The following is a 72,089-nucleotide window of genomic DNA, read 5'->3' on the forward strand; positions in this document are numbered from 1 at the left end:
CCAGCTGGGGACCTAGCGAACTCTGCCCCTGGGGGATGCTGACATTACCATGCAGGTCATACTTATTAGTCCAATGCAGGAGGGACATCCAGTCATTCTCCTGAAGGGGGTGTGCTTTTCCTGTTTTTGTAAGTCCAAACCTCCCACGCCAAACCTGGTGAGTAAGGCCACATCAACGCTGGTATAGACCCGTGCAGTGTGCCCCTGTTCCTGAGCACGCCAGGAGCCTGAGGGTGGGCACCTCGATGGCAAAGACTTGTGTTCACGCCTGGAGGGACCTTGAGGTCCTGTCAGCAGAAACTGGGTCGCTGCCTCCGTGTGGTCTCCCCACTTAGCTTCAGTCAACTTGCCTGTAGGTGGCTCTGGGGTTTTCATCCTTTTCTCAGACTGGAAGAAATGGTAGTTGGTGGGATGCCTAGGAAAAAAAAACATTCTTGACCACGTGTAGACACAGTTAGGGTTCAGAAAGAAATTCCTCTCTTTTATGAAGTGGTGAATGGTCCAGTAGAACATGTGCATTTTTCTGAGTCTGTTCCACCAGTTTAATGAAGGTGCTCAGTAAGTCCACTATACTCCTATGCTTTATTGGAATTATATAAATACTTGCATTTTACCTTTAGTATTTAGATTTCTTTTAAATTCTTCCTTAAAAAAAGAGGATTGTTTGATGAACTATAGACCATACAATTTGTAATGTTGCTATATTAGCAACTAAGGACACAGGACACCTAGTTAAAATTGAATTTTCAGATAAAAAAGGAATACATTTTCAAAGGAGATTTGTTGCAAAAAGTATTGGGACATAGTTATAGTACTTGAAAGTATTTGTGTTTACCTGAAGTTCAGATTTCCCTTAGCGGTGTGTGGTACACTACATTTATACTTTTTGTACCTTTCTGTTCTGAACAGTACCTTTCCATTAGTACTCCTTACTAGGAGTTGATAACAGAAAATCTAAATTCCTCTCTTCTCTCCTATCTAGCTAAAAATTCATTGAAAGGTATTGTTTATGGAAGTGCATTCACTGTTCAGCCTGTGAGTATACAAACTAAAGAGAGACCTGGAAGTTAGTACCAGGAAGTTCACCTTGTTTTTCTTGCTATGGTTGCTTTTAAATGTCTGTCTGTTGGTCCGTTGATAAAAGGACAACTAGTCAGTATTTGTGAACCCTCTACCCATTCCCAGATATCACCACATGACTCACTATTTCTGTTACTTTGTGGTGGAGGGTTTTCTTGACCTCCCTAATTAAATGGATCCCAACAATCTGACCCACCCAGCCTACTATTTCTTACCCTTATAATTTCCCAAGCACCGATTGCTATCTGGAGGACAGTTTAACTTGATTATATTTGACTGTGTGCCTTTGTTGGAATTTTAAGTTTCATTTGGGTAGAAATGTTGACCTATCTTTTCACTGTTATCTCCTCAGCACAGAACAGGTTCCTGAGACATGATAGGTGCACAGTAAAGACTGTATTTATACAATGAATTGAAGAATATAAGTACTGTGGTATGGGGAAAAATGAGAATTATTAACATAGCTGCCAAGATAACAATAATACAAGAGATAGATACACAATGCAATTCTCCCACTTTATTTGTGAACCTTTCCTAAAACACCAACATACCGAAATAATTTCTGCTGCCTTCACAGGAGGTATGCACTCAAAATACACAAAACCAAACTGGAAAGTTTTGCAAGAATAAACTGAAGTGATATACTTTGTAAGCAGTAACTTCACCTTTGACAATTTTATTTTGAATTGCAAAGTAAAATGAACAGATAGTATATATTTTAAAATTGTGTTTCTCCTCAGAAACATTGATACGTAAAGACACATGTAGTCCCATGTTCATTGCAGCACTGTTCACAGTGGCCAAGACATGGAAACAACCAAAAAGCCCTTCAATAGAAGACTGGATAAAGAAGATGTGGCACATATACACTATGGAATACTACTCAGCCATAAGAAATGATGACATCAGATCATTTACAGCAAAATGGTGGGATCTTGATAACATTATACGGAGTGAAATAAGTAAATCAGAAAAAAACAAGAACTACATGATTCCATACATTGGTGGAACATAAAAACAAGACTAAGAGACATGGACAAGAGTGTGGTGGTTACCAGGGGTGGGGGGAGGGAGGACATGGGAGGGAGGGAGGGAGAGAGTTAGGGGGAGGGGGAGGGGCACAGAGAACTAGATAGAGGGAGGCGGAGGACAATCTGACTTTGGGCGAGGGGTATGCAACATAATTTAATGACAAAATAACCTAGACATGTTTTCTTTGAATATATGTACCCTGATTTATTAATGTCATCCCATTATCATTAATAAAAATTTATTAAAAAAATAAAATAAAATAAATAAATAAAATTGTGTTTCTATGTTTATTACTCATGCTTTATATTTTCAGATCCAGTGAAGATAAAAGGTAGCATTCACACGAAAGTTTTCACACTGTCCCTCTTCCTCATACAGTCAGTAAAATGGTAATACTTTGAGTCAGTCTGACTCTCCACATGATTTTTTATTTATTTATTTATTTATTTTGTATTTTTCTGAAGCTGGAAACGGGGAGAGATAGTCAGACACACTCCTGCATGCGCCCGACCAGGATCCACCCGGCACGCCCACCAGGGGCGACACTCTGCCCACCAGGGGGCGATGCTCTGCCCCTCCGGGGCGTCGCTCTGCTGCGACCAGAGCCACTCTAGCGCCTGGGGCAGAGGTCAATGAGCCATCCCCAGCGCCCGGGCCATCTCTGCTCCAATGGAGCCTCGGCTGCGGGAGGGGATGAGAGACAGAGAGGAAGGATGGTGGGGTGGAGAAGCAAATGGGCGCCTCTCCTATGTGCCCTGGCCGGGAATAGAACCCGGGTCCCCCGCACGCCAGGCCGACACTCTACCGCTGAGCGAACCGGCCAGGGCCTCTCCACATGATTTTAAATGAAAGTGTTGCTAATAAAATATCTTTCAAAGAGGATTTGGCCTAAGTTCTTTTTTAATTGAGAAGAGATGAGAGAGACAGATTCCCACATATGTCCCACTAGGATACACCCAGTAAGGACATCTGGAGCTCATGTTTGACTATAGAACCTGAGGCTGACTCACTTAGAACAATCAAGCCATCCTCAATATCCAAGGAAACTGTCACAGCAATCGAGCCACTGGCTGTGGGAGGGGAAGAGGAAAAAGAGTGAGACAGAGAGGAAAAGTAGCAGAAGGTCGCTCTTCCTGTATTTCCTTGATGCAATTGGTATTCAAAATCAAGTCACTTAGATGCTAAACTGACACTGTATCCACTGACATACCATCCAGGGTATACTGAACCTCAGTTTTTAAATTCAAACCAAATATGTGGTAAAACACGTTTCCTATCCCTACATCAACAATTTTAAAAACTCATATTCTAGATAATTAATGTGGTATTTTTATTAACTGATTTTTAGAGAAAGACTGGAGACAGAGAGAGACAGAGGAGAAATAGAGAAAGAGAGGGGCAGAGCAGGAAACATCAACTCATAGTAGATGCTTCCTGTACGTGCTTTGAACAGACAAGACCAGGATTTCGAATTGGCAAACTCAGTGTTCCACATCAATGCTTTATCCACTGCACCACCACAGGTCAGGATCTAGATAATTTATACATTCTATTTCTTTTCAGTCCTCATTCTAAACACAATCCCAAAGGTAGCTGTAACTAAATTTAGAAAAGCAGGGGTTCTATATAGAAACAGGTAAGTAATGCCTGACCAAGCAGAGAGGCACAGTGGATAGAGAGTCTGATTGTGACACTGAGCACCCAGGTTTGGAACCCAGAGTTTGCAAGCTCAGCTTGGGCTCATCATGCTTAAGCAGGGGCTCGTCACTTTCAGCACCGGGATGCTAGCTTGAGTGTGGGATCATAGACCTTAGACTAGCTTAAGCCCAAACTCATTAGCTTGAAGACCAAGGTCACTAGTGTGAGCAAGGGGTCGCTAGCTCTGCTATACTCTCCTTGTCAAGGTACATATGAGAAAGCAATCAGTGAACAACTAAGGTACAGCACAAAGGAATTGATGCGTCTCATTCCTCTCCCTTCAGATCTGTCCCTATCTAGCCCTCTCTCTGTCACTGTGTCTCTGTCACAGACACACACACATACACACAAACACATATACAAACACATACACAACAGTAGTTCATCTAACACTGCCTCCTTCCCATAATATTTCTTATTATTTATTATACACTCATTTTTTCAGAAATAAAGATTTTATAGGAATAGTTGGCTTCTGGTCCTGACTCATTAGCTCCCTTGGATAAAGTCTCATCTTGAAATGGTAGATGACAGTTTCTGTTCTGGTCAGGGCACATATTGGAAGCAAACATTGAGTGCACTGCTAAATGGAACAACAAATGAATGCTTGTCTCTGTCTCTCTCTCCCTTCCTCATGCTGTCTAGTGAAAATCAATCCATAACATTTTCTAAAAATTTAAAAAGTGTTTGTTTCCAAGAAAATAACCCTAACCACAATGTTATTTACACAGATCAGACATAGTTAAGTACTAATTCTGGACTGTAAGAAATCTAAACACCAATAAGAAAAATTTAGAAATAAAAGACTAGATGTGCTATGCTATATTCCAAATTTTAAGATCTTAATAAAGCACAGGCTCATCGTTAAAATACTCTGAGGTCAACAGGATTTTAAAAGGATCTCTAAGATCCACATTTGTCTTAGAGCGTCTCTCTACTTGAGTATAAAGCCCTTCTTCTTGTGAATATGCAAATATATCGCCTATGTGATTGTCACATTACATGGAAAAATTAAAAGACTTTTCAAATGTAATTAAGGACCCCAATCAGGGGAATTTAGTTAAGCACAAAGGAGACTATCTGTGGGGGCCAGACCTTTAGAGGGGACTTGGGACATACCTGAGCTCGGAGACTGGAACCTGAGCAGAACCTCTCCTTTTCCATTGCTGTTTTTGCAGAAGCAAACCCTCTGGAGTACAGAAGCTACAGGGAAAAGAACTCTCAACAACCACAGGTACTTGGAAGACGACCTCAAGCCTTAACTAGCACCACAGGCCTACACTGGCATCTTGTGGCAGCTCAGGAAACTCTGAGAGGAGACCGCCCAAAGCCATGCCCAGATTTCTAACTCATGGAAACTGCGAGGTAATAAATGTACTTTTCATTAAGTTCCTCTGTTTGTGCTCATTTCTTATGGAACCAATCATAAAAGAGAAGAGTATCAAAGCACTTTTTGTTCAAACTCGCCTAGGCCTGACCTGTGGTGTCGCAGTGGATGAAGCATGGACCCGGAATGCTGAGGATGCAGGTCGAAGCACTGTGCTTGCTGATCAAGGAACCTATGGGAGTTGATGGTTCCAGCTCCTTGCTCCCTTCTCTCTCCCTCTCTCTCTCTCTCGCTAGCTCTCTCTCTCTCTTTATTCTCTATAAAATAAATAACACCTTTAAAAAAATTTTAAAGAGGGAGTCTATAGTAGAAAATATTGAAACTTTTATTCAGAAAATATACAGAAACATATTAAGACCAATAAAAAATTTTCTCCCTAAAGGCAGAGATTATCAAGTTCTATTCTTTAAAATCAAAATCAACTATACTAAAGGTCTACCAAAAAAATGCTTATCCATACACATGGATAGGATTAAAGATAAAATGATGCAAATATATAGTCCATAAAAACATAAATCTTAAAGGTAAAATGGCTATTTTACTAACACAAATTAGTCTTCAGAATAAATCATATTATCGGGTATACTGATAAATAATTTCTAATAAAAGCTACAATTCATTACAAAGAAATAATCACTAATATATTACCCAATAACAAAACATCAAAGATATTACTGGAAAAACTAATGGAATTCAAAGAAACAGAAATCCACAATTAAAACTGAAACCTAGAACTCCTCTATTGAAATAAATCATATTTACTGATATTTAGAAACTATTACACCAACATCAACAGAACACCTAGCCTCGCAACTCTACACTGGAACATGAAAATAGACACTCTGCTAGACCTTACGGTAAATCTCAGTGAACTTCATAGAATTGAAGTAAAACAGATTATGTCCTTGACTAGAAAAAGAAGATTAGAACAATAACTATCTAATAAAATGAACAAAATATTTGAACCAACATTTCTAAATAAATATACAAATACCCAGATAGTTCATTAAAAGATGAGAAATACTAATAAACAGCACTATATGTCCACCTGAATTGGTAAAATTGAAATGACTGATCAGACTGTGGTAGGCAGTTAGACACGAGCTGAACAAGGACTATAGGCCAAGGCCCACAAGGTCACCTCCCAAATAACAGCAGCAGCATAGCAACAGTCATAACTGTGTAACAAAGTTCTTACCCCCAGGGGGACCTTTCCTTCACCAACACATCCCTGGTCAGGTGGTTCAAACCCTCCCCTGACCTTTCCTCCCCTGAAAGGTTGCTAGTCATAGAGGTTAGATACCTATGAAGGAGTAAGGAACAAGGGTGCCAAAGAATATTCCTTAAGCACTGAGCCCCAGACCAATGAGTTTCTGACCTACATCAACTACATCGAGAACTCAGTTGCCTTCAGCTTCAGGCTCAGAACAGCAGCTAAGCCAGACAAGTGATGCCAAGTGTCAGCATAGGACCAGCTGCACTGACTAATGACCCTGCCCTGACAGGACCTTAAAAGGACACCTGGAGAGCTCGTGAGTAGTCTATGGAGACCCTCCCCCTCCCCTGGGACCTCCCTGGTAATCTCCACCCCTAAAGGCCCTTAAGACAGAAAATCCCCCCAGCTCTCCCTTCTAGGAACATACTCCTGCCTTTCCCTCCTCCTCCTCCTCTTCCTCCTCTTCTCTCCATGTGCATTTTCCATGCCTTGCTCTTTCTCTCAAGTCCTAAGGTACCTGAAGACACTTGTAACAGGAGAGCAATGGGCAGCAGCAGCTCATCCCAGGCTAACCCCCTGAACCTGTCTCCAAGGCCCTTCTTTCTTTTCCCTCTCAGCCCCTTCTGTGCGTATTCCTGTGAGCTTAATAAAATCCTGCTGTACTTGCTGCACTTTTGTCTCCTCACTGAAGTCTCTCCTCAGGAACAACAACTGAGGGCTGGTCTCTGCGCCAGCAACCACACCAACTGTTGGCTGGGAAGAAATATAACTGGTACTTTCTTACTGCTGATATAAATAGAACGATGCAAATAATTTACCTTTAAAAAATTCCAAACACTTTTTCATACATGTGAAATATCACCTCGTTATTCTAATCTTAGGTGTCACTAAAGAGAAACATACATGTTCACACAAAGAATTACACACAAATATTATGAATCTTTGATCTTCATAGCCTCAACATGTAAACAGATTGTATGTTAATAAAGAGGTAAACTCACTTTAAAAATGTGATCCATTCATAAAAAGAGTATTACTGAAGACACACAAAATAACATTAAAAGATTATTAAACTTTACCTTGAAAAAATCCACATGATCATACTAACCAGTCCATACCCACAAAAAACAAATCAGTGTTTTCTTTGGGCACTAATACATGGAAAGATATCTGATGTGCATGGATCAGAAAAATGTATTTAACAACAAAACAATCTTAAAATGGCCCTTCTGTCCAAAGCAATCTGCAGATTCAAAGTAATTTCAATCAAAATTCCAATGGAAGTTTTCACAGAAATAGAACTAACAATCCTATAATCTGTATGAAAACAAAAAGGTCCCCTAATAGCCAAAACAATCTGAAGAAAGAACAACAAAGCTGGAGGTATCACACTGATTTCAAACTGTACTATAAAGTTGTAGCAATCAAAAGATCTAGTCGTGGCATAAAAATAAACAAAAAGAACAGCGGAACAGAATCAAGATCCCAGAAATAAACCCTTGCATATGGAACCCACTACTGTTCCACAAGGGAGCTAAGAATAGGAAAATGTAATGGGAGAGGACAGTCTCTTCAATACCTGTCGTTGTGAAAACTGGGTAACAGCATGTAGAAGAATGAAATTAGATTCCAACTCCCACATATCACAAAAATTAACTTAAAATGTATTGAAAACTTAAACCTAAGACCTGAAACCATATAACTGTGGTATCTGAGGAGATAATTGGCACTTGACATCCAACTCTTTGTAATATTTGAAGATACTCCAACATGCAAATAACAAAACGAAACAAAAGCTCGTATAATGCAAGAGGGGAAATAAAAAGCAGTTGTGTGAAGAGATACCAGTAACTTCAGCATTACCCAGTAATTAATATTAAGTCTCACCCTAAACTTATTAAATTATAAACTACATTTAACTAGATTCCCAGATGACTTTTCTGAGTGTTAAAATCTTAGAAACACTTAAGGTATCTCTGAATAGATCAACCTGCATCATTACCCCTGCAGGAATAGGTGAATTCAAAACACCTGAAACCAGCTGGGCAACACAGCTAATGCCACATTCATGAGGATGGCTTCTAACACACAGCAAAAGACTTCATATTCTGCTCTCTCAACTGGAGCAATACCAAGTCATTTAGATGGCAAAAAATGGTGTTGATGTCAATTTGCAATTGCAGCCAGTTTAATTCAATTTCACATTAATTTCTTGGAGGTCAGTGCCCTATATCCCGACAGAAATAGCATAAGTATCCACTGTCCTTTCATTCAGTATAAATAACCAGGCAAAGGGAGCCCCAAATCCAATTTCTACATCCCAGCCCTCCAGGGTGCAGGCAGCAGGCTTTTCCAGGCACTCAGGCAGGTCCGCGGCCTGGCACTGGCAGGAGGGTTGGGGGGGAGCCAGGAGGAAGGGGTGACCAGGACTGAGGCACGGAGTGGGGGTCTGGGGCGCAGATGGTGTGCGTACCACAGCTCTGGGATGGGGGGAGAACTGGAAACCGGGAACGTAAACCCTGAGCAGGGGGTGGGCGTGCAGGAGCTCAGGGCGGGGACAGAACCCCCAGCACAGGCAGCAGAGCAGCACAGGGCGGAGTCTATCCCTGCAGCCACTGGCCCAGCCATGGACAAGGCGAACTCTGCCCCTCTGCGGTGCCCGCATTACCACGCCTGTCACACTTACCAGTCTGGTGTAGGAGGGACCTCTAGTCGCTCTCTGGATGGGGCTCTGCTTTTCCTGTCCTGCGAGTCCAAACGTCCCACTCTGAACCGTTGAGTAAGAGCGAGACCTCCCCGTTACCGGTAGCGCCGCGTGCACATGTTCCAGGAACAGCGCGCGGGACGCCCCTGCACTGCTGGTACGTTTCCAGGAGGTGGGTCGCTCTGAAGCGCGGGGAGCCCGTGGGAGGCACCCTGGTGGCTAAGACCCCTGGTGGCATCCTGAGGGCACTTAGGGTCCTGCCTGCTGGGACTGGGCTGCAGCCTCCCTGTGGTCTCACCACTTTCATTACCGCAACTTGCCTGTAGGTGGCTCCGGGGTCTCATTGCTTTCCCTGACTAGGGGATTTGGCAGTTGGTGGGATTCTGGGGGACTTGATGCAGACAGGGCGGTGTAGGGGCCATTCTTGGCCACACAGAGACGTAGTGAGGGTTCAGAAAGAAATCCTTGTTTGTCTAAAGTGGTGAATGGTCCAGTAGGACATGTGCATTTTTCTGTGTCTGTATCAGCTGCTTAAAGAAGGTGCTCAGTAAGTCCCTTATACTCCTAAGCTTTGGAATTACACATGTAATTTACCTTTACTATATAGCTTTCTTTTAAATTCTTCCTATAAAAAAAGGATGATTTGATGAAATACAGACCATACAATTTGTAACGTTCTTACCTTAAGCAACTAAGAACACAGGTCGCCTAGGTAAAACTAACTTTTCAAATAAATAAAAAATACATTTTCAAAGGAGATTTGTTACAGAAAATATCGGGATATATTTATACCAAAAAGTATTCATTGTTTTTATGAAGTTCAGTTTTACCTTAGCCGTGTGTGGTACACTGCATTTATTCTTTTTGTACCTTTCTGTTCTGAACAGTACCTTTACATTAGGACTCCTTACTGGGAGTTTATAACAAAAAAATCTAAATTCCTCTCTTCTCTCCTATCTAGAAAAAATTTCGTTGAAAGATATTAATATTTTCTAAGGAACTGCATTCACTCTTCAGCCTGTGATTATACAGACTAAAGAGAGACCTGGAAGTTAGTACCAGGAAGTTCACCTTGTCTTTCTTGCTACTGTTGCTTCTAAATGTTGTCTCTCTATCGGTCTGTGGATAAAAGCACAACTAGTCAGCATTTGTTGAACCCTCTACCCAACCCAGAGATCACCACATGGCTCACTATTTGAGTTACTTAGTGGTGGAGGTTTCTCCTGACCTCACTAAATAATAGAGATCCCAACTATCCAAATGACCTATCCTTATACTTCTTACTCTTCTGATTCCAAAGCACCCATTACTATCTGGCTGACAATTTAACTTAATTATATTTGACTGTGTGCCTTTGTGGCAATTTTAAGTTTCATTCGGGTCGAAATTCTGACTTGTCCTTTCACTGTTACCTCTTCAACACCAGAACAGGTTCCGAGGCATTATAGGTGCACAGTAAATACTATGTTTATATAATAAATGGAAGAATATATGTATTGTGGTATGGAATAAAAAGGGCAATTATTAACATAGCTGCCAAGATAATAATAATAATAATACATAATATAGGAAATTATTCAGTTTCCCAATATGGAACAGTACCTTTCATAAATTTCCTACAGTTTTTCTTATACACAATGAGAAATGCCCCCTTCATTCGTGAACCTTTCCTATAAACACCAACTGACAAAAATATTAGTTGCCAATAAAATATCTTTTAAGGAAGAATAGACCTCAGTTTTGTTTTTTTTATCAGTGGAATAAGATAGAGAGATTCTCGTATATGTCCTGATCGGGATTCACCAAACATGGCCATCTGGAGCTGATTTTTGAGTATGAAACTATATTTAGCGCCTGAGACTGGTCGTGGGAGGGGAAAAGAAAAAGGAGGGGGAGAGAGAGGATAGAAGCAAATGGTCGCTTCTATTGTATTTCCTTGATTCACCTTGGGAATCAAACTCAAGTCACTCATACTCTGGGCTGACACTGTATCCACTGAGACACCTGCCAGGGTTGACTGAAACTCATTCTTAAAATTCAAACCAAATATGTGGTAAAAACACATTTCCTATTTCTACATGGACAGTTTTCAAAACTCATTTTCTAAATTATTAGAGGGGTGTTGTAATTACTGACTTTTAGAGAGAGGAGGGGGAAGAAAGAGACAGAGAGAGAGGAGAAATAGACAAAGAGGGGGGCAGAAGTGGGAAGCATCAACTCACAGTAGGTACTTCCTGTATGTGCCTTAACTAGACAAGGCCAGGGTTTCAAACTGGCAACCTCAACATTTCAGATCAATGCTTTATCCACTGTGGCACCACACAACAGGCTCTAGATAATTGGTACATTCTGTTTGTCCTCTGTCATGCTTCAAAATACAACATTAAGGACAGCTGGAACTAAATTTAGAGCAATAGGAGTTCTATAGAGAAACTGGTAAGTAATGCCTGACCAAGGGCAGTGCAGTGGATACAGCATTGGTCTGGGACACTGAGGACCCAGGGTTGAAAACCCAGGTCATCAGCTTGAGCATGGACTCACAGGCTTAAGTACGAGCTTGTCACCTTCAGCGCCAGGTCACCAGCTTGAGCATGGGGATCGTAGACCTGAACCTATGGTCACTAGCTTGAGCCCAAACTCACTGACTTGAAACTCAAGGTTGCTGGTGTGAGCAAGGGGTCACTAGCTCTGCTATACATCCCTTGTCAAGGAACATATTAAAGAAGCAATCAGTGAACAACTAAGGTGTAGTTAAAAGGAATTGATCCTATTCATCTATCTCCCATCCTGGCCCTCTCTCTGTCTCTCTGTCTTTCACACACAAAACAACAACAGTAGTTCATCAAACACTAACTCTTTCCCATAATATTCCTTATTATATATTATAAAGTCATTTTACCAGAAATAAAGATTTTATAAAATATTTGGCTTCTGGTCCTGACTCATTAGCTCCCTTGGTTAGAGTGTCATCCTGAAATGGCAAAATTGCAGGTTCTGTTCCCGGTCAGGGCACATATGGGACGCAAACATTGAGTGCACTGCTAAGTAGAACAACAAATGAATGCTTCTCTCTGTCTCTCTCTCCCTTCATCTTGCTTTCTCATCTTGCTTTCTAGCTAAAATCAATCCATAAAATTTTCTAAAAATTTAAAAAGACTTTGCTTCCAAGAAAATAACACTAACCACAATGTTATAGACATAGGTTATACTTAGTTAAGTACTGATTCCAAACTGTATAAAGTCTAAATACCAGTCAAAAGAATTCAGAAATAAAAGATCTAGATGTGCTATTCTAATCCCAACTTTTAAGATCTTAATAAAACAATGACTGATATACAGGATTTTAAAAGTATCTCTGAGATTCAATTCGTGTCACAGAATTTCTCTCCTTGACTATGAAGTTCTTTTTCTTGTGAATATGCAAATATATCGCCTATGAGATTATGTCACATTACATTGAAAAATTAAAAGATTTTTCAAATGTAATTAAAATCCTCAGTCAGGTAAATTTAGTTAAGCAAAAAGGAGACTATCTGTGGGGGCCAAACCTTTAGAGGGGGCTTGGGACTTACCTGAGCTTGAGACTGTAACTTAAACTGACCCTCTTGTTTTCCATTGCTGGCTCTGAAGAACAAACCCTCTGGAGTACAGAAGCTGCAGGGAAAGGAACTCTCAATAACCACGGGAACTTGGAAGAGGACCTCAATTCTTAACTAGCACCACAGGCCTAAACTCTCACCTTGCGGCAGCCCATGTTACTCTGAGTGGAGACCCCCTAAAGCCATGCCCAGACTTCTAACACACTGAGACCATAAGGTAATAAATGCACTTTTCATGAAGTCCCTGTGTTTGTGCTGATTTGTTATGTAAGAATATTTATGGAACAATGCCGTAAGCCTGACCTGTGGCAGCGCCATTGATAGAGCATCAACCTGGAACACTGAGTCTGCCGGTTTGACCCCTGGGCTTGCCTGAACAGGTCACATAATGAGACAATGGTTCCTTCTCCTCCTCCTTCCTCTCTCTCTCACTCGTTCTCTCTCTCATCTTCTCTTTAAAATGAATAAATAAAATATTAAAAATAAATTTATAAATTTGGTTTTTAAAAATATCAAAAAAGCTGCAAAGTCAAGTCAGATTACCTACCTTATTTTTTCCTTCTGATAATCCTTTTTCCAAACCTATGTAAGTGTTCAAAGTTTCTATTTTCTGAAGCCTGAAGATGCAAATGTGAGAAGTACAGTAGTTTTTCCCTTAGAGTCTCCACAAAAAGATTATTAAAGGTAAGGCCCAATAATCCATAGGAATAGGTGAGGTTGCCTGGCAACCATTTTCCTCCACCACCCTGGAGTAGTTGAGTAGATCAGTTCCCGGTGCAGCAGCATCACAGTTCAATAATTAAGAGAAAATAAAGACAAAAAGAGAACATCTTAGTGCAGTGCTCCATGAGGCAAAGTAGGATCTAATTACCGAAAAGGAAAAATTGTTACAAATGGCCTGTCCATATTTTCTTTCCTTTGCTGAAACACATGAATACGAAGCTCATGTAAGAGAAAACTTCAACACAAACCAGCCTCCCGAATATTTTTGGTTAACAGGGAAAATCCGACCCAGAAGTTGTGTGATATAGACCCGAAGAGAACAGAAAAATCATCTACATGATGCCATTCCTGTTTCACATGCATAAAATTAAGAGTAAATAATAAAGCAAGAGCAGGAAACAATACATTTTAGAAAAGAAGTAATCAGCTCTAGGAAGTGACTTTTCCAATATGTGACTGTTAGGAACACAGATATAACTAGAATCTTCACCTACAGATGAGAGCCTTGCATGTAGCATGGTTGGGCCTTGAACAACTGGGGTAATTAGGGGCTCCCAGCAGTTCTCAGTTGAAAATCTGCATCTCACGTTTGACCTCGCAAATACTCAACTACAGTTGACTCTTGCAATCTGCAGATTCAACCAACTGTGGACTATAAATAATATTTCAACTCCCTTTCAGGACTTTGCAGTTGGGAATGTGAAAATACTGTTTTAGATCGACTGAGGCTGAACCCAATATGTAAATTCCAAGAAAGCAAAGTGGTGACTTCATATATTTATTTATTTGTTTGTTTACTTATTTATTATTTTTCTTTTTCTAAAGTGAGAATCAGAGAGGCAGAGCCCAATCGGGATCCACATAGCATGCCCACCAGGTGGCGATGCTCTTCCCATCGGGGACTTTGCTCCGTTGCATCCAAGCCATTCTAGCACCTGAGGTGGAGGCCATGGAGCCATCCTCAGCACCCAAGCTATCCTTGCTCTAGTGGAGCCTTGGCTTTGGGAGGGGAAGACAGAGATAGAGAGGAAGGAGAGGGGAAAGGGTGGAGAAGCACATAGGTGTTTCTCCTGTGAGTACCTGGTCGGGAATTGAACCGGGGACATCCATACACCAGTCCAATGATCTACCGCTGAGCCAACTGGCCAGAGCAAGTGGAGACTTTACTTCTTGAAAAATTTGTGCTTATAAGTAAACGAACACACTTCCGGCTCGCTATTCAAGGGTCAAATATGGCTCAAATATATGCTACAGTACAAAGAACATAGCATTTGGAGGGAAGTAAACCAACTGAGTTTTCCAGTCCTGCCATGTCTTGATTATGTGACCTTGGAAGAGTGACTTACTGATTTTGTGATTTAATTTACTCATCAATATGTTGTAGATAATCCCTTAGGCAGTTGTATTAATCATGAACAAAAACAACATGTTCAGTCAGTGAAACAATGACCATCTATTAGGCACTTATTTTGGGAATTCTAGATAAATCTATAAAAAAATTTGAGCATGGTGCATGAGAATTCATAATAAAAAGTCAAATTCAATGAACATGAATATATTTCTCTTGGAAATTAATAAATAAAAGTATGTGGAAAATAATATTAAAGCTTCTATTTACTGCTTCATTAAAGAGCACATCAAATATAATGAAAGAATATATTTGACCTGTTATAACATATTAGAAACGAAGCTATAGTGATATAATCAGTAGTACGATTTGATAAGACACTACATATAGCCTGACTTGTGGTGGCGCAGTGGATAAAGCATCGACCTGGAAATGCTGAGGTCACCGGGTCGAAACCCTGGGCTTGCCTGGTCAAGGCACATATGGGAGTTGATGCTTCCAGCTCTTCCCCCTTCTATCTCTCTGTCTCTCTCTCCTCTCTCTCCCTCTCTGTCTCTCTCTCTCCCTCCCTCTCTGTCTCTCTCTCTCTCTCTCCCTCTCTCCTCTCTAAAAATGAATAAATAAAAGAAAAAAAAGAAACTACATATAACAATTTAAAAATACACATTAACCAATAAACCAAAGATTTCATTGCATAAGTTATATAGAATATTATAACTCAGCACGTATTTGCAAAAGAAACAAACTGAAGAGTGAAATATAAAATTTATTTAAATACAAACATTCACAGTTATTGCTTTTTATGACTTGCAAACTCTTCCATAAGTAAACAGAGTCCTGAGGTTTCTACACATTTGTAATAGCTAAATATAACTTTAGTTATGAAATTTCCTTATGTTACAAAACAAAAATTGGAGAAATCATATAGTGTCTTCATAAAAGCAAGCAAAGATACTATTCAGCACTTAGATTTAAAAGAAATACTTAATCTTGAGCTTCTCTCAAAGTGAAGATTTTCTAGCATCTTTCTTCCTGCCAGCATTTCTGGGCTTTGCTTAAGTATCATTATTGCACACACTTAATAGGGCCTGACTTCAATTAGGCACTGTATTAAGAATGTCACTATTAACTTATTTAATCCTTACAATAGATGAACAAGGTAGACAATATTATTTCTATTTTAATGAAATGAGGAACAGAGGTAAACTGATAAATCATTTAGCTTAATGAGTAGTATTGATTGGATACTGAACCAATTTCCATTCAAATATGAACAATTGCTTTGTAATAAAACACGGTGTTTCACAACTGGCTTTTTTTGGCATTATATTCTGCTTATAACTTCCCCCAACACAAAGTCACAAATATCTTGTATAGGAATATAGGGAGATGCCCTGGCTAGTTGCTTCAGTGGTAGAGCGTCGAACTGGCATGCGGAAGTCCCTGGTTTGATTCCCAGCCAGGGTATACAATAGAAGCAACCATCTCCTTCTCTACCCATCCCTGTCACCTTTCTCTCTGTCTCTCTCTTCCCCTCCTGTAGCCAAGGCTCCCCTGGAGCAAAGTTGGCCCAGGCACTAAGGTTGACTCCATGTCTGCCTCAGGTGCTAGAATGGCTCCAGTTGCAGCAGAACAATGACCCAGATGGGCAGAGCATTATCCCCTAGTTGGCATGCAGTGTTTAACCTGGTTGGGTACATTTGGGATAATTGTCAGTGTACCTCACCGCATCTCACTTCAAGAAAATACAAAAATGGGCCCTATTTGGTTGGCTCAGTGGTAGAGCATCAGCCTGGCATGCAGAAATCCCAGGTTCGATTCCTGGCCAGAGCACACAAGAGAAGTGCCCATCTGCTTTTCCACCCCTCCCCCTTTCCTTCCTTTCTGTCTCTCTCTTTCCCTCTTGCAGCCTAGGTCCCACTGGAGCAAGGTTGGCCCCGGCGCTGAGGATGGCTCTATGGCCTCTGCCTCAGGTGCTACAATGGCTGTGATTGCAACAGAGCAACGCCCCAGAGGGTAGAGCATCGCCCCCTGGTGGTCATGCTGTGTGGATCCCAGTCGGGCGCAAGTGGTAGTCTGTCTGACAGCCTCCTCGTTTCCAACTTCAGAAAAATACACACAAAAAAAAATACAAAAAGAAAAAAAAAGTATATTTGGAGATTATATAAACTACCTGAAAAGAAACTTTTAAGAAAGATTATTTCCTCAGCATTCTGACAAGAGATCTTTATCTAAGCAAAGAATGCATCTAGGAACCAGGGCTCATGTATAAAACACTGAATTAATATAGGTTTCAAAAATCTGCTGAATCCACAGAACTTATAAGGCCTTCCTCAAGAATTGCCAATGAGCTATGATGGACTTCAGTGATATTTGACAAAACTGAACTGTCAAAATCTCCTCTTTCCAGAAAAAGTCTGCTATGACAGAGTGCAGAAGGATGCTCTTTCACATGAGAAACCAAAGAGATTTTTCTCTGAAAACCTGACCAGGTGGTGGAGCAGTGGAGAGAACATCAGACTGGTATGCCTAACACTCAGGTTTGAAACCCCAAGGCTGCTGGCTTCAGCACGGGCTCATCAACTTGAGCTCAGGGTTGCAGGTTTAGCGTGGGATCATGGACATGACCCCATGGTCACTGGCTTGAGACCAAAGTCACTAGCTTGAGCAAGGGGTCACTTGCTCTGCTAAAATCCCCCACCCATCTAGGCACATATGAAAAAGCAATTATTTAACAACTGTAACAACGGAGGTGCTGCAACAAAGAATTGATGCTTCTCATCTCTCTCCCATCATGTCTGCCTGTCTGACTCTGTCTCTATAATAAAAAAGAAAGTACCAAGGTGGTTTTACGGTGTGACATATCGCCCACTACAAGCACCCTTTTCTTTCTTCAGTTGTTATTTTTCTTACGTGACTGAAGCTCTCAGGCATCTAGGTCCATGTGTATACAAGGTGTTAAAGTGTAATGAGGTTACTGATCTGGAAGAAACCAGCGCCCTCATTATGAAAATGAGAACTGGGCTAAAATTAGTTACATTGAGTTGTATAAAATAATTGGCTATTTAGAAATACACTTACCAACATCTACTCTCGTGCTTTCTTTAAATGATGTCATGGTCCCACTTTAAACATTTTGTTCAAAGAACAAATATAATTAGAACAATTGCTTTTTATGACTTGTAAACTCTTCCAGAAGTAAAGAGAGTCCTGAATTTTCTACATATTTGTAATAGCTAAATATAACTTTGAGGCCCTGGCCGGTTGGCTTACTGATAGAGTGTCAGCCTGGCGTGCAGGAGTCCTGGGTTCGATTCCCAGCCAGGGCACTCAGGAGCTGCGGCCATCTACTTCTCCTTCCCTCCCCCTCTTCTTCCTCTCTGTCTTCACTTCCTCTCCCGCATCCAAGGCTCCACTGGAGCAAAGTTGGCCCTGGCGCTGGGGGTGGCTCTATGGCCTCTGCCTCAGGTGCTAGAATGGCTCTGGTTGCAACAGAGCGATGCCCCAGATGGCCATAGCATCGCCCCTGGTGGGCATGCTGGTTCGATCCCAGTCGGGTGCATGTGGGAGTCTGTCAGACTGCCTCCCCATTTCCAGCTTCATGAAAAAAAATAATAATAATAAATAAATTTATCTTTGATTATGAAATTTCCTAACGGTACAAAACAAAAATAGGAGAAATCATATAGTGTCTTCAGTTAAGCAAGCAAAGATACTATTCAGCACTTAGAACAATTAAATTTTGTTGTTGTTGTGAGTTCGTCTAATGGGCTGTTATTATTAAGTTTTCACTAAATCTTACTGTAACATCTCTGCATTTAGATTTGCTTCTTTCATTTGTGTTATCCTTTGTTTTACTTTTCCATAATCTCTTTGCATTATTAGTTTTGTAAACTGTTTTTCAAAGCTTTCTTTAGTGAGTATAACATAAAATATGTATTAAGACACAGTGCATACACCTACTTCTCCAGGAGAGATGCTGTGTAGTGTAGAAAGGTGTTCTAAACTCCTGTACTTGGGTTTTAAGGAGGTAAGCTGGGTACTGGAAAATGTTCTTCTTTTTAATATATTTACAATTACATCTCAATAAAAAATAAGTTACGAGCCCTGAAGATGGAGCTGAGTAGGCAGACACACAGATTCCCAGCTCATACCACCAAACTGGATTACTAACTCATTTATGAACAATCAGAGTGAAAAACCAACTCTACACTATAAGAACAGCTCTCAAAAACCAAGGAGCAAAGCAGAAGTCATAACAAATCTGGTAGGGAGTGCCCGAATCTCCGCTGCTTACAGGAACAAAGGTAGGGTGAGGCTGAGAGCCCAGAAGGGCTCTAACTCCAAGGAAAAGCACAAAAAATACTGCTCATAGCCACTTGCCTGATGACCAGTGAATGAGGTGTGTTGAAAGGGCCAGCTTGTCTTCCAAAAAGAAAGGGAGGAGAGAGAGAGAGAGAGACAGTGAGAGGCAGAGGATTTTAGGGGACGACCTGAGAAGCTGAATCATCCAGTGCTGGAGGCAGCCATAGCTGGGAGAGGGGCTGATCCATCCACAAAACAAAAGACAAATCGCTTTCAGGTCACAGATCTCTAGACATCTCTCCAGCTCCAATCAGCGCAACAAGACACAGCTGACAACAAGAAGTGGGGAGGAGGGGCAGTAACTCAGGTCTTCATGGAGATCTGAGATACACCTACCCCTACTGAAGCTGAGAAAACACCCTGTCCCCAGAGAGATTATCTGGTAGAAGAAGCCTTCAGAGTCTCAGGCTATACCCTCTTATCTGCATTCCAGGATAAATTTCAAATAAGTACCCTGCAGAGATCAGAAAACAAGACTATCACCTGTTAAAAAAACAAACAAATCAAGACTTCAGAGTGGCCCAAATAAAAAAGTGGATTTAAAATAATAGCTAATGCCAACGCAAGAAGACCTAGAAATGACACAATTGAAAACTAGAGGCAGACAATACCGAGCCTAGGCTCAATCATCTCTACAAACTAAATATCCAAACACACAGACATAATGAGAGACAGAGAAGGGCAATCCAAATGAAACCCCAAGAGAAACCTCCAGGAAATAAACTGAGTGATATGGAAATAACAAAACTTCCCGAAGCAGAGTTCAAAATAATGATTGTAAGGATGCTTAGGGATCTTAGAACAACACTGGATGGTCATTATGAACACCTAAATAAAGAAATAGCAAGAATAAAAAGGATATTGAAATATTAAAAGAGAATCAGTCAGAGATGAAAAATACCATATCAGAAATGAAGACCACAATGCAAGAAATAAAAAACAGGATAGATGGAGCTGAGGATCAAATCAGCGATTTGGAGGACAAGTTGAATGAAAGCAAGGAAGCAGAGAAGAAAAAAGAAAAGAGAATCAAAAAGTCTGAGGAAACAATTAGAGAGCTCTATGACAACATGAAGAGAAATAACATCCGCATCATAGGGGTTCCTGATGAAGAAGAGAACGAAAAAGGGTTAGAGACTTTGTTCAATCATATCATAGCTGAAAACATCCCTCAATTAAGGCAGGAGAAACTGTCACAAGTTCAAAAAGCACAGAGAACTCCATTAAAGAGAAACCCAAAGAAACCTACACCAAGACACGTCAAAATTAAAATACCAAAGCTAAGTGATAAAGAAAAAATATTAAAAGCTGCTAGAAAAAAAAGGCTATCACTTACAAAGAAGCCCCCATAAGGATGACACCAGACTTCTCAACAGAAACACTGGAGGCCAGAAGGGAATGGCAAGAAATATTCAAAGTAATGCAGAACAAGAACCTACAACCAAGACTACTATATCCAGCAAGTCTATCATTTAAAATTGAAGGAGAAATAAAAAGATTTCTCCCCCCCCAAAAAAAACACTCAAGGAATACATTACAACCAAACCAATACTGCAGGAAATGTTAAGGGGCATGGTGTAAACAGATCAAAGTGGGAAAAGAATATAGCAAAAGAGGAATACAGCATTAAAGAATAAAATGACAATAAACAACTACATATCAATAATAACCTTAAATTAAATGAATTAAATGATCTAATCAAAAGGCATAGGGTAGCTAAATGGATAAGACAACAGGACCCATACATATGCTGTCTACAAGAGACACACCTTAGAACAAAGCATACACATAGATTTAAGGTAAAAGGATGGAAAAAAAAAATTTCATGCAAATGGAAATGAAAAAAAAGATGGGGTAGCAATACTCATATCAGACAAATTGGACTTTAAAACAAAGGATATAGTAAAAGATAAAGAAGGCCACTACATAATGAAAAGAGAGTAATACAACAGGAAGATATAACTATTATCAATATCTATGAACCTAATATAGGAGCACCTAAATATATATAAAAAGCAGACTTTGATGGATATAAAGGGCTAGATCAACAGCAATACAATATTAGTAGGGGATTTCAATACCCCACTAACATCACTAGATAGATCTTCAAAAAAGAAAATTAAGAAACAGCAGACTTAAAGGACACTCTAGATCAACTCAATTTAATAGATATCTTCAGAACCTTTCACCCTAAAGCAGCAGAATATACATTCTTTTCAAGTGCTCATGGTACATTCTCTAGGATAGACCACATGTTAGGGTACAAAAGGGGTCTCAACAAATTTAAGAACATTGAAATAATATCAAGCACTTTTCCTGATCACAATGGCATGAAACTGAAATCAACCACAACAGAAAAGCTCAAAAGTTCTCAAACACATGGAAACTAAATAGCAGGTTGTTAAATAACGAATGGATTAAGAATGAGATCAAAGAAAAAATAATAAATAATTCCTAGAAACAAATGATAATGAGTATACAACAACTCAAAATTTATGGGACACAGCAAAAGGAGTACTGACAGAGAAGTTCATAGCACTATAGGCACACTTCAAGAAGCTAGAAAAGCTCAAGTAAACAACTTAACCCTGCACCTAAAAGAACTAGAAAAAGAACAGCAAGTAAAGCCCAAATGTAGTAGAAGGAAGAAAATAATAAAGATCAGAGCAGAAATAAAGGATGTAGAGGCTAAAGAAACAATACAGAGGATCAATGAAACTAGGAGCTGGTTCTTTGAAAAGATAAACAAGATCGATGAACCTTTAACTAGACTCACCAAGAAAAAGAGAGAGAGGACTCAAATAAATATAATTATAAATGAGAGTGGAGAAATAACAACTGAAACAACAGAAATACAAAATATTGTAAAAAAATGCTATGAAGAACTGTATGCCAAAAAACTAGACAACCTAGCTGAAATGAACAAATTCCTTGAAACATACAATCTTCCAAAAATCAATCTGGAAGAATCAAAAAACCTAAACAAATCGATTATAAGAATGACATCGAAAGAGTTATCAAAAAATTACCAACAAAGTAAAATCCTGGGCCAGATGGCTTCACAAGTGAATTCTACCAAATATTCAAAGAAGAACTAACTCCTATCCTCAAGCTATTTCAAAAACTTCAAGAGGGAAAGAAGACTTCCAAGCTCCTTTTATGAGGCAAGCATAATTCTGATTCCAAAACCAGGCAAAGACAACACATAAAAAGAAAATTATAGGCCACTACCCCTGATGAATATAGATGCTAAAATCCTCAACAAAATATTAGCAAACTGGATCCAACAATATATGGAAAAAAATCATGCACCATGAACAAGTGGGATTTATTCTGGGGAGGCAAGGCTGGTACAATATTTGCAAATCAATCAATGTCATTCATCACATAAACAAAAAGAAGGAAAAAAACCACATGATAATGTGAACAGATGCAGAAAAAGGTTCTGATAAAATCCAGCACCCATTCATGATCAAAACTCTCAACAAAGTGGGAATACAGAGAACATACCTCAACCTAATAAACGCCATCTAGGACAAACCCACAGCCAACATCATATTCAATGGGCAAAAATTAAAAACAATCCCCTTAAGATCAGGAACAAGGCAGGGTTCCCCCTTTCACCACTCTTATTCAACATAGTCCTGGAAGTCCTAGCCACAGCAATCAGACAAGAAGAAGAAATAAAAGGCATCCAAGTTGGAAAAGAAGAAGTAAAAGTACCGTTATTTGCAGATAATATGATATTGTATATAGAAAACCCTAAACTCTCAGTCAAAAAACTAGACCTGATAAACAAAATCAGCAAAGTGGCAGGATATAAAAGTAATATTCAGAAATAAGTGGCATTTTATACACAATGATGAACAGTAAGAAGGAGAAATTAAGGAAACAATCTCCTTCACTATTACAACCAAAAAACTAAAGTACCTAGGAGTAAATTTCACCAAGGAGATTAAACACTTGCCCTCGGAAAATGATAAAACATTGATGAAAGAAATCAAGGAATATACAAACAAGTGTAAGCATATAACGTGCTCATGGTTAGGAAGAATAAACATCATTAAAATGTGTATATTACCAATTAAAATACCAATGACATACTTTAAAGATATAGATCACATATTACAAATATTTATATAGAACCAAAAAAAGAACACGGATAGCCTCAGCAATCTTTAAAAAAAAATAATAAAGTGGGAGGTATCACATTTCCTGATATCAAGTTATACTACACGGTCATTGTACTCAAAACAGCCTGGTCCTGGCATGAGGACAGGCATATAGATCAATGGAACAGAATAGAGAACCCAGAAATAAACCCACAGCTCTATGGACAACTGATATTTGACAAAGCAGGTAAGGGCATACAATGGAGTAAGATAGCCTCTTTAAATAAATGGTATTGGGAACATTGAACATCTACCTGCAAAAAATTGAAACTAGACCACCAACTTACACCATTCACAAAAATAAACTCAAAATGGATAAAAGACTTAAATGTAAGTTGTGAAACAATGAGCATCTTAGAAGAAAACATAGGCAGGAAGCTCTGCAACCTCTCTCGCAGCGATATATTTGCTGATTTATCTCCACGGCAAGTGAAATAAAACACAGGATAAACAAATGGGACTACATCAAATTTAAAAGCTTTCACATAACCAAAGACAATAAGAACAGAATAAAAAGACAAACTACAGAATGGGAGAAAATATTTGACAGAACATCTGATTGGGGTTAATAACTAAAATTGATAAAGAACTTGTAAATCTTAACACCAGGAAGACAAACAATCAAATCAAAAAATGGGCAAAAGAAATGAATAGACATTTCTCCAAGGAGAACATACAGATGGCCAAAAGGCATATGAAAAAATGTTCAACATCACTAATCATTAGAGAAATGCTAATTAAAACCACAATGAGATATCACCTCACACTAGTCACAATGGCACTCATCAACAAAACAATACAGAATAAGTGCTGGCCAGGATGTGGAGAAAAGGGAACCCTCCTGCACTGCTGGTGGGATTGAAGACTGGTGCAGCCTCCGTGGAAAACAGTAAGGAAATTCCACAAAAAATTGAAAATCAAACTGCCTTTTGACCCAGCTATCTCACTTTTAGGAATATATTCTAAGAACACCATAAAACAGTTCCAAAAGGAGAAATTCACCCCCATGTTTTTGGCAGCATTGTTCACAATAGCAAAGATCTGGAAGCAGCCCAAGTGTACATCAGAGGACGAGTCGATTAAAGAGCTTTGTTTCATATGTACTATGGGATACTATGCAGCCATAAGAAATGATGACATCAGATCATTTAGAGTAACATGGATGGAACTTGATAACATTACACAGAGGGAAATATGTAAGTCAGAAAAAACTAAGAACTATATGAACCAATACATAGATGGAACCTAAAAATGAGACTCAGAGACACGGATATGAATGTGATGGAAATGGAGGATGAGGTGGCGGGGTGGGGAGAGGGCAAGGAAGGAGAGAGAGGGTGGGGGGATAGGAGGGGCACAAAGAAAAACAGATAGAAGGTGACGGAAGACAATTTGACTTTGGGTGAGGGGTATGCAGCATAATCAAATGTCAAAATAATCTGGAAATGTTTTCTCGGAACATATATACCCTGATTTATCAATGTCACTGCATTAAAATTAATAAAAATAAGATAAAAAATAAGTTACAACATTAAAGTAGAAACACATTCCTAAAAGCTAAAATAAAATTCTACATCTAGAAAGCATATCTTCTCAAAATAAGTAACTTACTTTTTTCCTTCGTTTTTTATGATTTACTTATTTCACTCCATATAATTTTATCAAGATCCCACCATTTTGTTGTACATGATCTGATGTCATCATTTCTTATGGCTGAGTAGTATACCATAGTGTATTTGTGTCACATCTTCTTTATCCAGTCTTCTATATATAACTTATTTTAACAGGCAATTTTAAGACCTATGATTCCAAAGTGATGTGAATATATTTTAGTCCTTTTTCAAATAGCTGTTTTCATAAATTATAGTTGCCAGTTTTCTCAAATGCACCGAGAAATGTTCTTACAAGCATTTTTCAGCTCACACATTTGAAAACCCCCAACCCCAGGAGTCTCCAATGGACTTGCTCAGAACTTCATGAATGAAGCCTTCACATCATGCCTTTGCAGGCAAATTCACATGGGAAAATTCACGTGCCAATATTATGATTTTGGATCTCAAATGCACAGCACAGTATAGATTGGATCATTTATGAATTTGATTTTTATACAAGGTTTTCCTATGCAAACAGGCTATAAAGGGCTGAAATTATAGTTCTCACTATAATCTAATTGCTAAATAATCCCTGAGTAAGTGGTACTTCAAAAAACATGCACACACAAACAAGGGTTTCACTTTTTTTTATTGATTTTAATTTATTGTTTACATATTTACAAGTGTACCGCATATATATCTCCCTCCCCCTTGTTCTCCTTGATACCCCCTTTGTCACCTCCCGCTACCGCCTTCCCCCCTTTCCTCCATCATTTACTATCCTCCCTCTATCTCTCTGAGTTATCTTTATTATATGCGGCTTAAGTGTCTGTTTGTCGCCGATAGCTTATTGGTTGCTTGTGTAACTGTATTAGCCAATGGGGTGAAGTTGCCATGGCTGAATGTAAATTGAGCGGGTCAGGGGGAAGGTGAACATTTGTTTGCATTGGCAATCATCTGCTTTTGAAACAATTTAAGGCTGAACGCAAATTGAGCGTGTCAGGGGGAAGGTGAACATTTGTTTGCATTGGCAATCATCTGTTTTACATAAAAACTGCGTCTTAACGTAATTTCTTTTAAGAATGCCTCCTAGAAAATACAGCACTGAAGAGGAGAGAAAAGGAGCTAAAGCTGCACAAAAACAGCTTTCTCGACAAAAAGAAACCACTGAGCAGAGAAAGACAAGGCTTGCTTCAGTCGCAGAGCAAATGCGTCTTTCTTGGCAAAATGAGACTGATGAACATAGAGAAACAAGGCTTGCCTCAGATGCAAGACAAAAAAGCCTGTCTCGACAAAATGAGTCCCTTGAACAAAGGCAGGAGAGAAATGCAAAAAAAACGACAGAGTAATGCTGACCGAAATGCAAAAAGGATTAAAACAGTTTTCTTTGACATGTGAATTAACATTTTATTATTTAAATCACCTTTATTTATTGAGCTAGTGGTGGCTCTTAAGAAATGTACCGCCAGTGGTTTCCTTCATTGCACTCTACTTTAAGCAATTAAGCAAGTAGAAGGGGGAAACCCCATGGGGCACTAAGCAAAAGGGGCATCCTCACCACCTGCCCTGGATAATTCAGTTTGAATTAGCAGACAACTTTGCACAAATCATTTTAATTACAATTTATAATATCTAGAACAGCGGTCATTTCGTATGACCGCTGGGCTTTCTAGTGTTTATATACTTTCACTAATGTATTTCCTTTCTTTGATCCCCTCCTCTCTTCCCTTTTCCCTCTGGACTCTTTGACCCCTTCTCTACCTCTCTTCCATTCTTCACTTCTCATTGTTTATTGGATTCCTCATATGAGTGAAGTGATATGGTATTTTCATTCTCTTCCTGGCTTATTTTGTTTATCATAATAGACTCCACGTTCATCCATTTTGCCGCAAAGGGTCAGATTTCTTCTTTTTCACAGCTGTGTAGTATTCCATTATGTATATGTACCACTTTTGGTGCTCACTAACCAAACAACACAGAATAAGTGCTGGCGAGCGTGCGGAGAAAAGGGAACCCTCCTGCATTGTTGGTGGGAATGTGGACTGCTACAATCACTGGGGAAAACAATATGGATATTGCTCACAAAATTAAAAATAGAATTGCCTTTTGACCCAGCTATCCCACTTCTAGGAATACTATATCCTAAGAATAACAAATCACCAATTCAAAAGAAGAAATGCACCCCCATGTTTATTGCAGCATTGCTCACAATAGCCAAGATCTAGAAACAGCCAAGTGTTCATCAGTACACGAGTCGCTCCACTTATTTTTTAATGCCCCTATTTTATGAAATTGAGTAAAATGCTTCTATCTGAATGTTTCATTGATCCTCTTTTACATGAACTATTAATGCAATAAAAGAAACTGGTTTAATTACATAAAAACAGTGACAACTCTTTGTTCTGCGGCTCACTTACAATGACTGAAAACGTTCCAGAGCAATCAGATTTCTTTCCTGAGTCTGAGAAATGCTCTTGAATGCAGAGCCAACACATTTAGCGGAACTGCTCACAAGGACTTGCATGGAAACGTAAGGTTGATGAGCGCAGGCTGAAATGAATGTAGTCCCCATAGGAAGCTAAACGACTGTAGGCTCAGAATGAGTAAGATTATGGCTGAGGTAGGAAGTGAAAAGTCTGAGTTAGCAAAAAAGATCAGAGTATGAAACCTTAACGATGAATAACACAACAGAAGGTAAAAGCAAAAAAAGAAGCCAACAATGTCACAACCCAGGAAGATGAAGAACTGATCGGGCTATCACAGAAGCTGGATCATGGCATGAAGCTGTAGCCGTTATATATGTGGTTTTGACCTGTGAATGTGTCTGAATGTCTAATGAGTTCAGGGATATGGTGGACAATCACTTACCATCAATAAAGAGCCCACAATTACAGGTACGGACGCTGGAACTTTCAAGTGGTTGAGAAAGCAGACAAGCGGCAGATCCAAGATTCTGAACCACCGGTGACCTCTCTCCTAGCTGCTGCCAAACATTGGACAGTTGTGTATGAAACTGATGACAGTAGAAATGCTCCCTGAGAATGAAAGGGAGAAGAATGAAATTCTATTAGGAGAATAATCTACTGCTGCTATCCGACATTACTTCTGGACACCCCATTAAGCCAGGTGAACCCCCAGCATCATTCTTTTACTGCAAGATATGCTCCATGACCTCTCTTGAGCCTGCTGATAAAACAACAATAAAACAAAACAAAAGAAAGAAAACGACACTACCTACTATAAAGAAAAAAGCTAAGTGTAGAGACTAGTATATAAAATGCTCTAAAAAGAAATTATTTTTTTTTTTTATTTTTTTTATTTTTTGCATTTTTCTGAAGCTGGAAACAGGGAGAGACAGTCAGACAGACTCCCGCATGCGCCCGACCGGGATCCACCCGGCACGCCCACCATGGGGCGGCGCTCTGCCCACCAGGGGGCGATGCTCTGCCCATCCTGGGTGTCGCCATGTTGCGACCCTCCTGGGCGTCGCCATGTTGCGACCAGAGCCACTCTAGCGCCTGGGGCAGAGGCCACAGAGCCATCCCCAGCGCCCGGGCCATCTTTGCTCCAATGGAGCCTTGGCTGGGGGAGGGGAAGAGAGAGACAGAGAGGAAGGCGCGGCGGAGGGGTGGAGAAGCAAATGGGCGCTTCTCCTATGTGCCCTGGCCGGGAATCGAACCCGGGTCCTCCGCACGCTAGGCCGACGCTCTACCACTGAGCCAACCGGCCAGGGCAAAAACAAATTATTTTTTTCCTCTTCTTGTGTGGTAATTCATATAGAACTGAAAATTAGACAAAGGATGAAAATAAATTGGAATAAATAGAGAAAGTAATACTGAAAATTTCAAATGATAAGGATACATGCTTAAAAAACAGGATAAGAGAATAAAGGAACATGACATGAGAAAGAAAAGAGAAACTAAGGTGAAATACATAGGAAACAAAATTATACGTTAGACACAGCACTGTAAAGAAAATGCAGAATTAAAGGTTATTTATTTTAGAAGTAAACCTTGCAGAAATAACAATTAACTATATATCATAATCAGATATAATCATCTAAAAATATGTTTTTTCTCATACACAATAAATTATCTGAAAAATAATTGGAATTAGAAAGGGCAAGGAGAAAGAAAACAGAAATAAAATATAGACAAAAATTATTTAGAAACTAACTCTGTGAAGACAATGAATTCCAAAGCCCATGAGCTTTGTAGCAGCAAACTCCAAGGTGACACAGAAAATGCACTGTGGATTTGTTTCATTGATAGAATCACTGCAACGATTCCCAGAAATGTACAAGTCTCCAGACGGAAGGGTGTTCAGATGTTCAGTTTTATTGGATTGTCCCAAGGACACCTGCTTCATCATATTCCAATCTTATCTGAAAATAAACCACCCTGCACCATTTCAAAACCTTCTCTGCACTTAACTCTTTCCACTTGTGGTCCGTGGAGCATGAATAATGCACCTGAAACAAGCATTGCTTACCTCACCACAGCTCAGCAGCTTAAAAACTACCAAAGTGTCTCAGAAAAAGCTCACGGTGAGTTTTCCTGAAACACCAAGAAACAAATCTATGAAGTTTGAGATGAGAAATATTGACATCTGATAACCAAAGGCTACTTAGCACAGTGAGGAAGCCGGGATGCACTTGGGGAGTAAAGCTGTGTATGAAGGAAAGTCATCTGTCCTTTTCTTCCCAAAACTTCAAGGTTCACAGCCTCATAATTTTAATATGCAAGCTCTGAAGAGTGTCTTCAATGGAAGCCACATAACTTTCCCATTCTAAGTGTCTGTAGTTACTGAAAATTGACCACCTTTTCAGTACTCTTAGTTCTTCGAATCATAGCAATATCACAAAAAAAGATGTGCTGTTTCTTAAATTGATTTTTTAAATTGTGGTAAAATAGGCATAACATAAAATTTACCATCTGAACCACTGTAAACGTTCAGTTCAGCGATATTCAGTTCATTCACAATGTTATGCAAATATCACCACCCTCCATATCCGGAACTCTTTTTAACTTTGTCAACTGAAATTTTACACCTGTTAAACAAAAACTCCCCATTTCTCACTCTCTCAAGGCTTCTGTCAGCCAGTATTTTACAGTCTGTCTCTGAATTGGACTACTCTCATTAGCTCATATAAGGAGAATCATAGAGTGTCGGTACTTTTCTGAATTGCTTATCTCACTTAGTAGAATGTCCTCATGGCTCATCATGATTACACTACATATCAGAATGTCTTTTCAAGATAATCTTTCATTATATATATATATATATGTATATATATTTGTGTATATATATATATATATATATATATATATATATATCACTTTTTTCTTTTGCTTTTTAAGTCCAATAATCCATTGATGAGCAATTCAGCACCTTCTATATCTTGGCTATTATGAACAATACCGCAATGATCACAGAAGTACAAATATCTCGTTGAGATGCTGATTTTGTTTAATACTTTCTCTCTCTCTCTGTCTCTCTAGGCCTGGGTAAGAATGTACCTTCATCCTGAATTTTCTAGACATGGGAAAGGAGCACGTATCAGAATCTCAGAGGATGACATTTCAACAACAGAAAACCACAGGAATAGGTCTATTATTAGAATATAAGAGAATAAAGTGCCCTGTATATTCTTCAATGCACTTCTCAGGTTTTCTTTTTTACGCATTTTCTCAAAGTGAGATGTGGCGGGTGTGGAGGTAGTGATGGTGTGTGTGGGGGGGTGCGGCAGACAGACTCCAGCATGCGCCGAAATGGGATCCAACTGGCATGCCCACCAGGAGGCGATGCTATGACCATCTAAGGCTTTGCCCCATTGCAACCAGAGCAGAGCTATGCTAGCACCTGGGGCAGAGGCCATGGAGCCATCCTCAGTGCCCAGGCCAACTTTTGCTCCAATGGAGCCTTGGCTGCTGAAGGGGAAGAGAGAGAAAGAGAGAAAGGAGTAGGAGAAGGGTGGAGAACCAGATAGGTGATTCTCTGGTGTGCCCTGCCTGGGAATAGAATCGGTGACTTCCACACATCAGGCCAACACTCTACCATTGAGACAACCAGCCAGTGCCACACTTCTCAGGTTTTAATGGTCACATACTAACCGCTAGATCTTTGTGTGGTAACTATTGGTGAGTTATACATAAGACCCACAACAACTGTGTGAAATGTGCTGTGTGAGTATTCGTTGGAATTTATTTTCATTAATAGCTTTGTAAATGTTTCTAAAGAGAGGTGTGTACAGTTTTCAGGCAGTTAATAAGATTCCTAGAAAAGGTATTCTTGACAAAAGACAATGATATCAATAAAGGAGGTTTAAATGCCTTTGGAGAATTAAGAATGGGGATATGGGGATGGGTGAGGGAGGTGGAGGAATAGAGCAAAAATGAATAAACTTATGAACATGAACAACAGTGTGGTGACTGTCAGCTTGTGGTGGGGGAAGTGGAGCAGGATATGGGTACAATCAGTGGTGATGTATAGACTTCAGTGGTGGCTGTAAACACACAGTAACACAGTGCATTGTACAGACCTGTGTTGAAGAAGGAGGAAACCTGAATCGTATATGGTCATCCGAACTAGTGTCACCCTAATAAATTTAATTTCAGCAAAAAAAAAAAAAAAAAAAAAAAAAGCCCAACCAGTTGCTCCATGAATAGAAGGGTCATCCTGGTGTAAGGATGCCTTCAGATTGGATTCCCAGTCAGGGCACACAGGAGAAGCGACCATCTGCTGCCCCCTCACTCTGTTTTTTCTCCCTCTTCTCCTCACACAGCCAGTGGTTTCATTGGTTCAAGTGTGGCCCAGAGTGCTGGGAATAGCTCTATTGGAGTACATGAGCCTCAGGTGCTAAAAATAGCTCAGTACTCTAGCATTGGTCCAGGATAGCATTGCCAGGTAGATTCTAGATGGAGTGCATGCGGGAGTTTGCCTTACTATCTCACCTTTTCTCACATGAAAAAGAAAGAATTTAAAAGAATATATAACAGCTGATTATGACTAGAACATAGCTGCAAAGACAAATGCCATGCTGTAGGGCACTAGTCTGACTGTAAGGGGTCATCAAAGCAATATGGACCTGTTATAGTGCAGTTGCTAAATAAAAGTAGACCCAACATTTAATATTTGAGTACAACAGAAATCTTTGACTCAGTGTAATTCTAATAGGTGTGATTCAGATGAAGATGGTCATTTTCATAAGTTATTCAGAAATGTATGACTCCATGGAAACTCAGCACCCGGTCCTTCCCATGTGATTCCATCACTCAGAAGTCAGGCATAGGGCCCCACCTAATTAAAAAAGAGGGTTGGGAATGTAGTCTAGCTGTGCTCCAGTGAGCAGCGAGAACTGACTTATTATGCTACAGAGTACATGTATGTAACTCATATGCAAAAGGGAGCTCTTGAAGTTTGTTTGTTTTCAAGCTGGAAGTGACAGGAGCAAAATAAAGTCAGAGAGAAATTGCATGCACTGTACAACGAACCAGAAGAGATGCTAAAGTTCTGTGAAGAGCTTGTCTTCTGTGCTCTCAGTATAGAAGACAGTTGACGCAATGCCGTTGGGTTCTCCCTCGTGTCTCCGAACCAATGCCATGTGGTAACTATCGTACAACCAGTAACAAATAATGAGATATTTTACTAAAAAGGGAAGAAAATTTAGAGCCCATTCTCAACCCTGGTACTAATGACCAGACTTTGCTGTAGATTCTAGTCTTATGCTGAAATGATAAATAAGGGAATGAGGCCTCCTCTGTGACACGCATAAGGATACAAAAGCAGAAAGGAAGCTGATCCTACTGAGCAGATGATTGGATTATTTTCTTTTTGTGACCTGTAAGAGAGTATGACAATTGCTTTCCCTCTAACTTCACAAACCATACGTTGCTTTTATTCTGTCTTTCTATGTCATTTATACACTTGTAAACATTACACATGCTTCCACTGAGGCTTTTATTACAAAGCCTTCAGTATCTTTCAAAGACTTTCAAAAAATTGAATGCATTTGTCTAGAATATTGTAAAGAAATGATAATGGGTCATAGAAGATGAAACACCTCAGCATAAGATAAACTTCAGCTCTCCCCTCAATGCAACATGAGTATCTTTGGCACCATGCTGATGAGCAGATGTGTCAGAAAGCTCAATGTGAGGAAATCCAATGATGCTTGAAGAACTCCAAATATCACAGTGCTTAGGTTACAGTACTATTCATGATATAAGGTGTAACTATACAATAGCAGTAGGAGGAAAAGGGAAACAAGTGGCCTTTAAAAATGTGCACCCCTTTCTCCATTCACTGCTAATGTACTCACCAAGCCCGAGTGGTTCAAATACCCGCACAGCTGTTTAGTTAATGAAAATATATCTATCACATATCTTCAGAACTTAATTAGTACATGCTATTAATGGAAGGCATTATGGGACAGGTAAAACATTCTATAGCTCTCTTACCTGGTGGTGAAAACTGTAGAATTGATGATTTTTGAAGTTTGCAATATGTATGGGACACAATGCTTTCTAAAAATTTCAGATTCTCAGTTAAACGTCACTCTAATCTTTTTTTTTTTTTATTTCTCTGAAATTGGAAACGAGGAGGCAGTCAGACAGACTTCCGCATGTGCCCGACCGGGATCCACCAGGCACGCCCACCAGGGGCGATGCTCTGCCCATCTTGGGGCATCGCTCTTTCCACAATCATAGCCATTCCAGCACCTGAGGCAGAGGCCACAGAGCCATCCTCAGCGCCCCTCAGGGCAAATGCTGCTCCAATGGAGCCTTGGCTGCAGGAGGGGAAGAGAGAGACAGAAAAGAAGGAGAGGCAGAGTGGTGGAGAAGAAGATGGGTGCTTCTCCTATGTGCCCTGGCCTGGAATCGAATATGAAATTCCCGCACGCCAGGCTGACGCTCTACCACTGAGCCAACTGGCCAAGGCCAACTCTATTCTTTTAATTGGTCAAATCCACAAATGTTGGAATCGTACTTGACTCCTATCTTTCTCTCATTCCTCAAATGGATTCAACAACGGCAAAGTAAATGTGAAATTAATCTCAGTTATATAATGGTACATTGGAAAAAATAAACTGGAACTCCAACCTTCAATTTCTTTGTTACATGTGGAAATAATAAAAATAATAATAAGAAGAATAAAAATAAGCTCATAATGTTGATGAGATAATAAAGGAAGCAAAGTATACAAGATTCTATCTTGTTAGCAAATATTGGCTATTCTAAAAAATATCAGTTCTACATTCTGTCATTTATTTTGATGTTTTCTCTTGGAAATACCCACCTCAAACATGATCAGTCTAAAGTTATTAAGTTCAGCTAATAGGAAAACCTATCTTTTCGCATTCCTGTGGGAAGAAATATCATATTTCCTCGTGTAAGACACATGCTTTCAAAAAACTTGGGAGTCAAAACACTGGGTGCATCTTACACAGTGTTTGTAGATTTTTGTACTTGCATTTCCCGATTTTTCATGCAGATAAGCAGTTGTAGGAATTTTATGATGAATAAAACTTGACTTCAATAACTACAAAATACAATGTTTTTCAAATTTGGGGCCCAAATTTAAGGTGCATCTTATACATGGGAGTGTCTCTATATGGGGAAATACGGTACATCCCTAGGCCAAAGACCACCACTAAAACATTTAATTCTAAGAGTATATGTCAAATCATCTTATTTGTGACATTTCTTATCATTCTAGGGCCTCTTTAATCCTCCCCTTCTACCTTATACTCAAGTGAATGAAGAGAAGATCACTCCTCTAGCCTCTGTATGGTTTTTGCAGTCCAAGTCTTCAGCTATTTGATGAGTTCCTTCAGACATTATGACCACTTCAGTTTCTAAGAACAAGTAGAAATGAGGCACAGTCAGCGAGCTGGGAAATCTCAGCAGACCCTCCTATTTGCTTCACCCTTCCTGGGAAATGAATGAATATAGTATTCTATTAATGTATTCACTCATGCTTGACACTCATTTTATTAATATCATTAGCAGATTACCAGTGATGCACATACCAGTCTCATTTAATGTTTATTCAATAGTAAACTGTTTTCTTTATTCTCTTCTATCTTTGAGATAAAGAAATCCTAGGTTGAGGGAATTCGTCTCTAGTTTTTGCTCAGGAGGCTGACCAAGTTTCAGTCACAAGTAGAAATACAAAATAAAACAATGGTATCGTCAGTGCTAACACGTGCTAGTCAGGCTCAGTCTCTGGTACCCTCATTTGTGCAAAAGGGCTCTGGGCAATACCCTCACCACACTAGAGGTTGGAACTCCCATCCCTATGTGGACTCTGCATATAAATGGGCTCACTGGAGGCAGGTGTGGCCTACAGTAAGTCGTTCATCCCAAACCACTCTCCCTTGGACCTTATCTGCAGAACACTGCTTATTACTACTTTTGAAAACAACATTAATTCCTAGAAATACTGATGACAGCTTTGAACATTCTACTCAGAAAAAGTACCTATTGTCTTCCAAGTCAAATTTGAGCATGCAAATTTAGGGTAGTTCTGAAAGCCCTGGGCCTCTTTTCCCCAGTAATCATGAAAATGAAGTACATTCCACAACACTGTATAATATTCACCTGGTAGATACTCAGGGAATACTGATGGGATAAACCCAAGACCTACTTGCAGAAATGAATGATGACTGTAATTAGAAGACAAACTATTTTTTTTTCTTGTTTTCCTATGAGATCTGAGTTTCCAAAAGAAAAAGTATCCTCAGCTCTCCTTGAATTTCCATTTACTTTCACTGTGCTTCTGTCAAGAGCTCTCTCTGCATACACACTATTCTATAAGGGAGGGGATAAAAAGTAGATAAGAAATTCAACTCTGGAGTCAGACTGCCTGGGTTTCAAAAAACTCTGTGCCTCAGTTCCTCATTAAGACAAAAAATATTGAGCATCTATTTGCTTTTCGTGACAATTAAACAAGGTAATAATGTACCAACTTTATTTAATAATTGGCATAGTATATGCTAATATATGTTAGCAATACTGACTATAACAAGAGCATCTATATTTAAGAGATGTTATTGAAGGATTCATCTGACAGAAGACAGGTGTTGGAAAAGTTAACAAGTACTGATATTTATACTGGTATATGAAAACTAAATTTTGTAAATCAAAATGTCAGGAACATGCACAGATCTCATTTAGGCGAGGCAATTACAATGAAGGGGATAGAAGAGAAACAGAAACCAGTATCTTGAGTCACGCAGGTGGAAGAAATCAAACGTGGCCAGAGGAGCACTCCCCACTTGAAGTTTCAGCACATGGAGAGAAAATGTAGAGCTTTAATAGGCAACACACCAGTTGCTTTCCCTTTGAAATAGAGCACACTTTCTCCTGAAGTGTTCATAAACTTACACTTGATGAATGGGGTAAGAAATGAATCTTGATGCAGAATTTGTAACTGATGTGGGAATTCAAATAATGTCACTTTGGAGTGATAGGAGAACAACACTCCTATCGACACTTACTCTGCTCTTCTTCCTCCTCCACTTCCCTAATAGTGAAGATTTACGATTTGAGACAATATAATCACTATAAAATTAAGTCAGAGAAAGAAAAATGTCATATTATTTTACTTATATGTGAAATCTAAAAAACTCATCAAACAAACAAACAAAAAACCCAGCAACAAACAAACAAACACCCCAGCAATCATAGACACAGAGAACAGACTGATGTTGTCCAGAGGAGAGAGGAGTGGAGCACTGGGTGACAAGGTGAAGGGATTAAGAAGTATAAAGTGGCAGTTAATAAACAGACACAGGGATGTAAAGTACAGTATAGGAAAGAGTCAATGATATTGCAATAACTGCAGGGGTGGGCAAAAGTAGGTTTACAGCTATAAAGTAAATAATAAAATAATTAAGAAATAGTAATGCAAGAATAAACTCTGCGTTTCATGTACTCAGAACTATAAACCTCCTTTAGCCCATGCCTGTCTGTATGCTGCCGGGTAGGTCTTGAAAATATCAGGGGATCGTTCTGTCAAGTGCAGGATTGTGTAACCACTAAGCTGGACACCTGAAATCCACTGAATATTGAAAGTAAACTGTGATTAAAAAATAAAATATAATCATTGTATATTTGAATAGTGATTATTCTTTTTTTAATATAATTGTACTGAAGGGGAAAACACCTGGTGCTTCTGCTGACTCTTTGTGAACCGCTTGAAAATGCACATGCTGCGTTTATGGAGTTCCAGGCATTTATTTTGCTGTTTAGCTAGGAAGCCTGAAAGCGAACCTATTTATTCTACTTCATTACCATTTCAGACCTCAAAAGGGATGTGCTAACTTACTGTTCTTTTGCAGAATGTCCTATGGGATCAAACCTACAAATCCTGCACACCAAGGACAGGGATAACTGTTCACAAAGTAGACAGGGTGACTGATTACAGGGGAATTCGATTTTGTACTTCTTTCTTCTGCCTCTATAAGCTCAGTCTTTTGCACTGACCATCTAGAAAAGGGAATCATTCATTCTGTTTGTGAGTTTGACCTGAAGAAAAAACTTCAATAACCTCTATTTCATGTATAACTGTAGAATAGCAGATGATTTTTTCTCATAAATGTTGGCAACATCCACAAAGCCGGTATTCTATGGTACTGCCATTATGACTTCCAGAAACTACTTTCAGATGAATGCATCTGACCCTGATTCCTACCTTAACTTCTTTGCTAACCTTGTTTCCTATACTCAGAATCCCTTTCCTCTACATAAATTGATGCAAATTCTATTTCTGGCTCGACACTTATTAAAGTGCCTTCTCTCTCACAAAGCATGCTGGGTCCACTCTAATTTGAAATTATGTCCCTTTCCTTTCTATAGCATTGATCGTAATAATTATCTTGTGTTTCTGACTTGCTACCTGGGCCACATCACATGTGGCCATTGCATGTGCAGATATGCTGGGTTTTCCAAATGAGGCTGTCAGTTCTTCCAGGACAGAATCCGGTCTTAAACTCTGTGTGTACACCAAAGAAAACTAGTCCTTTATCTTCTATGCTCCAGAAGAGAATTTCCCTGAACATCCTGCAAAGGTTTCTTCCCTATTTTATTCACTTATTGCTCCATTTACTAAATAAATAAACCTGCTCATCTATATGGCTTGATCAAGTACTTTGCTAGTTGCTCAGTGCATGTAGCTGAACAAGAATAAGACCCTGTTTTCAAGTTTCTTTTAATTATATGGGAAACATAAATCAAATATTACCAAGAAGTTTGCTATTACCTGGGGAGCAGAAAGCATGAAAGATGCTGGAAGCACATAAGAGGAGCAGCTGCAGCAATCTGGGATTAACAGAGAAAGCTTCCCTAGAAACTGAGACGAAAAATAAGCCTTGATGAATAAATAAGGATGAAATCATGGGAAGAAAAGATAGGGAACAAGAGAGATATTCCAGGAAGGAGCAGCTCGTGCAAAGCTACAGAGATATGAGCACATGCCTTGTTTCCATTACTGTCTTTAGCCTATATTGTCAGGGAGCAGCATGAGTGTCTCAAGGTCTGAGCAGTGCCTACTAAATGCTGTTTCTGTCAAATGTTAAAATGTAGCACAATATCCGACCATGTGATCTTTGAGGACAAGGAATCTGATTTCTCTGTGTGTTCTCGGGACCAACATAATGTCTGAACTCAAAGGAGCATTTATTATTGTGAACTTTTATTCATTTTTCCTTATGTAAATATCCCAGAAACCCCCAAAAGGATTAACCCATTGTCAAACTTTTTGAAAAATAAATGCTCACATGGAGATCTTGAAATTATATGAGTTCTAACTGTCTTTTTTAAATTAGGATATTTCTGATGCTAAGTCATTTTCGGAGGCAGCTACACTGGTCTTAGTTCAGGGTCCACTGGTGGCCCCAGAATGTCCTTGTCAGGGAGGCTTTAGAGTGGCATTCTGCGGAGACACGGAGATGAAGAACCAGGAGACAGAAAAGCTGTGAAGGTGCATTAATACCGAGCACATTGTTAGGCTCCATTTCTTTGGCAAATAAATTTTGACAATTTTGGCTTATAATAAGTAGCTTTTTCAAAGACTTTACTTAAAAAGCCAGTAATTTAGAAGAAAATCATTAAGAAGCATAATAGGATAAAAAAGTTACTTTTCTCCAAAACATTTCAACTTTTAAAATTAACATAATACATCAATTGTACTTAAATGTACCAAACTTTCAAACAAAAATGGTCTGAGTAATGGTGAGTTTTTATTTTTTTTAAATTGCAGTCATATTAAAGATTGCTTTAAGCCCCTGGCTGGTTGGCTCAGTTGGAAATTGTGGGCCCAGCATGTAGATGTCCGTTTCAATTCCCAGTTGAGGCACTCAGGAGATGTGGCCATCTGCTCCTCCACCCCTCCTCCTCCTTTCCCTCTCTCCCTCCTTTTCTCCCCCCACTCCCAGAGCCATAACTGGGTTGATTCAAGGGAGTAGTCCACGGCTTAGAGGATGGTTCCCTGGCCTCCGCCTCAGGCACTAAAAATAGCTCAATTGCCACCCAATGAGCAATGCCCCAGATGAGCAGAGCATCTCCCCATAGGGGCCTTGTATGGAAAATCAAGGTGAGCATATACAGGAGTCTGTCTCTGTCTCTCTTCGGCTCTAACTTTATTAAAAAAAAGATGACAAGATTCTTTTCAAAATAATACTATTCATAATGTTAGCACTCATATTTTTGTTGCCAATCTATCAACTTAGCTGCATTAGCATGGTCTTCACATCTATACACATGCAACTTTAAGAGTGATATGAACTGTTTTTTTCTACTAACAATCCTTAGCACTTGTATACACTGGCTGTGATTATTGTGCTAGGTTTTAAGTCATTAAACATTGGAAAAAAAGAGAAGCAAGAAAATGGGCGCTCAGCACCACTGTGAGAGCACGCTTCCTATGCAAAAATCATTTAATGTCGGGGTCTTAGAGAGATAATTTGATCGATTAATTTGTCTTTTCTCCTAGGCAAGTATTTCTGCCTCTCCAATCATTTCTTACCTTCCAAAGTACATGTTCTTAATGTGAGCAGTGGCATAAGTCATGTATCTCCACAGCTTTAGTACAACCGCCCTATTCTGAGGACATAAGGGAAATGATCTAGATCAGCACTGCCTCAATAGGATGAGTCACAAGTCACTGGCACATCAACATGTTTTAACCAATTCTAAAGGAATCTATACATTTTCTTTCAGCCCTTAATATAGCAGGACTTCTTGAATTCCTAAAATGTACCTAGCCACAGGAATTAGCACCTCCAACAAATAGGACAAACACATAACCTCCCAAAAGTTACCTAAATACACCCCTATGGTTTTACAACCCACATTGAAAGATTGCGGGTCACTGCAGTGATGACCAATAAGCAGGTGACTCTATGGGGGCACACAGAGCACTCCACCCCCCTTACCTTCCGACAAGAGGGCCTTCTCGAGAAAGGCCCTGACACCAAGAAAGTGAGGACTCTTGAAGATGAACAAAACATCCACATGGAACAGTGCTTTAGAAAAGTGCACAGGGTACAATACGAGAAATATGTCAACGTACGTTTTTTCTAATTTGGACATGCCAGAAAGTGTATCTGCAGGTAGATGGATCTTCTAATTCAATGGTTCACCTTCCCGAGAGCATCCTGGTTGAAAAACAGGCAAGAAAGAACAAGAAATTAAGGGGTGGATGATGAGTGTTTCTAGTTTTCAAAAAGAATAATCTTGAAACATGCAGATAGAGAAACAATTACATACAAAATGTTTCAATCAATACATATTGGTGACGGAGAGACAGACAGATGTAGGGACAGTCAGAGATGAGAAGCATCGATTCTTCCTGGTGACAGCTTAGTTGTTCACTGATTGCTTTCTCATATGTGCCTTGACCGGGGGTGGGGCTACAGCAGAGCGAGTGACCTTCCTCAGCTGCAGAGGCTGACTGGTAGGGCACCCTCAACAGCTCTACTGCCCTCTGGTTTCCACTTGGACCCCAATGCGCAGCCCCGACAAAAGGAGCAGGAGAGTAAGATCACAGCAATGATTCCACTCGCTGTCTCCTTTCAGGTAACCTGTGTGTCTCTTGATCAAAGATCTTTGCTCCTATCAGAAGAACATCTAGAAATGTGCACGGTCTGTACCGATTCCTTCCCATGAAACCTTCAGTGCTGGGTTAGGGAGACAGGGGGGCTCATACAGTTTGTGATCATTCAAATGCACCAAGTTCCGAAATTTCTTTCTGGCCAACTAAGTAGCAGTGCATAAAAAGGCATAATAAACAAACAAACAACCAACACCACGGAAAATAGCGCCTTCTCTCTGACAAGCTCCCCCAGGTCAGTGGAAAAGAGGATAAAAGATGCAGCATCTGGGAACAAGGGAACGCTTTCGTGTTGAAGGATCCCAGTAAGAGAAGAGATAAATTATGATCCAGACGACTACCGCAGAAACATCTATCTACTCTGAGCAGGGAGTTTCCCAGAATCCAAGAGAAAATTTCTTACATAACAGTCTCCAGTACTTACCTGGGACTTCTCATGGCAGTGAACCTGTGAACACTGATCCAAAGAAAAAAAGCATTCAGTATAATTTTACTCTTCTGCACAAATCGGAATGCCTTACTGCCTTCATTAACTCAGTCTTTTATTGTGATGCATTTCTGTTGACTCACCTTCAATGGCCTAATTTTACACTCATCACAACAAATTCAGCTTATTTCCATTCACACCTGCCATCATTCCAACAGCAGAGATTCCCAAACTCACATGAGAAGTAACGGCTCTCTGGAGCGATTCCTGGCGAAAATCCAGGAGCATTACCAATTCTTCATCACTTCCCAATGTGAGAATGACTCTATTTGTCCAAACCAAGGGATTTTTGAACAGGCACCTGAACCACGTGCACTGTAATAGGATGGTTAAGATCATCTGAGGTCAGTATCAACAGGCAGAGTGGCTCCAGTCTTGAATTTGGCCGTTACTGGCTGTGTGACCCTTAACAAGTTAGGAATCCTCAAAAAATCTGCAGTTCCATCACAAGTAAATAAGACAACTTGTATACGAAGACACTCATATCCACCCTCCAGCGTTACTAGACTGGATATACAAAACACGATACAGGCAAACTGGGCAGAGCAGCTGGGTACAGAGTAAAAGCACAACACATTCTAAGGGTTATCATCTACTGGAGACTCCTAGAAAGAACAGCTGAGTCAAGTGAAATCCAGGGTCCCATCCTACCTCTCAATGCCACTCTGCCATTGTCAGGATTCCACTGTGAACTGTCCGATGAGATTCTGTTTGCAGAGAGCTTTTCACTATGTCAAAGAAAGAAAGGTAAACATCAGTACTTCAAGAAAATAATGACAACATTTCTTAGAGCATTTATCACATGCTAGCCAACCTTCTCAGCACTTTCAGTGCATTCATTACTTTAACTATGACAATACCAAACTAGGATGGTAATACTGTCTACACCACAAAAGAGCAGCAGGTGGAACAGAGAATCTAGGAACTAAATCCAGTTGACCCAGCTGCTACCCTGAAGAGTCAGAATTGGAAGCAGGGTACTAGCACCAAAGCCCAACTCTTTGCCCCTCCTAGACCCTACCTTGCAGAGTAGGAGACGCCATTCTCCATTGTCCCTGAAACATCTCTTTCTCCCTAACAGTTGAAAGGAACAATTTCATCCTTCAGTGCATTGTTTAAAATAGACCGCAGAATCACTATAAAAGACCGGAAAAGAGCCTGACCTGTGGTGGTGCAGTTGATGAAGCGTTGACCTGGAACACTGAGGTCACTGGTTCAAAACCCTGGTCTTGCCTGGTCAAGGTATATATGGGACCTGATGCTTCCTGCTCTTCCGCCCTTTCTCTCTCTCTCTCTCTCTCTCTCTCTCTCTCTCTCATTCTAACTCTGTCTCCTCTCTAAAATGAATAAAAAAAAATTAGACCTGAAAAGATACCAATCCAATAACAACTCATCTACTGCAACGACAATCCATTTAAAACACGAGGGACTCTTTGGTCAGTACGAAGGGTAGATAAATGGTGATGGAAGGAGACTTGACTTGCGGTGGTAAACTCACAGTACAGTGTCCAGATGATGTGCTGTGGCGTTGTGCACCTGAAACCTCATATCGTAGTGTTGTTAACCACCCCAGTCATTCAATAAAATAAGGAAAAAGAAATCACAACACAGCAAAGGACAAAGGCTATGAGCTTTGAAATCTATCGTTTCAGTCATGACCATGTCATTTGTCATCTTGGATATCTTGGGCAAGTGACTGTCTTCCCTGAACCTTTTCCCTTGTTGACAGTGAAACCATTGCACCTTCTACATGTATGTCTTTCCTCACAAAAGAAAGTATGATTGAGCAAAGAAGAAAACTTCAAAACAACTCTCAAATTAACACAAAAAGGTCCTTCTCCACATTAATATGTATCTTTCACTTGGCCACATGTATCTGAAACCCGTTTCTATTAAGGGCAGGGTTACTCAGCGATACTGCTTGTATTCTGACCAGATAATTCTCTCTTCCTCTGAGCTGTCATTTGACTTTAGAACGTTTAGAAATATCTCAGATATCCACCCATCTGATGTCAGAAGCAAATTCTGTCCCCCTTCCTCCCGTCCCTAGCTAAGACGGAACATTTCAAACATCTACCGGCATGGCATCACCTAATGCCGTGATAGTGAACCTATGACATGCATGACAGCACCCACACGAGTAGCCATATTCGATGACATGTGGCCGCATACCAGAGAAATATGGGGCCACATGCCCAGTGGGATGATTCATCCTCAGCTTCTGCACAGCCAGGAGCAGTAGCCAGGATAAAACATTTACTGTAGTGTAGATTCTGTGCCAGAGGTCTATAGGCCAAAACATAAGAACATTGGCACAAAGTGTCTAGTTCTGGGACTTACGGTTAGGCCGTTTTTCTCAAAGTGACACACCACCCAATCTATGCTCGGTTTTTTGGTGATTTTTGACACACCAAGCTCAAAAGTTTGCTCATCAGTGACCTAATCCTTCCCTTAACCGCTGGTTTAGAAAATCCCTCCCTAAGAAGACAATTCTGCTTTCCTACTATTGAAAAAAATAAAAATAAAAAAACTTTGCAAAATTCTCCTTCTCCTGCCTTTCTTGCAGTGAAGCCCAGACATGAAACCCCGTCTCCTCTAATCCCATGCACCAATCCCGAGTACCGAATCATGCTTCAGTCATGCAAAAACCAGTTAGTGCCCACAGTCTACTATGCAGACTGCCATTAGGGTGACACCATGGAAAGTTATATCATATACCAAAGACGGCGAACCATTGACCAGAGATACTGGTGCAGCAGCGCACACTGGGTGTCGAGAACAAAACGGCTCTTCAGTGTCATTTGGGCTACATTGCCTTTCATCTTTCCCGACCTTTCACGATGTCTAATAGAAAGTGAATGTACATCTTTGTTAAATTAGCCTTGGATACATGAGGACTGAAAAACAAACTACGTTAACCCAGCACAAGATTATCTCAAAAAGTTTAAAAACGTGACATTAAAGAAAGGAATTTTCCAAACTAAGCACTCAATTGACAGAAATCAGAAATAATTTTGGATGTGAAGAGGGTCAGTTACTGCTGCCTGCACCCCAAGTCTGGCTCCTGAGTGAGCTTGGGGCCACCATGATATCACGTGTCACCCCCTTGCATCCAGGGTCCTAGATTGATGACTGCCTTACCCTCCCATTAAAATGCATTTGGTTCCAAGTTTTCTTCATTGTAGCGATGACCCCCAAGCAGCTGAATCATGGGAGAACCCTGAGAAACCTCCTTCCCCAACCCCTGGTCAAGAGAGCCTCCTTGAGAAAGGCCCTGATACCAGGAAGGGGAGCACACTGAGCAGACCCCATTGTACCATACTGCAGGAGCCATTGCAGAGCAGCAGACCCGCTCACTATGTGTGCCCCACTGTCTGCCACCAGGGTGCGCTGCAAGCCTACCTGCGGGTGGGGGAGGGGTCTATAGCCCTGGAAGCTCCTGGCCTCCCTGTGCCTTTGTTCTAATTCTAGAACTCCCCCCAACTGCCCTGACGACCAGCCTAGTGACACATTTGTCTCCCAGATCTCCCTGTACCCTTCGCCTTCTCCCACGTCTCCCTGGTACTCTTGGCGGTACTTACCCTTTGCGTACTTACTCTTCGTGCTCTTCGTATCTCTGTGGACTGAGCAGCCTCGTCTTCCTCTCCCTCCACCGAGAGGTAGGCTGCAGCCCCGCTCCCCAGTCGGGGGGTGGGGGGGCCAGAATTGGGCCACCACTTTCTCCAGACCCTCCTCGTACTGGGCCCTTGGGTTTCCACAAACATCACCCAGATCACACCGTCTCCTGACCAGGAGGTCAGCACCCAGGTCACCGGGGCTGGCGGTGTTCGGCGGGGCTCAGTAACCCACCATGAACTGGATGAAAGCGCTAGCAGGAAGGAGGAGGGCTCCATCCCTTTCCTCGGGCACAGCCCTGCAACACCTGCCCACTGCCGAGGAAAGTCCTCTAGCTAGCGTGGACACCGGTCCGTTTCTGTCGTCATTCCTGTCCTCCGGTAGGACTCTGCTACTCGATGGCCACGTGCAACTCAAAAGAGGCCTGCAGAGGCAGGAGCGGCATCTTTTCCTGTTCAATGATCTTTTGGTTGTGGCCAAAATTAAACGTCACAACCAGTTGAAGATGAAAACTAGTATCAAGTTAAGTGACATGTGGACAGCCAGCTGTGTGGACGAAGTGGAAGAAGGCAATTCCAACGCCATGAGGTCCTTTGTCCTGGGCTGGCCCACGGTGAACTTTGAAGCCACTTTCAGTTCCCCACAAAAGAGGGACGAATGGCTCTCTACCCTTCAGAGACACATCCGCCTCGAGAAGGAGAAGGACTATCCCAAGAGCATTCCCCTCAGAATCTTCACCAAGGACGTGGGGAACTGTGCCTATTATACAACTATAAAAGTCAACAATTCAGACACGGCCAACCAAGTCATCCACACGGCACTGGCAAGGCTCCGGGTGACTGACCCTGACAGAGCCTACCAGTTATGGGTCAGTTCCGGCCCAGAAGCGTCACCATACCCACTTGCTGGACACGAAATCCCTTATAAAATCCAAATGAGCCATCTTCAAGACACGGCTCTGCTGACACGGGGCTCAGAGGACTCCGCCTGCACTTCCAGCCTGCCAGAGCCCTTCCTCACGGAGCAGCTGCCCGAGCAGACGCCGTGCCGCTTCACCCTGCAGCCCCACCATCCAGCTGCGGCCCAGCAGACAAGCGTTTCCGGGCGGAAGCCGTGGATGAGAAATGGCTTGTCTCCTTTGAGAACCTGGTCCCTCAGAAACAAATCGAGGGCTTCCAGACCAGTGGGAAGGAAAACAGCATCTCTGACAGAGACCCCAGAGCCACCTCACCAGGCTTCTGATGTCCCAGAATCCAACTCCCTGCAGGACAGTCAGGAAGACTTGCCCACAGAATCAACCCAAGGGCATCCTACCATTCGGATGTCCCGGTTACAGGTTGCAGAACAACTTCGGGCTATGCTTACAACCCAGTTACAGGCGACCAAACAAGTAGGAGCTGTGCAGGCAGCCCTGGGGATGGCGACAGAAACCCTCAACGCTGTCCAGACAGCCCAGGAACAGGCTGCGGACGAGCTTGGGCCTGTGCGCGTGGCCCTGACAGCCGCACAGGAAGGACTGGGGGATGTGCACAGAGCCCTGTCAGAGGCCACGAAAGGGCTGCAGGTGCTACAGACCACCATGTTCACAGCCAGGAAAGAACTCAGAGCTGTGAACACAGCCCAGGATGGCGTGAAGGAAGCACTTGGTGCTCTGATGGAGGTGCATTTACAATCCCAGAAGGAGCTTGAATCTCTCCACAGAGCTCACATGACAACCAGGAAAGGGCTCAGGGCTGTGATCACTGCCCAGAGTGTGGCAAAGAGCAAGCTGGGACATGCACAGGCCTCCCAATTGAAAACAACAGAAGGCCTTTTCGCTATAGATACAGCCCTGGCAGCGGCAAAGGACCATCTAGGTGCTGTGCAGACAGCCCGACTGGGGCCACAGGAAGATCTGGAAGCTCTGCACACAGCCCTGTTTGCTGCAGCCGAAGCCCTGGATGATGTCCAAACCACCCAGTTCCAGTCAACTGAGGAACTTTTAGTGGCAGAGGCAGCCCAGGATGAGATGTCCGAGGGCCTGGGGGCGTTACACACAGCTCTGTTCGCCACAGAGGATGGCCTCTCTGCAGCAGAGACAGCCCAGGCTACAGCAAGGGAAGAGCTCCTGGCCATGAACACGGCCCAGCTTGCTGCCATGGAGGGCCTTGGGGCGATGCAGGGATCCTACCTGGAAGGAACAGAGGCTGCTGTATGTCTGCAGACGGCCCTGTTTGCAATCCTAGATACCTTAGGACCTGTGCACACAGCCCAGTTTGCTGCCACCAAAGGACTGGGAGCTGTGTGCACTGCCCAGTCTAAAGCCAGGAAAGAACTGACGGCTCTGCACACGGTCCACCTGCATCTGCAGCCAAATGAATGGCCTGTGGTGGGAAAGATCGCCCAGCAGCACAGGTCTAATCTGAGGCAAGAAACAGAGAAACACGCGAGCTCAACACTTGGCTTCATGGAAGACACACCAGATCTTCCTAGTACATCTCACCGGGATGGTCGGGGAAAGGAGCAGTGCCCTCCTAGTCCCCTGCCTTGTGCGTGATCCTGCCGCAGCTCTTTGGTTGTGGGTGACGTGTCAGCCCAGACTCACGGCCCACAGTCCTTAGTGATTGATGCAGGGGCCAAATACACAACCAAAGACATTTCACCACCAGAATCTGATGATTACACTACTAGAAACTGGGCTAAAAATGACATCAAGACAAATATCATCATGACCCTTTCCAATGAAAGACCTGGGATAGGGAGCATAAAGGTAAACACTGCTCCTACTTAGGACAACAAAGTCATTCTCTTCATTGAGACCATTAGACAAAACTTGAAGATGACATGGCCTGTGCATGTCCCAGCTTGCTCTTTTCCACACTCTGGGCAGTGATCACAGCCCTGAGTCCTTTCCTGGTTGTCTTGTGAGCTCTGTGGAGAGATTCAAGCTCCTTCTGGGATTGTAAATGCACCTCCTTCAGAGCACCAAGAGCTTCCTTCACGCCATTCTGGGCTGTGTTCACAGCTCTGAGTTCTTTCCTGGCTGAGAACATGGCGGTCTGTAGCACCTGCATCACCTTGGTGACTGGGAGACCCGTTCATTTTCAGATCATGGGCGTGGTCCCATTGCGTGATGCTTCCAATACCCTCAGAGCACTAGAAAGAGCAGCTTCTGTGGAGAAAACAGACATTATGTCAGATTCGTCTCCCGAGAGAGCCAGGGGGTGTTGACTAAAGAACATGGACTGTGCGGAGAGGTGTAATTGCAGTGAAACCATCCATAGTCCTTGGACCACTTGTCATCAATAGGCAAGAATAATGCAGCTCATCAAAAAGAAGAAAAGCATACCCAGAACTGAATGGAATCCTGTGAGTTGTTTCCCCGAGTCCACACCAGTGGCCTTTTCTCTGATCTCTCACAGTCACATGTCCTCACAGGATCACTGCCCAAAACTGCCCACTGCTGTCGCTGGACTGCAAAACCAGACTGATTCAAGACCCACGAGTGTCACGGTACAGGTTTCGGGTTTTTCTATTGGAATTGTATTTGTATTAGTAGTGCGTTGCTCTGCAGAGGCTCCAGAAAAGACAGCTGTGATGAGAGATAAAATATAATACTGACTAATCTGACTGTCCTTTCGAAGGTGACCTAAAAGCATCCGTTGCCTGAGTGTGGAGAAAGACAGTGAAAACTCTCCTTTATGACAGAAATGCTCCTGTCAACATGTCTGTGATCAGAGCCTGGCTGCTCTCTGCTGAAAGGTTTCTAAGCTGTCCTGCATCTTAGGGCAGTGAGCCAGAAAACAGGACTGCTGAGTCCTCCTTTTGCTGAGGATCATTTGGAAGCTGTGAAATTGAGAGGATGCCAGTGGATCAATATTTCCAGAATGGAAGACCGAGCAATGTGGCTGTCAGGCCTTTTTCCTAGCCAGTCACTGGGATCTGGGTTTCCTTACCTCCACAGTCTTGACATCATATTGCCACAGTTGATTCACCTTGACATCTAGTTGATAGCCCATTCGTTTATTTCTTTGCCAGTGGCTTATTTCATATCCATGGACCTTTCTCTCCTCTCTTGCCTTGAAGGTGGCACTGGCACATCTCCTGGACTATCCCCTGGGATGAGTAGGCCTTGCCATCAGAATGAAGGCATAGAGTCAGGAATGGATATTTGCCTTCCTCCCGAGAACTTACACCAAGTTGTTCAGAACCTACTAGGTCTCTTTAGTTCACCATCAGAAGGCTCTTTCAACCACAAATCGACCTTGTTTTGAATCCTCTTCTTGAGCTCCAGGAAACTTACATGTGAAATGATCTTTCCCTGTTTTCTTCAATGTTGCACATCTCAGTTACAGAGAAAAAGCTCCTGTGTTCTGCAGGATGCAAATTTCTCCATTATTAGCAAGAATCATCTGCGCTCTGCACAGTTCTTTTGGATACTCTAATATACTGAAGGTGAATACTTTGTTACTATTGCTGTTAAGCAGTGATTTTCAACATTTTTCTTCCCATGGCACCCAAAGGAACAACTAGAATTCTATAGCACGAGAATGATTCTCTTTCAACCTATCTGACAAGAGACAGAGATCATTTTAATTGAGCTATAAAAATATAAGTCATCACCAACCCCTTTTGATTACAAAGTGACTTTTAAACAATTCTCTATGAAAATAATTTCTCCAAGATAGTTTGCAGTTATTTATAATAACTTTTGTTCATTATTTTTCTCTACCTGAGCTGCATCTACTATTTCATGAGAGAGCTGAGCTCGACTTGTTTTAGAGCCACTTTTGTCAGAGGTCAAATTTTGGACATGGATTCTCTTACACTTTTGCAAGATTTGCAGCCATGATACAGCTTCGCTCTTGTATTAGTCATTGGGAAGTTCGATTTCCACAAATAGGATGTGGAGAAAGGAAGCAGTGCTAATTTTTTTTTAATATGAAGAAATTTGATTTTAAATGTTAACCAAAATGAGGTAGTATTTGTTGATTTATTCTTCTTTTAGAGAAAGAGAGAGAGAGAGAGAGAGAGAGAGAGAAAAGTATATACTCATTGCTTCACTGAGGTATTCATACACTGCTTCTCATATGTGCCCTGACTGGAGCTCAAACTGGGGACTTTGGGTGACAAGCTGATACCAGTGAGTTTGAGCTCTGACTGGGAAATGAACTGGCCCCTTGGGGTGGACAGGTCTTCCTAACATACCATCAAGGTCACCAGCTTCATTTCAAGGTTGTTGGCTTAAACCCAAAGTCACAAAATCAATCTTGAGTCAGGGTGCATATGAGAAGTAATCAATGGGGTGCCAGGCCAAAGTGAAACAATGAGGAGATGTTTCTCTCTCTTTCTCTCTCTCTCTTTGTCCACCAACAGAAACACTCTCCTACTCTCTCTGAAAAATATATAACACAACATAAAATAGTATCTTTTCTTTACAAATAACCTAAATGCTAGAAGTTGAGCTTTAACATTGACATCGGTTGGCTCATGCAGTTGAAGAGCAGACAGATCTACTTCTTCAATGCAGTGCATCCCTTAGAACTCAACGTCTTGGGATGATACTTGAAAAAGTGGATTATGCTGTTTCTTATTTGACATTTGCATATTTGAAACCTCCTTTTTTATTTCTTGACAAAGAAACATGATTTCTATGACTTTGCAGCATCCTGGTGAAATCACAATTTTTGCAATTTTGAAAGATGTCAGCTTGTTTTTAGCAATAATTTCGACGATTGCATACCTCGCTTTGTGCGCTTTCCAAGAGTATCACAATTTAGTCCGTCTTGTTGAGTAGCTTTGTACAGTACAAGTGTCTTAAGTATTCAGCTTGCATTTTGCACAAGTGAGAGTGTTTTACTAACCAGTGTCTTTTCAGTTCACTGGGCACCATCACTTGTTCTGTTCCTTTTCGCCACAAACTTAGCATACGGGACAAGATGGATTTTCTTCATTGATATAAATGTGAATGACAACTCATCCTCTTTGAGATGACCAGTAGTTTTTCCTTTAGTTTTAGAAGAACCAGTGCAAATGAGGCTACTAGACGAGGTGTCCACGGCGATGTGCTGGGTGGAGCGCCATTCGATGCACTTGCATCTCTTTCTGCACCATCTTCTGATTTTCATGAGTTTTGGTTGGATGCTTGTCCATGTTAAATGGATTGCTATTGCTGAAAGAGAAGGAAAAAAGAACAAGAAGAAGACAGCAGTCATTCTGATCAGTTAAACATATACGGGCAGTACTTGAAATTATTTGTGTGGGAACACACTTGTTGAAAGTTCCAAACTAAACCACTGACATGAAATGCATCTCACACAGCTGAGACTGCTTCACCTTCCGTTACTTTCTATGTGTACAAACGGGAGACTCTGGGTGAGCAGTGAGTCTCAGCACTGCCCACTGCTACAATATTGTTTTGAAACTCTCGCCTCCACTCTTAGGATGTGCTGCTGGGGAAAAAGGAACATGGTGCCTAAGGACACTGGAGCTCCAGGATGAGTGTACGGAGGGGGAGGGAAGGGGTAGAAGCGAAACTGCCCCCAGCCTACACTGGGCACTGAAACCTTTGCCTCCAGAGGCGTTGAAAGCTTTGCCTCTATAGGCCATGGAAGGTGGCTTGCAGGCCCTGTGCCATGCTCTGCAGGGCCCTGTGGGGCGGGCACAGTGACACTGGGAGTCAGCCATGTGGCCCAGGATCCAGGTGGACCAGCTGCTTGGCTCTCATAAGGACCTTGACAAATGTCTGGCCCTAACCTGTTCTTGCAGCCTTTCCAACAATTTTGTACGTAACTAATAGCCTATATAAAATTCTTCTCTGCTTAAAGTACTTAGTCATTTTTGATTTTTGGCATTTGAACTTACAGATTCTCCTATATATTAATATAATATGACTGTAACTATATATGTCCATATAAAGTTGTTGGGTATATATAAATATATATATGCACATGTATATAAACAACCTGTAACTATATAACTTTATCTTGTAAAACAAAAATACGTCTTTTGAATCTTCTGCCATTCTCTGCCTACACAAAGTACTCGTTGAGAAAAGCTGGTCTCTTTGGTACTCCCAGAACTGCCGTTGGTGTGTCTGTGTATGTATGCATTGGCACGGTCTATGTCTCCATTCTGCTTACCCAGGCCTAAAGGAGACGAACCAGGGCACACAGGGCAGCAGCAAAGAGTTCTCACTCTCCTGCCTGTGATGCCGTGCCCAGTAAGGCAACAGCTCTCGTGTAGCAGGACAGACACACGAAGAGATGGAGCCAGGAGAAATGCCCTGGGCCCAAAGAAATTAGGCAGATAGACTTCAGAATAATAGAGATTCTCCTTGAGCTGGTAAGAACAAGAGTGAGGATCATGTGCAGTTGTAATGTTTATACAGGCTGATCTCTGGGTATGATTTCATTCTTGTTCTTCCCAACACAACTCCGAATGTTGGCAGTGCACTGGAAATGAAAACCATCGAAGCCTCTGCTTGGCTAGAATTTATTTTTCCTCCTCTTTATTTTTGCAGGAGAAACTTAGCTTCACATCTTTTATTATTTTGTGTCTTTCTTGGGTTTATTTTTTTAATGGAAAAAGCTGACCACCATAAAGTTGTGGACAAACAAGGTCAGGGACAGATTTTCGCCAAGAGAATTAAGATACATATTGGTCACCTTAAGCACTTGAAGAGCCGAGGCAGCTTCCTCAGACTGTGAAAGAAAATGATCAAAAAAGAAAGAAACCGAAGAAGAGGTATCCGCCTTGCCTCCATGGCAGGGCCATACCGCTCTGCTCAGAGAAGCTCACTTTGCAACAAACAATGGACAGGAGCCTGAGCTTATCGCACCCTCGCCCTGTGAAGACATGGCATGGTGAGTGCAAAACCATCAATGAGTAGAAGGCCTCTGTACTGATATTAACTATCCATGGAAGAAGACATGGACACTTTCAGTCATCAGAGAATAATGCAGCTGAAACAAGCTCTATTTAGATTATGCTTCAGGTATAAGCCATGAAGAAGTAGACAGTATGAGTTGAAGATAAAAAATGAGCGCTACAGATAATAGGAAACCATATTTACTTTAAAATGCAAAATACAAGGAACTATTAATCCCAAGAAGCTGAGGAGCCCCAAACCCATCAAGCGTTAGCCTCCCAGTAACTCAGCATGGCAATGACAGGGATCATCTTTCTAATGTGGAATGAAACCAAGGGTCATTTATAGAATCTCTGTGCTGTAAAATCTTGAGTGTCATTCTTCCTGTAAAGGTTTGGTCCTACAAAAACCCCTTGAAGCCACAATAAACAAACCTTACAACTTGCTCACAAAAGAAAAATCTTTCGGAATTCTGAGGACAGTTATCATCTGTATCCTTACGTTTCTCTTAAAAAATATATCTCGCAAATAGAAAATATTCTGAGCCTTTCCAATCTATTACACTCTCCAGTAGCCTCTGTGTTTTTTAATTTTTTTTTCCTATTTAATCCTTCGTTTCATTCATATTTACTGAAAACTCACCAGATGTCATGCGCGATGCTCTCACCTGCAGGGAGTAAAGTCCTTAGAAAAGTGAATATTCCCCATCTTCATGAACTTCTACTAATGGGGGGGGGTGGTGAGAGTGACTGTGCAGTGTACAGAGGAAGCTGGCCTGGGAGCTCCGGCCCCAGTGACCGCTAGTAACGAGAGGCACTGACAGGCGCTGAGAGCCTCAGAGGTCACGAAGGTGTGGGGACCCTGGTGCTGGTGCTGCCGCCTGCCCAGCATCACAACTCACAGCTGCTGTCCCCACTCTCCGGACACACGCTCCAGAGGTGAAGTATTGATGTTGGCAGGACCTAAGGCTGGGCTGGTGTACCAGGCTGGGGTACCACGGTGGGTGAAGGTGATGTGTTACAGACACTTTAGCGTTTCTGGAACAATCACTCTCTAGCTGTGATTACATAATCACAGACAAGGGAAGATGGAAGGCTGCACAGATCCTTCACCACAACGTAAAATGCTGCAGAAATCTTGGTTTTGAAAGCAAATAGCTTGACAGCGTAGGTCATGGTAAAACCAGAAAGGTGCACGTTCACAGATTGGAGAGAGGGATGGTGGAGTCTGATGAATGTCCAAAATACACATGAAGACTCATTCAAAAGAGCCTGACTTTTACTACCTTATGAGACTTTGGATGCCAAAGAGATGGCAACTGTTCTTCAGAGGAAGACATGGGAACTGAGGTGTGTTCCTGCTTTCCCTGCAAGAATGGAAGTGGTCTTAAAGTCCTCTTTTGCTACGCTTTTCTCTCGTGTTAAACTTGGTATCACTCAAGGGTGTAAAACACTCTGTAAACTCGTTGTCTCATTCATTGAAATTTGGTAATTCTCATGATGAGACCTGTTGCAAATGTTCAATACACAGCAAATATGATAAAAAAAAATATTTCAGGATTGTAAACAGCTTGGTGGAGAAATATCAATCAGTTACTTTGTTAAAACTTATTTAAAAAATGGAGCAGACGTTTCCAAAGAGGACAAAATATGTGCAAGGATCCTGCAGGGACCAGAGATCCAAAATTGCCAGCCCGCCTCCCATCCTCATGCTGGGGATGATAGACTTCTTTCTTCCCTGCGAAACAGGAATGAAAATATTCCACTGCTAATTCCATACTAGCAGTTCTCTTGTTTGCTTTCAAGAAATTTTATTTTTGAAGGGAGAGGAAATGGCGACGGTGCAGACGGACGTTAAAACCCCCACCTCCCAGAACTACCATGGATTGCAACTTAACATAGGAACAATCACCTTGAAAAACCAACTTTGGACAAAACTAAGAGGAATGTATAAGCAAACATCACCGAAGCTGGTAGGAAAGGCGGAGATGCAGAAAGGGCTGCCCTGCTCCGCTCCCAGGAGAGAGAGGTGGCCAGAGAGTTGCTCACAGCAGGGTGAGTTTCATAGAGAGCTGTGGGCTCTTAACCCAAGGAACAGAACCCCAGTCTGGAGCCCCAGAGACTAGAAAAGGCATACGGACAGTAGTTAGCTGAAAGAAGAGCCAGGTGACTGTTGGCGAGAGGGAGACAGAACTCTCAGACTCAGGCTCTGTCTTAAAGGGACTGCGCAGAAAACCTCATTCACAACCACTTACCGAGGCTCCGGGACTGGGGAGCACCGAAAGGCCTGGAATTGTGAGATGAGTGTGTAGTCTAGAAGGAAGAGGGAGAGACTGTGGGGGACTGCCAACCTAACCCCTGTACTCGGTCACTCCCCAAACCTAAAGTGCCCATTCTTCCTGGAAAAACCAAGCCAGCAATGGGATGCAAGTACCCCACATACAAGATGCTCTCCTGCTCCAGACAGTCCAGAGCAACACTTAGAATCAGGGGGAGCGTCAGGGACATAGAATCTGAGTGCTGAGGTCTGGGCTACACGGCACCCCAACCTGCCGAGTACCTTCCGAAGTGCAAGTGGGCCAGGCTCAGTGGTGGTCGCAGCAATTGGCCAGCGCAGTGTACAGGCACAGAGGCCAGCAAGGCAGCCCATGCAAACGCAGTGAGGGACGGAGCACAGAGAGACCTCCCGCACTCCTGTGGGGCACAGAACCATGTGAGGCGAGGCGTCAGCAGTGCCAGTGTCGGTCGAACGCCAGGAGGGTGAGGTATCCCACATGCCCGTGGGTGTCGGTGACAGAAGAAGGTCCCCGCGTACCCGATTCGGGCGGAGCCAGGTAGCCCATGCGGTGAACGCATGTGACTGAACCCAGAAAGGCAGCCCATACTCAGGCGCGGGGCAGAGCCTGGCGACACTCAGTGCAAAGGACAGGGGAGAGCCAGAAAACACATCCCTCATCCCTCACACCTGGGCGGGGCGGAGCCCAAAGAGGCCACTGGTGCTTCTTTGGCGGGCAGAGCCCAGAGAGGCTAGGAGACCCTGTGCATGAGGAGCCGTCCTAGCTGTGGCACACAAGTCCACACTGGTGCCCTGTGGTTGAGGAGGGAAAGTCAGAAGAGGGTCTGCAGAAAGAAGTCACTGCAGAAATGGAGAGGGCACACACTGTGGCCAAGAGTAGATAAAAGCCAGCCTAGGAGTGCAGCCGATATTTACAACAGCATCAGAGCACAGGAGGCAGCTACAAATTCTGAATCACCTATAGTTTCAAGGAGGTTGATATGGGCCAGTCATAAGCAGTGACGCACACTGGTCAATGTCAGGTTCCGGTCATCTGGGAGGTCCAGGGATGGTACATCCAGTGGTCAGAAACAGAGAACATCAGCTAAGGACCTAACAACCCTAGTTAGAGTGGTATCTTAAGGAAAGGCTCCTCACACCTGACCCAACTAAGGCATAGAACAGGGGTCCCAAACTTTTCCACAGGGGCCAGTTCAATGTCCCTCAGACCTTTGGAAGTCCGGATTATAAAAAAAAAAAAAAAACTATGAAAAAATCCCTATGCACACTGCACATATCTTATTTTAAAGTAAAAAAAGAAAACAGGAACAAATAAAGTATGATGCCCTTCCGGAGTCTTGACGCATGCATCCTGCACCACCCGAAGTAGTACTGTCCGTGAGCGATACTATGCTTTGCAGCCCTGCCACATACAGTACTTCAGGAACACAGAATGTGGATGCATCCTGTGCTCCTGTCACTGACCACCAATGAAAGAGGTGCCCATTATAGAAGTGTGGCGGGGTCTGGATAAATGGCCTCAGAGGGCTGCATTCGGCCCTCAGGCCGTAGTTTGAGGACCCCCGGCATAGAAATTGCACTGTCACTAACTGCTGAAGCCATCCCAAGAAGATTTAGAAATAACACAACTAAAAGCTGGACACAGACAACACCAACCCTATACTCAGCTAGCTACACAAACAATACATCCAAAGGTGCAATCAATACAGAGACAAAATGGGTAGACAGAGAAAAGCAATTCAAATGAATCACCAAGAGAAATCTCCAAAAAAGAACTGAATGAAATAGAAATAACCAAGATATCAGACGCAGAGTTTAAAATAATGATTGTCAGGATGCTCAAGGATCTTGGAGCACCAATATGTACACAAAATGAGCACCTAAATAAAGAGATGGCTGGTATCAAAAGTTACATTAAAATAAAAAAGAATGAGACACAAATGACAAACACAATATCAGAAATGAAGACTACACTAGTAGGAATTAAAAGCAGGCTGGATGAAGCAGAGTATCGAATCAACGATTCAGAGGACAAGATAAATAAAAGCACAAAAGCAGAACAGAAAAAAGAGGCTCAAAATGTCTAAGGAAACTCTAAGAGAGCTCTGTGACAACATGAAGAGAAAGAACATCTGCATAATAGAGGTTTCTGAAGGAGAAGAGAAAGAACAAGAAATAGAGAACCTGATTGAAGAGACATAGCTAAAAACTTCAGTATATTGATGCAGAAAATAGTCACACAGTATAAGAAATACAGATAATCCCATTAAAGAGGACCCCAAAAACATCTACACCAAGACACATTATAATTAAAATAATAAGTTAAGAGATAAAGAAAGATTAATAGCTGCAAGAGAAAAGCAGCCAATCACCTATAAAGGAACCCTCATCAGGATGACATCTGACTTCTAAACAGAAACACATGAGACCAGAAGGGAACAGTAAGAAATATACAAGATAACGCAGAACAAGAGCCTACAACCAAGAATTCTTTATCCAGCAAGGCCATCGTTTAAAATTGAAGGAGAAATAAAAAGATTCCCCACCCTAAAAGAAAAACTCAAGAAATTCATTACAACCAAACCAATGCTGCAAGAAACGTTAAGAAGAACGTTGTAAACAGAACAAAGTGATAAATTTTATAAAAGAGAAATGTAGATTTTAAGAATAAAATGGCAATAAAGAACTACATATCAATAATAACCTTAAATGTAAATGCATTAAATGCTCAAATCAAAAGACATAGTTTAGCTGTATGGATAAGAAAACAGTACCCATGCATATGCTGTGTGTAAGACACCAACCTCAAAACAAAAGACACACAAAGACTAACAGTAAAGGGAAAGAAAAAAATATTTCATTCAAATGGAAATGAAGAAAAAAGTTGGGGTAATAATACTTATATCTGACAAAATGGACTTTAAATAAAGGTTATTGTAAGAGATAAAGAAGATCACTACATAATAATAAAAGAAGCAATCTAACAGGAAGATATAACCATTATAAATATCTATGAACCTAATACAGGAGCACATAAATATATAAAGCACACTTTGATGGACATAAAGGGTGAGAACAACAGCAATAGTTTAATAGTAGAGGATTTCAATACCCCACTAACGTCACTGGATAGATTCTCAAGAAAGAAAATTTAAAAAGAAACAGCAGACTTAAAGGACACACTAGATCAACTGGATTTAATAGATATCTTCAGAACCTATCTCCGTAAAGCAGAATATACTTTCTTTTGAAGTGCTCATGGTACATTCACTTGGATAGACCACATGTTAGGATACAAAAAGAGTCTCAATAAATTTAAGAAGATTAAACTTATAATCTTCTCGAGTCACTAAGGCAGGAACTTAGAAATCAACTACAGTAAAAAAACTGAAAAACACTCCAACACTTTGAAACTAAATAGCATGTTATTAAATCATGAATAGTTTAACAATGAGATCAAGGAAGAAATAAAAAATTTCCTTGAAACAAATAAAAATGAGTATACAACTACTCAAAATTTATGGGACACAGAAAAAGCAGTCCTGAGAAGGAAGTTCATAGCATTACAGGGATACCTTAAGAATCAAGATATACCGCAAATAAACAATTTAACCCCGTATCTACCAGAACTACAAATAAAACAAAAAATAAAGCCCAGAGCCACAGAGGAAGTAGAAAGAAGGAAATAGTAAAGATCATAACTAAAATAAATGATATAGAGGCTAAAAAAACAATACAGAGGATCAATGAAACCAAGAGCTCATTGTTTGAAAAGGTAAACAAGATTGATGAACTTTCAACCAGACTCACCAAGAAATAGAGAAAGAGGACTCAGGTAAATAAAATTAGAAATGAGAGTGTAGAAGTCACAACTGACACAGCAGAAATACAAAGGATTGTAAGAAAATACTATGAAGAGCTATATGCCAAAAAATTAGATAACCTAGGTGAAATGGAGAAGTTTTTTTAAAGAAATGGAACAAAAAATCATCAGATTTATATGGAACTATAAAAAACCCCAAATAGCCAAAACAATCCTAAGGAAAAAGAATGAAGCTGGGGGAAATAAAATACCTGACTTCAAACTATATTATAGGGCCACGACAATCAAAACAGCATGGTATTGGCAGAAAAATAGACACTCAGACCAATGGAACAGAATAGAAAGCCCAGAAATAAAACCACATATATATGGTCAAATAATCTTTGATAAAGGGGCCAACAACACACAATGGAGAAAAGAAAGCCTCTTCAACAAATGGTGTTGGGAAAACTGGAAAGCCACATGCAAAAGAATGAAACTCGACTACAGCCTGTCCCCGTGTACTAAAATTAATTCAAAATGGATCAAAGACCTAAATATAAGACCTGAAACAATAAAGTACATAGAAGAAGACATAGGTACTAAAATCATGGACCTGGGTTTTAAAGAACATTTTATGAACTTGACTCCAATGGCAAGAGAAGTGAAGGCAAAGATAAATGAATGGGACTACATCAGAATAAAAAGTTTTTGCTCAGCAAGAGAAACTGATATAAAAATAAACAGACAGCCAACTAAATGGGAAATGATATTTTCAAACAACAGCTCAGATAAGGGCCTAATATCCAAAATTTACAAAGAACTCATAAAACTCAACAACAAACAAACAAACAATCCAATAAAAAAGTGGGAAGAGGACATGAACAGACACTTCTCCCAGGAAGAAATACAAATGGCCAACAGATATATGAAAAGATGCTCAGCTTCATTAGTTATTAGAGAAATGCAAATCAAAACTACAATGAGATACCACCTCACCCCTGTCAGATTAGCTATTATCAACAAGACGGGTAATAGCAAATGTTGGAGAGGCTGCGGAGAAAAGGGAACTCTCATCCACTGTTGGTGGGACTGTAAAGTAGTACAACCATTATGGAGGAAAGTACAGTGGTTCCTCAAAAAACTGCAAATAGAACTACCTTATGACCCAGCAATCCCTCTACTGGGTATATACCCCAAAACCTCAGAAACATTGATACGTAAAGAAACATGTAGCCCCATGTTCATTGCAGCACTGTTCACAGTGGCCAAGACATGGAAACAACCAAAAAGCCCATCAATAGAAGACTGGATAAAGAAGATGTGGCACATATACACTATGGAATACTACTCAGCCATAAGAAATGATGACATCAGATCATTTACAGCAAAATGGTGGGATCTTGATAACATTATACGGAATGAAATAAGTAAATCAGAAAAAAACAAGAACTACATGATTCCATACATTGGTGGAATATAAAAACGAGACTAAGAGACATGGACAAGAGTGTGGTGGTTAACAGGGGTGGGGGGAGGGAGGACATAGGAGGGAGGGAGGGAGGGAGGGAGTTGGGGGAGGGGGGGGCACAGAGAACTGGATAGAGGGAGGCGGAGAACAATCTGACTTTGGGCGAGGGGTATGCAACATAATCTAATGACAAAATAACCTAGACATGTTTTCTTTGAATATATGTACCCTGATTTATTAATGTCATCCCATTATCATTAATAAAAATTTATTAAAAAAAAAAAAAAGAAATGGAGAAATTCCTTAAAACATATAATCTTTCAAAAATCAATCTGGATCAATCAGAAAATCTAAAGAGACCGATTACAACAAATGAGGTTGAAACAGTTATCAAAAAATTCCCAACAAACAAAAGCCCTGGGCCAGATGGCTTCATAGGCGAATTCTACCAAATATTCAAAGAAGAACTAACTCTTATCCTTCTCATGCTATTTCAAAAAATTCAAGAGGAGGGAAGACTTCCAAGCTCCTTTTATGAGGTGAGCATAATTCTGATTCCAAAACTAGGCAAAGACAATACAAAGAAACAAAACTATAGGCCAATATCCCTGATGAATTCAAATGCTAAAATTCTCAACTACATATTAGCAAATCAGATCCAGCAACACATGAAAAAAATTATACATTATGATCAAGTGGGATTTACTCTGGGGACGCAAGGCAGGTACAGTATTCACAAATCATTCAATGTGATTCATCACATAAACAAAAGGAGGGAGAAAAATCACATGATTATATCAATAGATGCAGGAAACACATCTATTGATATAATACAGGGAATACAGGGAACTTACCTCAACATGATAAAGGCCATCTATGACAAATCCAAAGCGAACATCATACTCAATAGGCAAAAATTAAAAGCAATCCCCTTAAGGTCAGGAACAAGGCAGGTGTGCCCACTTTCACCATTATTATTCAACATAGTTCTGGAAGTCCTAGCCACATAAAACAAGAAGAAGAAATGAAAGCCATCGAAATTGGAAAGAAATAGTAAAACTATCATTATTTGCTGATGATATGATACTGTAAATAGAACACCCTAAAGTCTCAGTCAAGAAACTACTGGGTCTGATAAATGAATTCAGCAAGGTGGCAGGATATAAAATTAATATTCTGAAATCAGAGGCATTTTTATACATCAACAATAAACTGTCTAAAAAAAATTAAGTAAAGAAGCCTCTCCATAACTGCAATAACAAAAAAATAAAGTACCTAGGAGTAAATTTAACCAAGGAGATTAAAAACTTGTACTGGAAAATTATAAAACATTGATAAAAGAAATCAAGGAAGATACAAACAAGTGGAAGTATATATCATGTTCATGGATAGGAAGCATAAACATCATTAAAATGTCTATATTGCCCAAATCAATATATAAATTCAATGCAATTCCTATTAAAATACCAATGACATACTTCAAAGATATAGAACAAATATTCCAAAAATTTATACGGAACCAAAATAAAACCACGAACAGTCTCAGGAATCTTGAAAAAGAAGAATAAAGTGGGTGGTATCACACTTCCCGATAACAAGTTATACTACAGGACCATTGTACTCTAACCAGCTTGATACTGGCATAAGAACAGGCATATAGATCAATGGAGCAGAATAGAGAACCCAGAAATAAACCCACACCTTTATGGACAATTGATATTTGACAAAGGATGCAAGAGCATACAATGGAGTAAAGACAGTCTCTTTAGCTAATGGTGTTGGGAAATTTGTACAGCTAACTGCAAAAAAAATGAAGGTAGAGCACAAACTTATTCCATTCACAAAAATAAACTCAAAATAGATAAAAGACTTAAATTAAGTAATGAAACCATATTTATCTTGGAAGAAAACATAGGCAGTAAGCTCTCTGACATCTCTCACAGCAATGTAATTGGAAATTTATCTCCATGGGCAAGTGAAATAAAGGACAGAATGAACAAATGGGACTATATCAAACTAAAAAGCTTTTGCACAGCTAAAGAGAATATGAACAAAATAAACAGAAAGACCACACAATGGGAGAACATACTCGACAATACATCTGATGAAGGGTTAATAACCAAAATTTATAAAGAACTTGTAAAATACAACACCAGAAAGACAAACAATCCAATCAAAACATGGACAAAAGAAATGAATAGATACTTGTCCAATGAGGACATACAGATGGCCAATAGGCAAAAGAAAAAAATGTTCAATATCACTAATCATAAGAAAAATGCAAACTTAAACCACAATGAGGCCTGAACAGGCAGTCGCACAGTGGATAGAGCGTCGGATTGAGATGCAGAAAGACTCAGGTTCAAGACCCCGAGATCGACAACTTGAGTGTGGGCTCATCTAGCTTGAGCAAAAAGCTCACCAGCTTGGACCCAAGGTCACTGGCTTGAGCAAGGAAGGTTAGTCAGTCGGTTGAAGGCCCACGGTCAAGACACATATGAGAAAGCAATTAATGAACAACTAAGGTGTCACAACAAAAAAACGATAACTGATGATTCTCATCTCTCTCCGTTCCTGTCTGTCTGTCCCTATCTATCCCTCTCTCTGACTCTCTCTCACTGTAAAAAAAAAAAGAAAAAGAAACCACAATGAGATACTACCTCAAACGATTTAGAATGGCACTCATTAATAAAACAACACATAATAAGTGCTGTCCAGGGTGTGGAGAAAAGGGAGCCCTCCTGCACTGCTGGTGGGAATGAGAATGGTACAACCACTGTGGAAAACAGTATGGAGATTCTTCAGAAAATAAAAATGGAACTGCTTTGTGAATCAGGCATCCCACTTTTGGGAATATTTTCTACGAACACCAGATCACTGATTCAAAGAAAAAAAATGTACCCCCATGTTTATGTCAGCATGGTTTACAATAGCCAAGATCTGGAAACAGGCCAAGTGTTCCTTAATGGACGAGCGGATTAAAAAGATGTGATACAATATACACAATGGAATACTATGCGGCCATATAAATGATGGAAATCTTACTTTTTTGGGACAATATGGATGGACCTGGAAACTATTATGTTAAGGGAAATAAGCCAGGCAGAGAGAGAAAAATTTCAAAAGACCTCACTCATTTGAGAATTCCAAGGAACAATGAGAACTGAAAAACAGAATAGAGCCATAGGCAGGATCAAAGGGACCAGAGGGAAAGCAGACAATGGGAAAGAAAATGAAAGGATGGGATCAGAGAAGGGAAAGAGATTGGTGAAATTATGTATACATAAAACGGCCTTATAGGGAGCAGAAAAGCAAATCCTGGAGAAAAGGGGGACGGCGTTGGCATGAGGGGGGGTGGAGCAAAGGCAATGTTGAGGTGAACACGGGGGTGGGGGGATGTATTTAGTGACACTTCAAACTATGTAAACAAAAAAAAATTAAATCAATAAAGAAAACTAAGTAAAAAATTTATGACTGGTTACTATACTAGATATGAAAAAAACTATTCCTATAGCTACTTTGAAGTGTTTTTACTTCACAAAATAAAGTTGTTGAAGGTACTCTTTATTACTAGATAGTACCATTGATTTTTAATAAAAAAGTGATGCTAGTTAGCTTCTGGTGAACCATATTTCTACATACATCACTGAAAATATCTTTAAGATGCATTTAATTATTCTCCAGATTGTCCATTCAGAAATGGTTTTACAAAATCACAGTAGTAGATAAATAAAAATGTATGGATACAATCAGAATTTACATTATTATAAACTTTTAAAAAGCAGCATGAATTTTCATTCTCTCTCTTTTTTTTTTAAGATTTCATTTATTGACTTCAGAGAGAGGAGAGAGAGAGAAGGAGAGAAAGCGGGAATAGGTAGCACATGTGCCTTGACCAGGAAAGCCCAGGGTTTCCAACCGGTGGCCTCAGTATCTCAAGTCGACACTGGATCCAATGCACCACCTCAGCTCAGGCTTATGGTCGATTTTTTTAACATCATCATCACAGTGACTAATAAAATTTATTTAAGAGCAGCAGGATTTCATAAAATAGAAAAGTAACCCTTCCAATGCTCATTACCTATATAATTATGCTTGGTATTGAAAGTAAAATTATGCCAAGTGCTCAGTCCCCATCAGAGTGAACTTGTGCATTTCCCTGTGTTAAATGGGAATATTTTGTTTGCTCTTTGTTCAGATTTTGTGCCTATAAATTTGTTGTTACAAGATTTACAGATGAATTTAACTCGACAGAAAAATTATTTTAGAATACACTGTATTGATTTCTCTGTATAACCAAATTACATTCTCAAAACAGATTTATTAAAATTATGTATAGTAGTATAATAACAAAACAAATAAATAAATGACAGGGCCCCATTAGAAACCATGCCCCAAGTCAGAGGTCTTTGAGTGGGCAGAAGCCCCGCCTGATTATGCTAGCAGCTCTGACTGACTGAGCCTTACCCAGAGCCCTGTGCTGAGTGGAAATAGAGTGGGGAGTTGCCAGCTCTTTGAGCCTCTTACTATCCAGGCAGAGGCCACAGCAACCCCATAGCTGGATTATCAGGCTTCTAATTGTGGAAGGAAAGACTAGGAGAGAGGCTCCAGGAAAACGGACTCTCTCACTGTTGGAGCCTATAAATGCTAATGAGCCTCGACTGCCAACGAGACTGAAGCCCAATACATGACATCGCCATAGAGAATTATCAACTGCAAACCTCTACCTGAGCGTGTCAAAGGGGCAGAACCTGGGGTACAGAGTCACCGACCAGGAAGAGGGAGAGAAAAGAAAAAGCAAGAAGATAACCTCTCAAAATCAAGAATAATCCTCAGTCTTTATAACCTATCCCATTTTATTATATTTGTTCATTTGTTTCTCTTATCTTCATTCTTGATTTTTTTTTCCTCCTTCAATTTGGCCATTTAATTCTCTGCCGGTCTTATGCTCTCCTCTCTTTGAACTACACTACCCATAAGTGTTAATCTCCCATTATCTTTTCTTTCCTCTTCCTTTCTCTCTATGAGGGTTGCACTCCAAAACCCTTAACTCTCTCTCTCCTCTTTTTTCTTTTTTCTTCTTTTAGTGGTTCCCTCATTTTTTTTTCTCTCTCTCTCTTTCTTTTCTCCCTCTATATTAGTTTCTTCTTTTCTCCTTTACGTCTCCTCTCATTCAAACCTCAATAACGAACAAATTATCTTATGTGGGACTCAAACTTATGTTTGTGGCATTTTGGGGGGTTTTTACTTCACCTTTTTAACTCACTAGTAGTGCTCCCATCCCTGGCTCTCCATTTTATCTAGTTCTTGTTCCACTAAATACAATAGTAATTTTTTAATTTTTGCCCCCTTTTTCCTGTTTCCCTCTTATTCCTCTCATCATAACTTTTAGTCAACCAACACCTAAAAGCAAATCATTTTATTCTTGACCCAAATTTTTTCCTTATTTGCTTTTTGTGAGTCCATAACCCCCCCTTTTTTTCTTTTCTTTGCGCCTTTATTACTTCTCCCCAATTCAGGCCCTCCATTACAGGTATTGTTTGTTCTATTTAGTACAATATAATTCACAGTTCACCACAAGATTTTCTCAAGAAAGAGGGGAGAGGGGAGGAGAGGAAAAAAGGAGGGGGAGGAATAATTTCCTTTTTTTCCAAATTTATTTTATTTTATTTAATTATTAATTTAAAAAAACTCTTCGACTTTTTATTTTTATTTTTTTAACTTTTTATTCTTTATTAAATCTTATTAATACTATCAACAAAACCACCCTCAGATGCCATTAAAGAAGAGAAAATCGAAAAAGAAAGAGAGGTAACACAGCTAGATGAGGAAAAATCTATGGAGAAAAAATTTAATATATTGAAAACCTTGGAGTTAAACGACACAGAATTTAAAATAGAAATCCTAAAAATACTCAGAGATATACAAGAAAACACAGAAAGGCAATTTAGGAAGCTCAGAAAACAACTCAATGAACACAAAGAATATATTTCCAAGGAAATTGAAACTATAAAAACAAATCAAACAGAGATGAAAACTCAATTCACGAGATGAAAAACGAGGTAAGAAGCTTAGCTAATAGAACAGGTCAGATAGAAGAGAGGATTAGTGAAATAGAAGACAAGCAACTTGAGGCACAACAGAGAGAAGAAGAAAGAGACTCAAAAATTAAAAAAAATAAGATAGCCCTACAGGAATTATCTGACTACATCAAAAAGAATAACATAAGAATAATAGGTATATCAGAGGGAGAAGAGAGAGAAAATGGAATAGAGAACATACTCAAACAAATAATAGATGAGAACTTCCCAAACCTGTGGAAAGAACTAAAGTCTCAAATTCAAGAAGCAAACAGAACTCCGAGTTTTCTTAACCCCAACAAACCTACTGCAAGGCACATCATAATGAAATTGGCACAAACCAACGGCAAAGAAAAAATCCTCAAGGCAGCCAGGGAAAAGAAGAATACAACATATAAAGGAAGGCCCATTAGATTATCATCCGATTTCTCAACAGAAACTCTACAAGCTAGAAGAGAGTGGACCCCAATATTTAAAGTCCTGAAAGAGAGGAACTTTCAGCCATGAATACTATACCCATCAAAGCTATCCTTCAGATATGATGGAAAAATAAAAACATTCACAGATACAGAAAAGATGAGGGAATTTATCATCAGAAAACCGCCACTCCAAGAATTACTAAAGGGGGTTCTCCAATCAGATACAAAGAACAAAAAAAAACAAAGCCACAAGTAAAAGCTCCAAGAAGAACACAATAAAACCAAATTTAAACTGTGACAACAACAAAAAGAAAGGGGAGAAAAGGATGGAGATTAACAGTAGCAAAGGACGATGGAGTGCAAAAGTACTCACAAAATAGTGCACTACAATGAACAGGGTAGGAACCCTTTTCATTACTTAATGGTAACCACCCTTGAAAAAGTCACCACAGAAACACATGATTTAAAAAAGATAGCAACAGAGGAAAGATGTATGGAACACAACCAAATAAAAACAAAAAAATAGAAAAACAAAAGAGAAGGATCAAACAAGACACAAAACTAACAGAAATTAATCTATAAAACGGCAATATGGAACTCACAAGTGTCAATAATTACACTAAATGTAAACGGATTAAACTCACCAATAAAAAGGCACAGAGTAGCAGAATGGACCAAAAAAGAAAATCCAATTGTATGCTGCCTACAAGAAACTCATCTAAGTAACAAGGATAAAAACAAATTCAAATTGAAAGGCTGGAAAACAATACTCCAAGCAAATAACATCCAAAAAAAAAAAAGCAGGCGTAGCAATACTCATATCTGATAATGCTGACTACAAGACAACAAAATTACTCTGAGACAAAAATGGCCATTTCGTAATGGCTGAGGGGACACTGAATCAAGAAGACATAATAATTCTTAATATATATGCACCAAACCAAGGAGCCCCAAAATATATAAGGCAGCTACTTATTGACCTTAAAACAAAAACTGAAAAAAATACAATCATACTTGGAGACCTCAATACACTGCTGACGGCTCTAAATCAGTCATCCAAACAGAGAATCAACAAAGATATAGTGGCCTTAAACAAAACACTAGAGCACCTGGATATGATAGACATCTACAAGACATTTCATCCCAAAGTGACTGAGTATACATTTTTCTCCAATGTACATGGATCATTCTCAAGAATTGACCATATGTTGGGCCACAAAAACAACATCAGCAAATTCAGAAAAATCGAAGTTGTACCAAGCATATTTTCTGATCATAAAGCCTTAAAACTAGAATTCAACTGCAAAAAAGAGGGAAAAAATCCCACAAAAATGTGGAAACTAAACAACATACTTTTAAAAAATGAATGGGTCAAAGAAGAAATAAGTGCAGAGATCAAAAGATATATACAGACTAATGAAAATGACAATACGACATATCAGAATCTATGGGATGCAGAAAAAGCAGTGATAAGAGGGAAGTTCATATCACTTCAGGCATATATGAACAAACAAGAGAGAGCTCAAGTGAACCACTTAACTTCCCACCTTAAGGAACTAGAAAAAGAGGAACAAAGACAACCCAAAACCAGCCGAAGAAAGGAGATAATAAAAATCAGAGCAGAAATAAATGAATTAGAGAACAGAAAAACTATAGAAAAAATTAATAGAACAAGGAGCTGGTTCTTTGAAAAGATCAACAAAATTGACAAACCCTTGGCAAGACTTACCAAGGAAAAAAGAGAAAGAACTCATATAAACAAAATCCAAAATGAAAGAGGAGAAATCACCATGGACACCGTAGATATACAAAGAATTATTGTAGAATACTATGAAAAACTTTATGCCACTAAATTCAACAACCTAGAAGAAATGGATAAATTCCTAGAAAAATACAACCTTCCTAGACTGAGTCAAAAAGAAGCAGAAAGCCTAAACAGACCTATTAGTAGAGAAGAAATAGAAAAAACCATTAAAAACCTCCCCAAAAATAAAAGTCCAGGCCCAGACGACTATACCAGCGAATTTTATCAAACATTCAAAGAAGACTTGGTTCCTATTCTACTGAAAGTCTTCCAAAAAATTGAAAAAGAAGCAATACTTCCAAACACATTTTATGAGGTCAACATAACCCTCATACCGAAACCAGGCAAGGATGGCACAAAAAAAGAAAACTACAGATCAATATCTCTAATGAATACAGATGCTAAAATACTAAACAAAATACTAGCAAATCGAATACAACAACATATTAAAAAAATAATACATCATGACCAAGTGGGATTCATCCCAGAATCTCAAGGATGGTTCAACATACGTAAAACAGTTAACGTAATACACCATATCAACAAAACAAAGAACAAAAACCACATGGTATTATCAATAGATGCAGAAAAGGCATTCAATAAAATACAACACAATTTTATGTTTAAGACTTTCAACAAAATGGGTATAGAAGGAAAATATCTCAACATGATAAAGGCCATATATGATAAATCATCAGCTAACATCATATTAAATGGCACAAAACTGAAGGCTTTCCCCCTTAAATCAGGAACAAGACAGGGTTGTCCACTCTCTCCACTCTTATTTAATGTGGTACTAGAGGTTCTAGCCAGAGCAAACAGACAAGACAAAGAAATAAAAGGCATCCATGTCAGAAAAGAAGAAGTAAAGGTATCACTTTTTGCAGATGATATGATACTATACATCGAAAACTCCAAAGAATCCACAAAAAATACTACTAGAAACAATAAGCCAATACAGTAAGGTTGCAGGATACAAAATTAACATACAAAATTCCATAGCCTTTCTATATGCCAACAATGAAACATTTGAGAACAAAGTCAAAAAAATAATCCCCTTCACAATTGCAACAAAGAAAATAAAATACCTAGGAATAAACATAACAAAGAATGTAAAGGACTTATATAATGAAAACTATAAACCACTGTTAAGGGAAATCGAAAAGGATATAATGAGATGGAAGAATATTCCTTGTTCTTGGTTAGGAAGAATAAATATAATCAATATGGCCATATTACCCAAAGCAATATACAAATTTAATGCAATTCCCATCAAAATTCCAATGACATTTTTTAAAGAAATAGAGCAAAAAATCATCAGATTTATATAGAACTAAAAAAAACCCCGAATAGCCAAAGCAATCCTAAACAAAAAGAATGAAGCTGGGGGAAATAAAATACCTGACTTCAAACTATATTATAGGGCCACGACAATCAAAACAGCATGGTATTGGCAGAAAAATAGACACTCAAACTAATGGAACAGAATAGAAAACCCAGAAATAAAACCACATATATACAGTCAAATAATTTTTGATAAAGGGGCCAACAACACACAATGGAGAAAAGAAAGCCTCTTCAATAAATGCTGCTGGGAAAACTGGAAAGCCACATGCAAAAGAATGAAACTGGACTACAGTTTGTCCTCCTGTACTAAAATTAACTCAAAATGGATCAAAGGTCTAAACATAAGACCTGAAACAATAAAGTACATAGACGAAGACATAGGTACTAAATTCATGGACCTGGGGTTTAAAGAGCATTTTATGAATTTGACTCCAAAGGCAAGAGAAGTGAAGGCAAAAATTAATGAATGGGACTACATCAGACTAAAAAGTTTTGCTCAGCAAGAGAAACTGATAATAAAATAAACAGACAGCCAACTAAATGGGAAATGATATTTTCAAACAACAGCTCAGATAAGGGCCTAATATCCAAAATATACAAAGAACTCATAAAACTCAACAACAAACAAACAATCCAATAAAAAAAATGGGAAGAGGACATGAACAGACACTTCTCCCAGGAAGAAATACAAATGGCCAATAGATATATGAAAAGATGCTCATCTTCTTTAGTTTTTAAAGAAATGCAAATCAAAACTGCAATGAGATACCACCTCACACCTGTTAGATTAGCTATTATTAACAAGACAGGTAATAGCAAATGTTGGAGAGGCTGCGGAGAAAAAGGAACCCTCATACACTGTTGGTGGGAATGTAAAGTAGTACAACCATTATGGAAGAAAGTATGGTGGTTCCTCAAAAAACTGAAAATAGAACTACCTTATGACCCAGCAATCCCACTACTGGGTATATACCCCCAAAACTCAGGAACATTGATACGTAAAGACACATGCAGCCCCATGTTCATTGCAGCATTGTTCACAGTGGCCAGGACATGGAAACAACCAAAAAGCCCATCGATAGATGACTGGATAAAGAAGATGTGGCACATATACACTATGGAATACTACTTAGCCATAAGAAATGATGACATCAGATCATTTACAGCAAAATGCTGGGATCTTGATAACATTATACGGAGTGAAATAAGTAAATCAGAAAAAACCAGGAACTGTATTATTCCATACGTAGGTGGGACATAAAAGTGAGACTAAGAGACATTGATAAGAGTGTGGTGGTTATGGAGGGAGGGGGGAGAGGGAGAGGGAAAGGGGGAGGGGGAGTGGCACAAAGAAAACTAGATAGAAGGTGACAGAGGACAATCTGTCTTTGGGTGATGGGTATGCAACATAATTGAACGACAGGATAACCTGGACATGTTATCTTTGAATATATTATATGTATCCTGATTTACTGATGTCACCTCATTAAAAAATAAATAAAATTATTAAGTGAAAAAAAAAAAGAAAATAAAATAGAAACCATGCCCCATTCTAAAGGCAAGTGCCACACAGGAGAGTTCCCCCGTGCTGCAGATGCACATAATAGAGCGCCCTGACCTATACCCCTACCTCCGTGATAGAAGAGACATCCCCAGGAAGGTGATGTGGAAGCTCTAATCCAAAGACCCTGGAAGCCCCATCTCGGAGGATGGTGGAAAATCACTTGCTCATTAAAAGAAGACATGTGCAAAGACCTGTCAGAGGTGGAAGCACAGTCTTTGAAATGCCATGTAGCAAGGGCACAGGAGAGAAATGGGAAGAGCGAGCATGTGCCTGTTGGGACATGCTGCAGGTCTGCCTGTTTATAAGCAGTGGAACATTGTTGAAGGG

At 40.3% G+C, this 72,089-nt stretch overlaps 1 long non-coding RNA gene across 1 annotated transcript; it reads right to left on the reverse strand.

Annotated features, from left to right (window-relative positions):
* Positions 1-272: 272 nt before the first annotated feature.
* Positions 273-33,609, reverse strand: LOC136392230 (uncharacterized). Its single transcript, XR_010748927.1, has 3 exons — positions 33,376-33,609; positions 27,785-27,951; positions 273-415 (listed from the first exon to the last, which is right to left on the reverse strand). It is a non-coding gene; the product is annotated as an uncharacterized lncRNA (long non-coding RNA).
* Positions 33,610-72,089: the final 38,480 nt, after the last annotated feature.

Source organism: Saccopteryx leptura, chromosome 1, assembly GCF_036850995.1.
Source record: "Saccopteryx leptura isolate mSacLep1 chromosome 1, mSacLep1_pri_phased_curated, whole genome shotgun sequence".
Lineage (NCBI taxonomy): Eukaryota > Metazoa > Chordata > Mammalia > Chiroptera > Emballonuridae > Saccopteryx > Saccopteryx leptura.